General features: G+C 35.2%; 5 protein-coding genes, 3 long non-coding RNA genes and 1 other non-coding gene across 11 annotated transcripts in view; 5 read left to right on the forward strand and 4 right to left on the reverse strand.

Moving 5' to 3' along the window:
• Positions 1 to 998, reverse strand: part of LOC131004023 (uncharacterized) — a 1,341-nt gene extending 343 nt beyond the window's left edge. The window contains exons 1-2 of the long non-coding RNA XR_009094885.1: positions 859 to 998; positions 1 to 438 (exon numbers count right to left, since the gene is read on the reverse strand). The exon at positions 1 to 438 is cut by the window's left edge and continues 343 nt beyond it. This is a non-coding gene — a long non-coding RNA (uncharacterized LOC131004023). The remainder of the gene's footprint in view (positions 439 to 858) is intronic.
• LOC131004022 (transcription factor bHLH96-like) lies at positions 67 to 1,980 on the forward strand. The gene is made up of 3 exons (XM_057930592.1): positions 67 to 435; positions 778 to 1,119; positions 1,702 to 1,980. Exons 1-3 carry the CDS (start codon positions 109 to 111, stop codon positions 1,798 to 1,800), a joined length of 768 nt encoding a protein of 255 aa, XP_057786575.1. The 5' UTR covers positions 67 to 108; the 3' UTR covers positions 1,801 to 1,980.
• Positions 1,981 to 20,718: 18,738 nt separating this feature from the next.
• On the reverse strand, positions 20,719 to 20,825 carry LOC131004040 (small nucleolar RNA R71). The gene has a single exon (XR_009094889.1). It is a non-coding gene; the product is annotated as a small nucleolar RNA R71 (small nucleolar RNA).
• Positions 20,826 to 28,733: 7,908 nt separating this feature from the next.
• Positions 28,734 to 30,193, reverse strand: LOC131004024 (E3 ubiquitin-protein ligase RING1-like). The gene has a single exon (XM_057930593.1). The coding sequence runs from the start codon at positions 29,714 to 29,716 to the stop codon at positions 28,883 to 28,885; it is 834 nt and encodes a 277-aa protein (XP_057786576.1). The 5' UTR covers positions 29,717 to 30,193; the 3' UTR covers positions 28,734 to 28,882.
• Positions 30,194 to 39,184: 8,991 nt separating this feature from the next.
• Positions 39,185 to 41,450, forward strand: LOC131004025 (NADH dehydrogenase [ubiquinone] 1 alpha subcomplex subunit 8-B-like). 2 transcript variants are annotated; one of them, XM_057930594.1, is made up of 4 exons: positions 39,284 to 39,442; positions 40,100 to 40,288; positions 40,743 to 40,793; positions 41,046 to 41,450. In XM_057930594.1, exons 2-4 carry the CDS (start codon positions 40,101 to 40,103, stop codon positions 41,173 to 41,175), a joined length of 369 nt encoding a protein of 122 aa, XP_057786577.1. In that variant the 5' UTR covers positions 39,284 to 39,442; position 40,100; the 3' UTR covers positions 41,176 to 41,450. The 2 variants fall into 2 exon arrangements, with proteins under 2 accessions (XP_057786578.1, XP_057786577.1); XM_057930595.1 differs by lacking the exon at positions 40,743 to 40,793 and having other exon boundaries at positions 39,185 to 39,442.
• Positions 41,451 to 47,722: 6,272 nt separating this feature from the next.
• LOC131004026 (uncharacterized) lies at positions 47,723 to 51,145 on the forward strand. Its single transcript, XM_057930596.1, has 5 exons — positions 47,723 to 48,041; positions 48,126 to 48,203; positions 48,308 to 48,390; positions 48,464 to 48,666; positions 50,923 to 51,145. Exons 1-5 carry the CDS (start codon positions 47,872 to 47,874, stop codon positions 50,989 to 50,991), a joined length of 603 nt encoding a protein of 200 aa, XP_057786579.1. The 5' UTR covers positions 47,723 to 47,871; the 3' UTR covers positions 50,992 to 51,145.
• Positions 51,146 to 60,305: 9,160 nt separating this feature from the next.
• Positions 60,306 to 60,829, reverse strand: LOC131004028 (uncharacterized). The gene is made up of 2 exons (XR_009094886.1): positions 60,723 to 60,829; positions 60,306 to 60,623 (listed from the first exon to the last, which is right to left on the reverse strand). It is a non-coding gene; the product is annotated as an uncharacterized LOC131004028 (long non-coding RNA).
• LOC131004027 (uncharacterized protein C227.17c) lies at positions 60,412 to 63,059 on the forward strand. 2 transcript variants are annotated; one of them, XM_057930597.1, is made up of 4 exons: positions 60,412 to 60,586; positions 61,176 to 61,279; positions 61,633 to 61,751; positions 62,712 to 63,059. In XM_057930597.1, the coding sequence occupies exons 2-4, from the start codon at positions 61,198 to 61,200 to the stop codon at positions 62,823 to 62,825; spliced, it is 315 nt and encodes a 104-aa protein (XP_057786580.1). In that variant the 5' UTR covers positions 60,412 to 60,586; positions 61,176 to 61,197; the 3' UTR covers positions 62,826 to 63,059. The 2 variants fall into 2 exon arrangements, with proteins under 2 accessions (XP_057786580.1, XP_057786582.1); XM_057930599.1 differs by lacking the exon at positions 60,412 to 60,586 and adding an exon at positions 60,796 to 60,937.
• A 4,692-nt stretch (positions 63,060 to 67,751) lies between these two features.
• On the forward strand, positions 67,752 to 69,436 carry LOC131004029 (uncharacterized). The gene is made up of 2 exons (XR_009094887.1): positions 67,752 to 68,498; positions 68,727 to 69,436. It is a non-coding gene; the product is annotated as an uncharacterized LOC131004029 (long non-coding RNA).
• The last annotated feature ends 2,302 nt before the right edge of the window (positions 69,437 to 71,738 follow it).

Below are 71,738 nucleotides of genomic sequence, written 5' to 3' on the forward strand. Positions count from 1 at the left end.
GTGACTCCACCCTTTTCTCCTATGCCCTGCCTCTACGTCTACTTACATTTCTCTCCCTACACCCATTTTTACAACTCCTCTTGTTGTTGAGAGAGAGAGAGAGAGAGAATGGCTCTGGAAGGTGTGATTTACCAGCAAGATCCACTCATCTATGGCTGCATAGATTACAACTACTGTACGGAATTGGGCGTTGAAGAGAAGTTTAATGTGGAACAGAGTAGTGCAATTGGATATTGGGAGTCATCTCCGCCTCTCAACGCCACTTCTTCAGCGGAGGCCCGCCGCAAGAGGCGCCGGAGCAAGACCTTGAAGAACAAGGAGGAGCTGGAGACCCAGAGGATGACTCATATCGCCGTCGAGAGGAATCGCCGCCGCCAGATGAACGACTACCTCGCCGTCCTCCGCTCCTTGATGCCTCCTTCCTACGCTCAAAGGGTACTATACAACAAAAAAAGGAATTGAATCATAAAGATTTTTTCAAATGAAATAATTAATCATTATTTTTCTGCAATAATTAATAAAGATTTTTAAAATGCATGGCATGTATTTCTGTGTATGATTTTGGTTGGTAGGGCACATGTTTTGTCAATTTAGGTAATACTTTGTTTCGAATACTATTATTTATTACTAGTATATATATGTATAAGTGGGACTCACCTTCTGCACATTACATATAGCAAATGTATAAAGGAAAATAAAATAACGAGAGAGACAGAAATGATAACTATGGTACTGATGATATATAATTAATTAAATTTGTTGTGTAATTACTGGTAGGGAGATCAAGCATCGATTGTTGGTGGTGCGATCAATTTTGTGAAGGAACTGGAACAACTACTTCAATTTCTGGAAGCTTACAAGTTGATGGATCGACAAGACATGGGCAGCAGCAGTGACAAAGTATTTCGTAATTTGTTGAGCTTTCCTCAATACTCTGGGAAGGCGGCGGACATCGAGGTGACGATGGTGGAGACTCATGCAAGCATCAAGATCTTAGCCAAGAAAATGCCTAAACAGCTCCTCAAAATGGTGGCTGGATTTCAATCATTTTGCCTCAACATTCTCCATCTTAACATCACCACCCTTGATCAATCTGTTCTATACTCTTTCAGTGTTAAGGTATGTTTTTATTTCACCCACTCATTAAAGACAAAATTGAAAAATGTCACTGTACATGATATGTAGGTCTCCCTAATCACATGTATATACTACATAAATGTATGTTCTAAAAAAACCAAATTATGCCTAAAAGAAGTGTCTTGTCATGTCTTTCGGGAAACACTTTATAAGCAATAGACCGACCTAGTATAAATTAAAGAAAATGTGTTTAGGAATTAATCAAATTAAAGAAAAACAAATTTCTTTTTTAGACATGTATGACAAATAATTAAAGAGGTCAATATATATACGCATAATTCACAGAGTAAAACTTATTAATTAGTTGTGTCTTAATCTCATAGTAATACAGTAGAGTTTGCTGTGCTCCCAATTACGGCAGTGGATCAATGATATCGATAAAAAAAGCTTACTTCTCCTACTATACAAGGACCTGAACCTTTCCAAAACACGACAAAAATTACATAATGTGTCGTTGAATGACAATTATCTGCACTTTTTTTTTCCTCTCTCTCTTTATTTATTTGTTTCTAAATTAATTAAGGTACCGAATAAAGAAGAGTGAAATAAGTAAATGAAATGCAGGTAGAAGATGAATGCCAGTTAAGCACAGTGAATGAGATAGCCACAGCAGTGCACGAGATGGTTGGAAGGATCCAACATGATTCTACATCTTTAGCTTAGACAGGGCGCCACACACTGCCTTTTTTTAAATCATATTCATTTGTAATTGTCGCATCTCTCTCTCTCTCTCTCTCTCTCTCCAAATTGTAAACATAGTCTTAGGATGCAATTATTGTATGTTACTTTCTAGGATTATTATATTTACCATATATATATGAACTATGGCCTGTTTGGGAACGAGTATTTGCCTTTGATTAATATAATGATGGCTACGCCTCTCTTTCTAGTTCTAGATAGTATAACCAAGACTTTCAAGCTACTTGGATCCGGCGCCCCAGAGGTATCTCTCACTTCAAATCTAATCCAACTTTTTTTGGGATTAATATATTGTAGATATACGAATTTTGCACGTTCTTGTAATAAGACTTTCAGATTTTGGTATGATTCAATTATGTTTTGATTGAAAAGTTGCGTGCAGCCATTTACGTGCGGGCGGCTATAATTAGTCATAAATTAGTTAAAATTTTTAATAAGAGTTTCGTAATCTCTTTCTAAAATCTTAAATTATAATTTATGAGTCGGTCGATCGATTTTCACTAAGAGACTATAAAATAAAATTGTGCATACTCTGGACTGCAGAGCTAAAAGCCCGCGCCAGAGCTAAAGGCCTGCTCGCCATAGCAGAGCAGAGCTAAGTGCCAGAGTCAACCACCAGAGCTGACTTTTCAGCTCTGTACTTTACAGAGTCAACCGACAGAGCTGGCTTTTCAGCTCTGTACGCCAGAGTAAAACGCCAGAGTCAACTATGTCAGAGCTGACTTTTCAGCGCACGCGACGCCAGAGCTGACTTTTCAGCTCTGGACTTTGCAGCTCTGCCCATTCTCACCAGAGCTGACTTTTCAGCTCTGGACTTTGCAGCTCTGCCCATTCTCACCAGAGCTGACTTTGCAGCTCTGCCCATTCTCACCAGAGCCGACTTTTCAGCTCTGCCCAATCTCGCCAGAGCTGACTTTTCAGCTCTGAACTTCCCTTTGCAGAGCCGACTATTCAGAGTTCGCGTATGCTGCCAGAGCTACGTTTTTCGCCAGAATGGAGATGACTTGCAGAGCACGGCAGCTGGAGTTACCTTCTCTTGCACGATTTTATTGCCTTTAGAGTTCTACTTTGCATGGTAACTTTCATGGTGATCAAGAAGAATTTGAAGTCTATAAATAGGGCTTAGTTATTTATTGTAAAAATCAATCCTTCTGCCTCCAGGCGTGTAGTTAGATAATTCTCTTTGCCCTAATCTTTAGTTTCCGCCAAGTTAGCTAATGCTTAGGTTTATTGCTTTCATAGTGTTAGTTTCGATTATTGTTCTTAGTTAGTTTAGTATAGTTCTTTTAATTCATGTTTTAGATTAGTTTTCCGTTTAGAATTGTAATTACGTGACAGATTACTTCTCGAGACGATTTACGGTATTTATTTAATCAAGTTTATTTATTTGTTTTTACTTGCTTTCTTTAAATTCTGCAATTTAAATTATTCACTTTAAATTATGCAATTTAATTTCTGCCTAGTTAGATTAGATTAGAAGTTTTAATTAAATTTATTTAAATTTGATTTGCCTAGTTAATTCTTTACTTTAAGTTCGTTTAATTCTTGCCTAGGGTTTAATAGTTTCATGCCTATATAATTCTTTAGTTTAAGTTTCTAGTTAAGTTTCCCAGCTTTAGATAATTTTACAGCTTTCAATCCCTAGTTTACAGCTTTCTTGTGACATAATTAATTGCCCTTAAAGATCTTCCTTGAGAGACGACTTTGGGTTAGCTTATCACTGCTAGGATGTCCTTGTTCTATTGCAAGTCAATCTAGAGGTGTTTAGGTTGAGTCAGCTAGCCTTGTGTATCATCTCCAATGTTGTTGGTTCAATTCTCAGCAGTAATAATATTATTTTATTTTTTTAACATTATAATATTTATTGAAATTTTAGCTAGCCTTGCATACCATCTCCAATGTTGCTGGTTCAATTCCCATTAGTAATAATATTATTTTATTTGTTTTAGCATTATGATACTTATTAAAATATTAACAATCTTTATATCAATGATTATTTTTTCATACGACAATAATTCCATGACTAACTAAAATAAAAGTTCTCGTAGGTAAAATAACAATTATCGTGAAGAAAATTAACGTTTTAAAAACATCACTTTTCTTAATGTCGATTATTACTTTTCATAACAATGATAATTACTTTTAATTATTCATATTTTTCAACCAGCTGTGACCCACGATCTGCACCCAATTCTCCCCGATTGGCGCCCCTACCTGTGTTTAGATGAGATTGATTTCACCCAAATTATTCTGATAATTTATTATTGTCAACTAAAATATAATTAGAATAAATGCATTGTACATAGAATAAATGCATTGCACAATCGAATGCATTGGAGTATGCTTCTTAAATTTTTTTTGGGCCTAGTTTTATCGCAATTGAGTCAATATTTCATTTAGTCTAACTAATTTATAAGGTTTTGAGCTAACCCTATCAAGTTGCAGGTTATTTGGATTGAATTTTTTCAAAATATAAATTTTCATTTTTAAATTTTTCGGGTTTCAAGTTAAGCCATTAAGTTAATTAGGCTCAAAAAAATAATAAAATAATATATATAAAAAAAAGATCAATTTTCAGACACTTAAATTCAAAATTATTTAAAATTAAAAGAAATAAGTAGTAATATCTCACTTGTATGATTAGATAGGCCGTCAAATAATCTAATTTGTACTAGCTACTATAAAGAATATTAAAAATGTACAAATAACATTCTCTTCGTTCAAAGTTTTATTTTTTGTTATTAACGAATTTTGATACAGTTATCAAATTTATAAATTAAAATATATTTGTCAAATAAATAAAATATGAGAATACATTATGTGGGACCATTTTTGTAACTCGGGCTCTGGAAAATGACGACATAAGTTGAAAAGTTTTTGTGACAGCTTCCTCTATATTAGACTCCCATGAAAAAAGCGAATTACTACTACTTTTCTTCATTAATCTATGTGCTCGCATCGGCTCGTGGCCGCAGGTTTAATCGAATATCCTTTTCTTTTTCTTTTCTAAATTAAATTTGTTTTAATTTCCGAAATTGTAAGAAAAAAAAAGATTACCGATTTTTTTTAACACAGGACTACAGGAGTATTCATGATTTCATTTAGAAGACTATTTGAAATATCTATTTATGTCATGCACTATAATGAGGAACTGCAGATACAAATCGAATTACGTACATATAATTAAAAATAAATTTAGTTAACAATTTGACCTTTCTTTCGCCCCTCTTTCTCAAGTCCCCTTTTTTTTGTTTTTTTGGTTGAAGCCAAACAATTTTAGGACGCCTTTCTTCTACATGACTCGCCAAAAGCAATATAGAACATTGATTTCGAAAAATTAAGAGCATTAGTAGTGGGAGGCTCGTAGAGTGGTGCTTATCGGACTCGACCGAGCCCCCTAATACTGTGCCTTCAAGGCTCGCTCCGAGCTTCCAATCGGGCTCCGGGCTTAGAAGGAGAGAGAAATAGGTGAATATGATATACGGTCCAATAGGAAAATTGCTAGCATTACAAAAAAAAATGATTTAAATCTGTTGCGAGTCCGATGGAGATGGGGCTCACCAACACTGAGCGGGGTGACTCTCATGGAGGGGCCCACCTGCGAGCCCAGTATATTGGCTCGCCATTACTGATGCTCTAAGGCTAATTAATTCTTAACCTTTTAATCTTTAAAATAAATATCTCCAACCAGGAGCATCGTAGTTCAATACTTATTTTTCTCTATAAAACGGGAGATAAGTATATGTAGTGGGTAAAATCCGTATACGCCTAAATAACAATAACTATACGGTCTAACGGGCTAGCCGGATAAAGCGGTCCATACCACGCTCATAGCATAAGGCCCAAAGTCAAGCCCATATCCGCCAGGAAAAACCCTAAACGCGACAATTACTTGGCGACTAAGTCAGACGAGAGTCGCGGGAGATTGTTTCCTATAAGAAGTCGGAATCGCTAAGGTTGCAACGGGCATTCCAGTAAACCCTAACCCTAGCCACCTCCCTGTAGGTTCGTCACACACACACACACACACACACACACACACATATATACCAACTCACTAATAAAAAGGGAGGATCCACAATCACTCATATTCACTCTTGCACTCGCACACGATCTTTCACTCTCATTATCTCCCGCTCTTCCCGCTTTTCCATTCTGCCTCCACGCTCACAACTCTCTAGGGTTCCGATCGCCCGACTAGCCCCGTTAGCCCAAATGTCCGTTGCCCTTTATTCCATGTTGCTCAATAGCTCTAACTCTGATCACCGGGACACCCCGATCCTCTGGAGAACACTCTTATTACTATCTCTTTTCCAATGTCTATTATTTCATTACGTTACTTACGTCTGTTATTTATATCAATTCACTGATTTGAGCGTCGGAGGCCCTTATATAGACTCCCCCCCACTGGTGCTCATCGAATGACTCTAACGTTGCTTGTGATTTCAGGTTGCTAGTGCCCGTCGATCCAAGCGTGACTGACGCTACTTCCGTAATTGTCGAATTCACCCCAAGACTGTACAAATCTCAATCTTCCCATTTTCCAATTAAAAAAAATGAGTAATACCTTTACACTAGAATATTTGAAATATTTACAAATTATTTTAAAATGTTTCAATAATGTCACACATTATTTGTTGCCAATTTCGGCCTTCTATTTTTTGGCACGAGTTTGGAGATGAGATTTGAATATCAATTTATCGTTGAAACTCAAAATTGATTGAGAGTTTTTATAGTTCATAGTTAGTGTTGTCCCTTTTTTTTTATATTAATTACATCATCGAATGTCTAACAACTGAATAATTAAGTTAGGAGTTAACGCTGTAGAATTGGAACTTTTGATGGTTGGACTTGAAATCTCAGATATCCAACTATGAACTTGAAATCTCATATAATGACTCACTTTCCTTTTTCATCTGTCTCATTAATAATGGTATGTGTCAAAAAAAAAAATATTTTCTCTCACAAAAAATTGTAGATTCCACCACTTTTATCACTTAATTTAATCACTCTTCTTCGTAATAACCGTGCCTAATAGTAATGAATAATTATCAATGAGACGGATGGAGTATTATATAATGAGGTTCCTTATGTTAACTAATTGAACATTATATTATTTTATTTAGAAGTGTATATAATTTAAATTTTCTAATTTTCCATAAATGTGCAAAATCATAATCATGAGGTGAATTGGCCAAACCTAACGAAGTCGACCACCATTTCCTGACTCATGAAACCTGTATAACTTTGATAATTATCTCTCATACACAAGAAAGAAACAAGTTTACCCAAATGCAGAAAAGCTATATATTAATATATATATACCTAACAGATATAAATTCTGCAGCCTTAAACAAAATATGGTACCCGGGCGTCCCTACCTCAACTATTTCGTATCTCCAATTAATTGGTTTATCAATGTCGGTAATCCGCCACTTACTATTACGTCGTATTCTTGTCTCAACAGATCAAATCCTGACATCTAACATGCAATACTCATCTACTCGATCGACCTTCATTCAAACTTCTCAATTTTATTTATATTTAATTCTTTATATTAACTAAATTTGTCCACCCTGCCATGCATGAAAAATATTTATATTTTTAAAATTTAAAATTATATACTCCCTCCGTCCCTAAAATAACTTCCTCTTTTTCCATTTTGGGACGTCCCCCAAATAACTTTTTCTTTCTTTCTTTCCATTTTTGGAAACCTACCCCACCACTAATAATACTTTATTTATTCTTATTTTTCACTTTTCACCACTCTCAATATTAATCATAACAATTTTCACAACTTCCAATAATAATTATATCATTTTTTCTCCACTATCAATACACTTTACAACTTTTTATTAAAACTTGTGCCGTCCCCAAAGAGGAAGTCATTTCAGGGACGGAGGGAGTATGAAGTTGTATGGAGGGTGGCACGTAAGAAACTTAAAAATATACGGATGATGCAACTGTGTAAGAAACTTAAAATTATAAATTTATATATATATATATATGGTGTGGTTCTAGAGAGAACTACATTATTTGTGAGAACGGGAGAACCATCAAATCTAATGCATCCACTGTAAAAATTAATGCATTTGCTGTTAAAATTAATGCACTAAATTTTTTTTAAAAAAATGCTCTCTTCAGGATTCGAACCCAGGATCTGCATTCATCCAACAAGATGATGCATCCACCGTAGATCTTGATGATCGAATGGCTGAAAATGGTTCTCCGGTCTTCTTTTATTTATGGTTCTTTCTTGAACCTCTCCATATATATATATATATATATTTTAATTTCATAGTTTTACCTTAATTTCATATTTTTTACCTTATATTTAACACATACCTTATTATAAAATATTTAAACAATCAACAAAAGAATTTAATATGGAAAACTCTAAAATCAAAGAAAAACCTCTACCGACGAAAGAGAATTCAGTATAAAAAAATTTCTTGGGTTACAGAGTAATTGTCACTCGCTCTTTCTCACCCCACACTGTCCACATTATTATAAGTCTTTGAAATGAGTCTCACCTTTGTATGAATACTCTACTACAGAATAATCTACGAAAAGAATTTTCATTAGAATCAAATGCTTAAATAGCTCTTTCCCTTTGATCGCAAAACAGATGCGAGACAAATCACTTCTCATTTTAACACAAATTCCAATCTCCGCCTTATTAAAATAAAACAAAAGATCATCCTCAGAAAGAAAATATATGTGTAGAACACTTAGAATCAATTAGTCTAAAATTTTTCCTTGGGCACATGTTGAAAAATTTAGGTAAAAATTTGTGGTGCAACTTTGAGCTTTGAACTCTCGTAGATATCATCACAACCTCTTTCATGATAGTTGGATGTTCTTCTCCTTAAAAGAGGTAATGGATCACCACATTAGCTTCTTGTTTGGAGCTATTTGACAAATTTGCTCCATCAGACACGTGTCTTCCAACAAATTAACAAGACCATTGAAGTCCTTGTTTTTGCCTTTGCTAAAACCCACCTTTGCTGAATTTTTCGTTCAAGTCCCTTAGAAATAAGTTTCCTACGACTTCAACAAAAGCTAAAGTTTCTTTTTCACACATCAAAATGTGTTCATAGAAATGAGATGAGCCTTAACTCCTTATCCTCATCTTCAATTTTCACTCTAATTGCATCTAGTTCAGAGATAATTCCATTAGGAGTAATCAACTCTTAATTTTTTTCAAGTCAAAGTTGATTCTGGCATCCTTGACTTGCACTTGCCACAACCCAAAGTTGACTCTTTCATCAAATTTCTCCAAGTCAAACCTCAATTAACTCCAAGTCCTTGACATATTGTTTTTCTACTCCTAAATGAATGAATAGTCTCAATAAATCGTTTCTGGCAACCACATAGCATAGTTAGAGGGTGTTTGGCTAAGCTTATTTTAAAAAGCTTATTATAAGATGTTTCAAGAGCTTATAAGATGTAGTTTCTTAAGAGTTTATACGCTGTCAAAGTGTTTGGGTAAATGAGCTTATAAGCTAAAGAGATAATTTTTAGTTAGTGTGAGAAAATCTTTGTTAGAGAGAGAAAATCGAAGAAAATTGAAATTAGAATGATATACTCCCTCCGTCCCTAAAATAACTTCCTCTTTTTCCATTTTGGGACGTCCCCCAAATAACTTCCTCTTTCTTTCTTTCCATTTTTGGAAACCTACCCCACCACTAATAATACTTTATTTATTCTTACTTTTCACTTTTCACCACTCCCAATACTAATTATAACACTTTTCACAACTTCCAATAATAATTATATCACTTTTTCTCCACTATCAATACACTTTACAACTTTTTATTAAAACCCGTGCCGTCCCCAAAGAGGAAGCCATTTCAGGGACGGAGGGAGTATGATGAAAATAAAAAGTCATAATTGAGTTAATTTTATAAAATGAGTGTTGTTTATAAGATAATAAGAAAATAAATTGGGGTAGAGAAACTTATTTTTTGGGGAGCTTATAAGCTCTTAGAACTTATTTTTACAGCTTATAAGTTGTTTAGGAGCTTATTTTGCCAAACACTTTGAAAGAGTTTATAAGCCCCTAAACAACTTATGAACTGTTTTGAAGAGCTTATCTAGGGCTGCTTATTTGGATATTGGGTATTGGTTATATTCGAACCGAACCGAAACTCGTCTGTTTTCGGGTAACCGATATCCGATATTTGGCTAAATGGTACGATTGTATGAATATTGAGATTTTTTGGTTATCGGGTATACCCAATAACCTATCGGGTATACCCATTTAACCAATTTAATTAATTTTAAAATTATAAAATATAATTTTATTAATATAAATATATTTAATTTGATATTTATAATATAACTACAACTTTACGTGAAATGAAATGTATCAATTTAAAAATTAATAATTAAATAAACTTATAAATAGTCAAAGTATAATAGAACAATCAATAATAAACTATTAAACTCTATTAAAATATTAACCGAACTCAATGAAATCATCAACTTATTCATGGCATCATCGCACGAGGAATCGTGAAGGTGAATTAATTAAATAAGTTCTACTAAATAGCTACCATCTAATATAGCTAACCTTTTTTAATGATATTTTGGTTACTCATTTAACCGATCCATATGTCCCGTTTATTCAGTAACCGAATATCGTTTGGATTCAAGTACGGGTAACATAAATGCCAAATTTTGGGTATGAATACCCGAATTTTGGGTACGATTATCCCGTACCCGACCCGTTCATCACCCAGTTATAAGCTCAGCCAAATACCATCTTAGAATATCAAGAGACCTGCATCGAACTATAATACCAAGTCCCCCTTCATTTTAGGGATTTTTTTTAAGGTAATTAAGAATAAGATGAAGAAGAAACACCAATCACCAACACAAGGATTTAATGTGAAAACTTATAAAACGGGAAAAAATCACGGTCCACAAATTAAGATTTCTAGAATTACAAAGTCTCTCTCTCCCAAGTCTTTGAAATGACTTTCACATCTCTCTATCAAGATTTTACTATGACATTTAAGTTTCTTAAGTAGTTGTAGAAACTATTTCCTTTTGATTACAAAACAGACGGGGGACAAATCATCGTTTATTTTAACACAAATTTCAATAGATGTTATGTAAATCATTGTATTACAAACACAATATTAATGTAATAATCGCGAGGCTTATAAATTTATGTAAATGTTAACACAACCATTTTAAATTAATTCACAATGTCCTTGCAAGATGAAGGTTATGTATAAAACAATAGATTTTAATTCAAACTAATTCACAATGTCCTCCTATTAATTGCCTATAAAAACAGAAAATATATTAAATTTTGATTTTAATCAGCACTATTTTTCAGTTAAAAAATACATGAACTTTTATTCCGTTAGATTTTCGTCCGAAGTAGAATTGTGGCCAAACTGACTTAAAATCATACGTGAAAGCCAAAAATTAATCATCGTATCAACTCATAGTTCAGAATTTTCTTTCAATTTGCATGTAAGAACATATCTCTTTGCCATCAGTTCGCTAGAATTTGCGAACTGAAGAGTTGATCAATTTGCTAGTTTCGACAAAGATATCAGTTTTGACGAAGAGATCAATTATGACATACAAATTCAAAGGATTTCTAACTTTTGAATTGTCAAGGTAACTAATTTTCGACTTCGGGAATTTAGTTGCACACACAGTGAGTAAAGGGGGTTATACGTTATAAGGGCTACAACGTAAAGGGCCTATCTGCACCTTTTCCCTTGAATATGTAATACTATATGTCTTGAATGGAATATCATAAGAGGGGATTTAATTTGATTTATTTAAAAGATGGATATAAAATGAAAAAGCTACTATGATAATTTAAAGTTTCAACATATTAAATAATTTATATTTTAAGTTATAATGTTTTTTCTTGAAATTGAAAACCTTATTTTAAACATTTTAATTTTTTCTTTATGTTCTAATTTTATTTTATTTTTTAAAATTATGTATTTCCATTTATTATATATAGAAAAATTATGAACAATAAATTATGTATATATAGAATAATAGAATATTATGTGTTAGTATAATTTATTTTAAGAAACACTCCATTAATATATAATCTTATTAAATATATTTAGATTTTTTTTTATTTTACTTTTTATTTACATATGTTTTTTTTTTATTTTTTATTTTAATTATAATTATTATTGTGCATACATAATAGGGAGAAATATTTTAATAAAAGTAAAAAAAAAAAAAAAAAAAAAAAAAGCATCTGGGGGCTTCAGCCTACCCTTCACTAGGCGTACGTGGGTAAGCCAATCATAATTTAAAATTAAAATTGAATTTAGATTTTTCTAAGCGATCAATCTAAATATTTCCCATCTAGCGCAGCATGCAGTGTACCTGCGACTGCGAGTGAAGTTAAATGGATTTTGCGTTTGTCTGTTGTGTCTGTGAGATTGAATTAACGTTGTGGTAGCTATATATTTATATAATTATAATTATGCCACACTGAGAAAATAGAGGGAAATAAAGTTGAGAGGATATAATGAACCCCGTGATATGGACAAACAATTAAAATTTATCATAAGATTCATTGTATTTTGCTTTCTTGTTTTCACATTTACATGGACTAATAGTTTAAATAGTTGAAAAGATTGAATAGATCTTTCTAGGAAATTTATCATAAGATTCATTGTATTTTGCATTCTTGTTTTCACATTTACATGGACTAATAGTTTAAATAGTTGAAAAGATTGAATAGATCTTTCCAGGAAGGAGACTGTTACATAACGCGTTGTATACTGAAAGTAAGACTTTTATGTTTGTATACATTGATTCCTTAGTTCACTACGATCATTCTGTCTGAAATATTGTTATTCCATAATCTTATTATAGTCTAATTTATCTCATACTATAGATTGTATGGTGTGTTGTAAATCATAGAAGATCATATAATCAAAAAAAGTTGAGATATAAATTGAGTTTACGATCGAGATAACTATGAACGAGTTGTCGGTTTAGATTGTAGCATAAATGGATAAATAGTTTGTCTTGACTATTTATTTGTGGTAGTACACTTGTGTATTGAACAGGATCACAGTGAGATGAATTCTTATATTCTAACTAATTAAGAATCAAGATCCCGGTGGCTTAAATAGTCTTAACCTTAATTGAATTAATCGGTGTGAATAATTAATTAATTATTGCTTTAATTTATCAAGGATGAGAGCTCTATTGAAGCTCAATATACTCGATACTTTGGGTAATAGCAATTATTATTTGACATGCAATTATATTGCAATAAGGATCTGTGTCCTGCTAATAACAGGATGATAATATCCTCTTGAGATACTTAATAAATTTATCGTATTAAACCCTGCAGGTGGAATTAGTTCCAATACGATAATAAGTTTACGTGGTAGCACTCGAGATGTCGTTTTTAATTAAACGATTGATTAATTAATTAATTGATCGTCAGAGGAATTAATTAATTAATGGATATTTGATATCTTAAATACGGGGATTAATTAAGTCTAATACTAGCCCCGCCTAAAGAATAAAGAGGTAATTCAGTATTAATCTTCTAGTGGAATAAATTAATACTTGTGTCTCGATTTATATTCTGGGCTGAATAAGAAAATCGAGCACTGCGAAGCCCAAACTTTATTCAAGCTAGTAGATCTCCGCTTGGCCCAATAAAGGCCTAGCTCCTTATGGGGCGTCTGCCACTCTATTTCTCACTAAGCCTTGGGCTTTGTTTGGTTTAATTAAGTTTATGGGCTTATTATTTAGGTATGATTAATACCTAGTATAAATAATAAGAAAACTCCTAAACATAATTACTTGTGACATTATGTAAGACCAAAAAGAGAGAAATCTATAAGGGCACATAGAGTGAGGGAGGCGGCGCATCCTAGGGAGAGGACTTGAAGATCGTTGCCATCCAACGTCAAGTCTTGCCGTGAGAACAAGTTGGAAGATCAACTCGGGAGTCGATCAATGCCGAATTTTCAAGTAAAATTCTATTCTCTTGTTGTTGGCACGTGATTTTTGTATGTATTCGTTTGATATCCGAAATGGATCACGGGTACGTGAACCATATTTCAAAATATGGTTCCTTCACTGCAAGCTTTGGGATAGATAGCGAAATCACTGGTAGCATGTTTACGCTAGATTATGCATTCCTAATGATAGCATGTGTAATATTAATAGCATTATATATGTTGTACTCCTTTTACATTTTTCTTAATATAAATTGAAATGTAGTATTAAATCTTTTTAAAATAATATATAATAATAAAATATAATACACACCACCTTAATTAATTCTAGATCATATGTGACATTTCCTCATATTTTTATTCTTACTTTTTAAATTTCATAATGCATACTTTCATTAAGAGTTAATGATACAAAATATCCATTCGAAATAATGAAAATCAATAGTTGTACACCCAATATTATTTTAATAAAATATAGTCACCTTTTAGTGTTTTAGATTGAATTACTCTGCCCTTCTTTTTTGTTCTTACAAAAACACGGGCTTACTTTCTCTTTTTCTTACTCGTTTCGCAATCATTCTCTCTCACAAACCCTAGTTCCTCCGTCGCGCCTCCACCGTTCTGAAGTTCTAATCCTTCTACCACTGAGTTGTCTCTTTCTCTCTCTTCGACGACCTCTTTTCGGATGTCACTCATACGATGTCGTCAACATTTTCTTCTTTATATATACTATTTGTGTTCTCTGATGTGTATGAGTTCAAAAGTTCTAGATTTACGAGTGTTATGAGATGTATAAATGCATATTTTAAGAAGATTTGGAATAAATATCCATTCCAAGATTTGTTGTGCAACCAATTAACGTGACCATTAGTACCACCCATAATAAGTGCCCGTGCCCAGAACTAGATTCATTGGCGAAGAACTCCAGTGGTATTCCTTTGAAATCATTGTAGATTTAGTTCTAGCATATAGTTAGATTTTATTTTATTTTGTGCTATTTTGTAAGATTTGTAGTTGGATTTTGTGTAAAATGAAGAAGATGAATAAAATATTGTTTCAAATTTATGTTATTTGAAATTAGTCTTATTTTGTGTTATTTTAAATTTCTGTCGCGCCAGTACTTGGGACGAATGGTATGAATATCCCATTTCACATCATTAATCACAATGTCTGTTCTTGGTAAGTGTTGGAACGAATGAAACGAAATGACATTTGTATCATTCCTCGCAGGTGCTATAGTGCCAAATGTTGGGACATAATGATACGAATATTCTATTTCGCACCATTCGTGCATGTCTGGCGCGTCAAGAATTAGAACGAATGGCACGAAATGACATATTCGTAACATTCGTCCCAGGTGCTGTCATGCCTAATGTTGGACGAATGATATGAAAAGATCTATTTGCACCATTCATTTCAAGGTTTTTTCGCGCTATTGTTAGCAAGAATATGCCATTTCATATTATTCATCCCGGTGTCTGTCGCGCTATGAAGAATAATGCGAAATGACATATTCATGCCAGTCGTCTCATATAAATGGCGCAATTTGTCCCAATAAAACTAGCACTGAGCACAAATAGTGCGACATGAAATATTAGTATTATTCGTGTCAAATACTTGGCGTGACAGATATTGGGAGAAATGGTATGAATATGACATTTCACACTATTCATCCCAATGTCTGTCACGCTGAGTGATTAGTACGAATGATACGAATATTTCAATTCGCACCATTCGTGCCATGGTCTATCGCACCAGCACTTGGGACGAATGGTGCGGATATGTCATTTTCTACCTTTCGTTTCACAAAAATGGAACAGTAAAATTACTATAGATTTACAGTTTGTTCCAACAAATGAAAGTATAATTGATTAATAAAATTCGAATAAACATTTCCTTCATATTCCAAACAATACAATTACAAATCATATAAGCAAATCAATGCAGAATGTTACAAATATCATAATTAACACAAAATTTAACTAAATCCTGAAACTAAATCTTCATTTTTCATCATTTCTTTTACTTTCTTGCACTGGAAAAAAAAGAGGTGTGCGATGGCGGAGATGAAGAATTGGAGAAGGCTGTAGATTGTTGTCTTCTTCACCCTAATCCTGCGCACTTGACATATATCGATCAAATTGATTTTTTCGTACCACTCGTCCCTCGCAGCGGGAAAGATCTCGGGGCAGCTGGCATGAATGGTGCTAATGGTTTCTATTCACACCAATCGTATCAGTCCTTGCGCCGACAAATCTTGGTACGAACGACATGGATGGGGCTAATGGCCGCATTGACTCCTTGTATTCCTTCGGATGATTGTTCACTATTTATTTTCACCACGCCGCAAGTATACGGGTAGTTGTAATATATGGAAGCAAGGTCGTATCCCACAAGGATTAGTAGTTCAATCTAGTGATTATCCTAATTCATTTTACTAGACTATTTAGACTAAACAATGGAGTGATTGGTTTGATTATCTAACTAAATACTCAACAAGTGCAAAGACAAATAAAATCAAATAGACAACGTGGACTAATATAATGATTAAGACGATTTAGGGACTAGGCATCGATGATTAAGCAAAAGACTTCAATTATAACTCAATACTAATCTTGACGATCCTAATTATCTAGAGTGATCTCCCAACTAGTTCTAGCCCCCTCCCGGACGACTAAAACGGTAAATTACGGGTCATAGTTGCCGTCCCCGGTCAACTTCTAACCTATAACTCCCAAAAGCACGCAAAGATCGACATACTCTCACCCAACTCTCAACCTCCCGGTTATCGAATTGATATGTTTCAAACACCTTATCTATTGCAATTATCCTCTCCCGATTCAAATTGCAAATTAAAAATGCATATAATGTGGCCAACAATCCAAACAAGAAATAAAGCAAGGGTTTGAAAAGATAATGTGCAAAGGAACAAACAAGATTTATATTGAGTACAAATAATCATTCCATTACAATAACCATCTAGCCTAATCCTCAAATCAAAGGGAAATTTAGCCTATCATGTTCAACAACAACATACCCAACATAAATGAAAGAGAGAGAAAGAATGGACAAATCCTATTTAAGAGCTTGCTTCAACCCTCTCTCATCTTCAATGCCTCTTCAAATCTTGGTGGTTGAGTGAAGTTATGGAAGCTAGGGCTTGGGTATGGAGGTAGGAGGGTGTATTGAATGTTGGAGAAGATGAATGATGTGAAGAATGGGGGGAAAATGGGGTTTAAGGGCTGAAAATCACGACTGGGGCCCACTTGGGGGAAACCCCGCTCTTTTCCCGCGGTCTTGGCCTGCGCCCGCGGTCCTCAATCGTGGGCAAAGATCAGGCGACCCGCGGTCCCAGCCCGCGGCCGCGGGTGGTGGCCGCGGGGGTGCCCTGGAGCTGGAGAATGATTCCCGCGGTCCCATCCCGCGGCCGCGGGTGGTGACCGCGGGCGAGAGCCTCCCCACGGACGCGCGGCCTCCTGTGCACGGCTGACTTTGTTGGCCCCGTTCTCCCTCGTCCGAGCTCTGATTCGAGCGCCGTTCATGCTCATGGATTCCTCTCGGGACGTACTTCGATCCTATGCTCTCACAATTCTCCAATTAACTCTTGATTTGCCCTGAAAATACTCAAAAACTATACCAAGCAATCAAGGCTTCATAAAACTCAAAATTGGAATACAAACACATATTAGCAATCAATTCACGGGGGAAAATGACAACAATTCGTGCGATATTAAGATAAGAAATCCATGTTTGTCAATGATACGATAGATTTTGGAACAAATGGTATTAATTCGTACCGCATTTTCTTCGATGTTTGATTATTGTTGAGTTGTTGAGCAATGAAAAAGTAAATATGAAGCTCCGACAAGCAATTTTCTCTTTAAAAATAAATAAAATAATTTGTCAATGTAAGTTAAATTTGTTCATGGATGTTGTTGTTTTTCGAATCTGATTTCCAATTTTCGTGTGATCCCTAGATCCAAGTTAAAATCCTTCCTGAAATTGTGATAATTAAGCAGATCTATCATTTCCTGCAATAGATCTGTTTCTTTCGTATCTAAGCACAAACTGATCTCTGTCGTTTTGGCTCAGTTGGTGTTTATCATTGTGATTTGCTTACTGGTCACACCTTTCTCGAGTTAACGTATGTTATTTGTCACTTTGTTTCTTGTCACGAGCATGTTTGGTTTATTTTCTCGCATGAAGTTATGAGTTTTGTTAGGAAGACGGTAGCATGTCGTGTGTGTTGAGATTTTGATAAACTTACCTCTAGATATGGCGGACAAACGTGTACCCACCAACTTGGAGAAGGATTTCAAAAACACCCTGACTTCGGCGAGAAGAGAAAGTATTGTCCTTCCAGTGGATCTAACGAATATCACGCCAGGGGTCTGGATCAATGGTGCCAGAGTGGTTGACTATCTCATTGTAATACTTACTTTTTTTTCTAACAGTTCAATAAACCATGTTACTTCATAGTAAACATTGATAAAGTGCGGAAGGAATGAGAGGAATGTACAAAGATGATATACATGAGTAAAGAGGTAATGAATGATCTTCATAATTTGCAATATGTTGTTTGTTGTATTTGAAGGTTGACGATTGTTATTAGTTAATATTAGTATTACTTTTAAATCACAATTATGAGAATAAATCAATTGCTTGAGTTTTGCTTTGTCTTTAAGGATATTTACATGTTACGTGTAAGGTGTTTATTGTTTTGAATGTTGGAGGATTGTAATTAGTTATAAGATGAAGTTATTTGGACATTTGTGTATTGACTTCGCATAAGCTTTGGTTGTGCGTAGTTATAGATTTTTGGCTATGTGAAGTTATAGATTTTTTTTTTGTTTTTGTCTGCTTCAAATTATGCAGGCATGACGTTGATAACACTCATGTTTCCATGGTTTTTAATGTTCATATATGATATTAATTTTATAGGAAATTGAGTGTTTGATGATTGTTTTGTGCTTAAATTGCTTTATATTGTGAAATATGTTACTTGCTCGTACTTTGATGAATTTTACAGAAATATGAAGTTCGAATTTGGACTGTTGATCTTAATGAAAGTTGTAGTTCGTCTCGATACGAGTTCGTATGCGCAAACGGTTCGCAAATCCGAGTTCGGACGAGAAAGATATGGCCGAAACAAGAAAGTCGCGCGCAGCAGTGAATAGTGCCCGACGGGAATTTCCGAATTTTCGGGATTTTGCGGGATTTTCGGATTTTATCAGTATTTTCGAGCTCTATACTGTATTTATCCCTTGTGCCTATATATAGGTCCTCTTTTGACCTATTCAGGGTTCCTTTTCAGTTCCAAACTTTTATTTTTCAATTTCATAGCTTTAGAATTTATTTTTTTCCAGTTTTTTTCTGCTTGGATTGGATTTCCACAAGATTGAAGATTCAAGCTGCTACAATTCTTCTTATTCAGTTTTTTATATAATTCAGTTCTTCCAATTGATGTTCTTTTAATTATGTTTATTTTTTATTTTATCATGTCTGGCTAGTTTCGTTTAGTTGATTCTAGAGTTTGTAAATAGTTGATTGAATTTATATTATTTATTTGTTAATACCTTTGTACCTTCCAGTTTATGATTCATAATTCCTGGTGCTTAATTTCTTGTGAATTATCTGATCAATAGTTTGCATGTTTAGCTATTCGGTTTGAGACCAAGCGGAGATAACTGTTTAGCGGATTCAGGAATGTATGATATGATTTTAACCTTGAGACCTAGCGGAGATAAGTGGATCATAGGGAGCTATTGGGAGTTAGTAGATTTTCTTGAGACCTAACGGAGATAGATAATTTACTAATCTACGATCGTTGCTGCTCTGATTGATTAATTAAGTGATCTCTCATCATAACTGGATTAAATTGGTACATAGGATTAATAGATTAATTGCATAGATTTAGTTAATGAATTTACTGCCCTAGGATCAGTTGTCTTTTATTAATTGAGTTTTCTATCCTATTTTATTTGGTTTGTTTTGATTTAAGTTATCTACTCCATTCTTATTTGTGATTGCCTGAATATTACTAGGGTTTAGTTAGGATTACTTAAGGTGATTCGTCATAATAGTCCCTGTGGATACGATACTCTGCTTGCTGTTTATGTGCTACAATTACACCGTGTTAGTTGCGGTATTTTATTGCTAATAAATTAGTGATCAACTTTTTGGCGCCGTTGCCGGGGACTATTTAGAATTTACTTTAATATTTCTGATTAGACTTAAGCATTATTTCAGGCGTTGTAAGTTTAATTTTATTTTTAGTTTTCAAATTTTTGTTTCTGATTTTTGTTTGTTGTCTCAGGAGTGTATGATCACAAGATCCAAAGGAAAAGAACATCTTCTACCTTTGAACTTGGAAATCGAAATGCAGCACAAAAGAGACAACCGCGAAAAGAAGAAGCAAGCAATGGCAGAGCAACAGAATAACATGGATATTAAAACTCTAGTGCGAGCAATGACAAACCTTCAGATGCAGCTAGATGAAGAGAGAGAGGAGAGCAGGCGCAACCGGGCTCCTCCACCAGAGCCACCACTGAATCACATGTATCAGCCTTGGGTTGATCAATTTCAAGGAGGCAGATGGGGACCAACTGTGCAAGCTACCACGTTCGAGCTGAAGCCGGGATTGATAAACATGGTGCAAGCTGAACAGTTTAGTGGAATGGCTTCCGAAAACCCGCATGCTCACATTACTCAGTTTCTAGATATGTGCGACACTATTAAGCAGAATGGAGTGCCACCAGATGCCATCAGGATGAAGATGTTAGGATTCTCTCTCAGGGATAGAGCGAAGGAGTGGTTCAAGAGTTTGGACAGAGGTGCTATTATTGGATGGGAGGATTTGTGTAGAGCTTTCCTGGCAAAATACTTTCCTGCTTCTAAAGCTCAGAAAATCATTGCGGAGATTTTTCACTTTTCCCAGCTAGGAGATGAGACCATTCATGATGCCTGGGAAAAATTTCGTGAGCTGCTCAGGAACTGTCCACAACATGGTTTCACGGAGGATCAGCAAATCAGTCACTTTTATAATGGTTTGACTGGTCTAACAAAAAGTATGGTGAATGCTACTGCAGGTGGATGTCTTCTCCATAGAAATAAAAGGGAGGCTTATCGTGTGATAGAAGAGATGGCCTCCAATAGTTATCAATGGCCGAATGACAGAAATTCTACGAGAAGAATTGCAGCTGTGCATGAGGAGAGAGATGATTTTAAGGAGAAATATGAAGCTCTTCAAAAGCAGTATGAGTTGGAGAGAAAAGCATTGCTAGCTAAAATTCCCCAGCAGCCGAGTTTATCTGATGTGTCACAGTTTAAAGATGCTAGTTATGTCCAGCAGCAGTACCAATTCAATAGACCAAACTATCAGGGACATCAGGGCGAAAATCCACCGTATCATCCCAATAATAGGAATCATCCAAATTTTTCCTATTCAAATCTCAACAATGTTGTGCAGCCTCCACCTGGGTTTTCTGTGTCTAGTGGAGGAGTTATAAATGAGCCGAAGAAGGGATCGCTTGAGGATATGATGCAGCAGGTTTTAACAGAAGTGTCTAGTATGAAGACAACTGTTAATACAAGGATGACCAATTTGGAGTCTCAAGTGGGTCAAATTGGAAATAATTTTTCAGCACTGTCCAAGCAAGTGCAGATATTGGAGACTCAAGTTGGTCAGATGGCCAACCAAGCAGCTGCGCAGCACAAGCCAGGCCAATTTCCTAGCAACACTCAGTTCAATCCGAAGAGCCAACATCAACAGCCTCAGCAAAATCAGCAATGTCATTCCATACGGGTGGTTGATAGTTCATGTGAGGATGAAGGTATTTCTGTTTCTCCCCCTCTTCCATTCCCGAGGCCAAGATTAGATGAGCAAAGCTCCAAATTTTTGGAGACATTTAAGAAGTTGGCTGTGAATATTCCTTCCGTGGAGATCTTGAGAAACAAGCCAAATAAGGTGCAAATTGTGAAGGCTGTGATGGAAAAGAAGAGTGCATTCAATGAATTTGAGGAGGTGCTCGCAGTGAAGGAGTATCAGTTGGCTCCAAAGAGAGAAGATCCGGGCAGCTTCAATATTCCTGTGAAGATTGGAAAGTCATTGTTTGAGAAAGTGATGTGTGACACCGGAGCAAGCATAAATGTCATACCTCTCAAAGTGTATAGGAAGTTGCAGCTGGGGAATTTGAAGCCAACTAACAAGACAATTTAGCTTATTGATAAGTCTTGCTCTAAACCTCTAGGAGTTGCGGAAGATGTGCTTGTGAAGGTGAGTGATTTTTTCTTCCCAGTTGACTTTGTAGTGTTGGATATTCCGGAGGATCCAAAGATGTCTTTGCTGTTAGGGAGACCTTTCCTTGTCACATGTGGAGCAAAGCTAGATATGCAAAGGGGGACGATGACTTTGGGAGCCTATGGGGAAACTGTGATTTTCAAGAAACCTCCACCAAAGGAAGTTCCCCAGAATGAAGTGGTTAATTTGGCTGACAATTTTCTAGCAAATTCGGAGGATGAAGAGGTTGAGAAGAATGAGCTGCCCAAGTATGAAGCCAAGAAAAAGACTCCAAAACCAAAAGAAGTTCTGACTTTTGAGATGTGTTTATTTTTGGAGCATGATGGAGGGTCTTTGAAAACCCATACCCCCAAGAAGAAGAAAGTGAAATTCCGGATTTTTCGGAACAAGAATGAGAAGGGGGCAATGCTTGTGGAGGATGTTCGAGCCAAGAGAAGTGTTTTGGTGGAGAGAGCACCCAAGAGTAGAAAAGCTTTCCAATGGTTAGAGTGCTGTTTCCGACCTCCATGAGTTTTTGAGTATCGTCGAGCTCTAGACGTTAAATTAAGCACTTGTTCGGAGGTAACCCAACCGTTTTTATTTTGTTTTTCTTTATTTTAGTTTCGTTTTGTTTCTTTTTGTTTTGTTGTTTTGTTTGGGGTTTTAGTGCAGTGTTGAGCTTGGAAGATGAGGGAACTCGCGCTTTGTTCATACTACCACCATGGAGCATGTTTTTCTGTGAGTAGTGACACACATATCATCATCCCTCCAAACTTATTTTCGAACTTATGTTCTGTAATAAGTTTGGGGGAGGGGGTGAGAATAGATATGTGTATCACTTTTATCTTTTTGTTGGCTTTTTTGTTTATCTTGCTTGGTTGGTGGTGTGTGATTGTTAGCTCCATTAGATTTCTGGTGAGATGCCAATGATGATTTCTGTGAAAAAAAAATTGGAGTTTGATTTTCTTTAATGATTTGAGCATAATTGGAACTAATTTGCATAATTCTAGAGTGATTTTGACCTTGACTTTTAGACGTTGAATAAACCTGTGAGATTTTGAGCTATAACTGTTTATCATACACAGTTTATTCTTTGTTGTGAGTTTTGTCATGCATGTGGTGATCTTCTAGAACTTGCCATGGTTTCTGTCTCGAGGTTGCTGCTGTGCCCAGGATTAAGAGATGATTTTAGGCCATCTTTTGTTAGCCACGTTTTTTTCCCAAACACTGTCCTTAACGAAAAATTATCCTTTGTTATCCACTTTGAGCCTATTTAGCTTTTATTCTTTAGCTGGATGATAGGGGGTGATGTAGTATATGGGGATCTTTATGTGGTGATTGTTCAAAGTGGGTTGTGAAAAAGAAGGGATGATATTGTGCTACTATTTACTCTTATAAGCTCTAGAAAAGTTGTGGAAAGAAAAGAAAAGAAAAATGAAAAAAAAAATCGTTGAAAAAAAAAGAAAAAAAGAAAAAGAAAAAGAAAAAATATAAAGTCAAGTGTTTATGGAGAGCATAAAAAAGTGTTTAGTTCTGTTTTGTGATGATTAAATCCCTTGAGTTTTGTTGATTATGGTGGCATAGTTGGGAGGAAGATGAAATTTATTCCATACTTGATTTGTGAAGCTATAAGGTTGGTGTTATTAATCTATTTGAGTCACTTAGCCTATATTTCCCTACCTTAACCAATGTCCCTACATTATAACCCGAAGAAAAAGACCTTTTTGATCTTAGTCCTGGCACACTTTTAGCGATGGAGATTGTAGACGATTGGCAAGCCTATGGTAAGAGATCTGCATTGCATTGCATTCGATGAGAGCATACACGTCCTATTCCATCAAATTGAGAGTTGAGTGATACACATACCTTGTGAGATTCAATTGTTTGGAATGTCAAGGTGGATTTTTCTATTGGTTGTGTTTATTGGTGAATTTTGTGCTTAATTATTGAGGATTTGAGAATTCTATCATTCTTTATTTTTCGGAGGCATCGATGAACTAGATTTCTTACCCATTCGTGTTATTGATTGTGTTCTTCTCATTATTCGAGGACGAACAATGGATTAAGTTTGGGGGAGTTGATAACACTCATGTTTCCATGGTTTTTAATGTTCATATGATGTTAATTTTATAGGAAATTGAGTGTTTGATGATTGTTTTGTGCTTAAATTGCTTTATATTGTGAAATATGTTACTTGCTCGTACTTTGATGAATTTTACAGAAATATGAAGTTCGAATTTGGACTGTTGATCTTAATGAAAGTTGTAGTTCGTCTCGATACAAGTTCGTAGGCGCAAACGGTTCGCAAATCAGAGTTCGGACGAGAAAGATATGGCCGAAACAAGAAAGTCGCGCGCAGTAGTGAATAGTGCCCGACGGGAATTTCCGAATTTTCGGGATTTTGCGGGTTTTTCGGATTTTATCAGTATTTTCGAGCTCTATACTGTATTTATGCCTTGTGCCTATATATATGTCCTCTTTTAACCTATTCAGGGTTCCTTTTTAGTTCCAAACTTTTATTTTTCAATTTCATAGCTTTAGAATTTATTTCTTTCCAGTTTTTTTCTGCTTGGATTGGATTTCCACAAGATTGAAGATTCAAGCTGCTACAATTCTTCTTATTCAGTTTTTTATATAATTCAGTTCTTCCAATTGTTGTTCTTTTAATTATGTTTATGTTTTATTTTATCATGTCTGGCTAGTTTCGTTTAATTGATTCTAGGGTTTGTAAATAGTTGATTGAATTTATATGATTTATTTGTTAATACCTTTGTACCTTCCAGTTTATGATTCATAATTCCTGGTGCTTAATTTCTTGTGAATTATCTGATCAATAGTTTGCATGTTTAGCTATTCGGTTTGAGACCTAGCGGAGATAACTGCTTAGCGGATTCAGGAATGTATGATATGATTTTAACCTTGAGACCTAGCGGAGATAAGTGGATCATAGGGAGCTATTCTTAGGAGCTATTGGGAGTTAGTAGATTTTCTTGAGACCTAACGGAGATAGATAATTTACTAATCTACGATCGTTGCTGCTCTAGCGAGAGTGATTGATTAATTAAGTGATCTCTCATCATAACTGGATTAAATTGGTACATATGATTAATAGATTAATTGCATAGATTTAGTTAATGAATTTACTGCCCTAGGATCAGTTGTCTTTTATTAATTGAGTTTTCTATCCTATTTTATTTGGTTTGTTTTGATTTAAGTTATCTACTCCATTCTTATTTGTGATTGCCTGAATATTACTAGGGTTTAGTTAGGATTACTTAAGGTGATTCGTCATAATAGTCTCTGACGTTACTAGCTTGGATACAAAATGGAAAATGTCATATACAATTAGGGTCCGTTTGATTTGCAGTTTATGATTGATTATGATTAAAATTATCTTGAGAAATTAGTGTGGATTAGTGTGAATTTATATTATTTCATGGGTGTATGATATCATGGCTACTTAATCCTATATTGTGTTTGATATCCATAGGATTATGTTGGATTATATTATCTAATACCAAAACTATCCTCATATAATTTTAAAAATACCATGTGTGTCCACCATTACTTGGGCATTTGCATCGATATGCGTGAGGAAGGGTAGCAGAATTTTTATCCAACTTCGCAGTACTGAAGTTATCCGAGGGGGGGGGTTAGTAGTATGGGTTATTCCCACAAAATAGTACATAGAAGTGGGATTAAGTAGGAGTTGATCACATTAATATAACATGATATCAAACATCTCACCAATCTGTATTAATTTAATTTATCCTACCTATGAACCCATATCAAACAGGTCCTTAGTGTAAAAGTTGGCTCTCATTGGCTCATTGAAGAACATTAATATTTCTTAGTTGTATAATTTGAGATTATTGTAATGACTATTGAATTTTAGATTTATGTTACACTTGTGTACTTTGATTTGTGGTTATTATTTATGAAATTAGTTGGATATTATTTTATTAAAGGATTATTGAAAAAAATATTATTTTATATTATAGTCTACGACTACGGTTTTAAAGTCGTATAAACATATTGTAGGCGCTAATCGACCACGATTTTAAAATTGTGGTCTATTACCGCCCATCCACCACAATACAGTTTACAACAATTTTTTATTTTATTTTTTCACTTTTGCGATTATGGTTTTTTACACTAATTTATTAGTATTTTTCTTGTAGCGAAATAAAATTGATAGGGTACAGTATGATTAAATTATTTGAATTGATTAATTGCAATGTAGAATAAATTAAAGGATTATAACTAGAATATAGCATAATACCGAGATCGCCACTTATTCAAATTGACTTGAAACGGCAAACACAAATGACCAAATTACCACTTAGTCTATTGCGGATATTCATTTATAGACGTAAGAAAACAAAAACTTTCAAATAGTCAATTTATTTTGTCAGATCAGTACAGTTACACATCAATTTCCATTAATAAAAACAAACAAAAAAAATAAACAAATAATGTTTTAGCTAAGGGTAGAAAGTAAAATAGATTTATTACCTCACGATGAGATAATTGAACTTATTAAGAATTCATGATCCTTAAATCATAAAACAAAATCAAAATTGACGACGCATAACAACGTTATTCATTAGAGAAAAATAACATAAATGAAACCTAATTCTTATATATGTAAAATATATAAAAAATGAAAAAGAGTTGCTGCCAACTTCACAAGGCTTCTGGCTGTCCAAGTCCAACGTTGCGAAATTCACAAGAAATAAAATATCTACAAGTTTTCATCTCTTAGTATCGTTGATTACTCTTTAAGTCCAATCTTGAGATGTTTACCTTCAATATACAATCCTGAAGTTCATTGTGGAAAAAATGTCCAACTACCTAGTTGTTCTTATGTTAATGTCAATTTTGATAATTAAGTACCCTAAACCTACTCTAAAATCAAACATCACCCAAAGTATACACGAAAGATGACAATAACATTAATAAAGAGTTATTTGTGATTTAGACCTAACACTAGTACGGTCATTCGTGCGATGCACGACAAGCATTGAAATTAAACGATATATTTAAATTAATAAATATAAATTTTTTTAAAATAAAACAAAATAAAATAATCCACATCAAAATAAAATCATAAATTTGAAAATATAAATTTTTTATTTTGTATAAAGCGTAATGATAATTAAAGTTATTAAATAAATTTCAAAAAATCGATAATAAAATTAGCATTACACGTTATTATAGAGTACTACACGTCATAATAAATAAATAAATATTTTCATACAGAAATATAAATAAAAAAAATTTAAATTTTAATAAAGAGAGAAAATAAAATATTTGATTTTTTTCATAATTTATTCATTTAAAATTCATTTTTCATGACTTTTTATACTATATTAAATTTAAAATGCATATCGAATATTTTTTTCTTCAAATGTGACCATGTTTAGAAGAGAATTAAAATATAAAAAAAATTGTGAAAAAATTAATGGCAGAGGAGAGAGAGAAAAAAGAGTGGGAAGAAATGGAGGGAAAAAACTCATCTTTTATATATTATATAGATAGATTTGAAATTTAACAATAAAAGATCCAACTTCAAATTATTTTTTGCAATTTAGACATCCAATTTTTTGCGCAAGATTGGAGTTGAAATCAAGATGGTAAGAGCATTGGCATCGCTTCTCCTCGATGCCTTACTCGAACTCGAGTAGCCACTCGAGTAGGCGATGCAAGTGAGTGCTACTCGAGTGCTACTCGAGTTATCGAGTATACTCGATAATTTCTTTTTTTTTTCTTTTTTTTTTAATTCTCTTCTTCTCTTTAAAAATTTCTCTCTCCTCTTTAAAAACTAAAAAAATCAAGTAGGCTATCAAGGAACCCCAATGCAGCACTACCTACTCAATAACACAAACACTATCAAGTAGGCTATCAAGGAGGCTATCAAGGAGGTCCCAATGCGGATGCTCTAAGCAATGCCAAATTTTAGAATTGATTGAGAGCTATATTTAGACTGTCATACGATCACGAAGTCTATTATTTAGACTGTCATCTTCTTTCTAAAAGTACTAAGTGACGAAGATTCATTGCGCATGTAATGAAGACTGATGAATGATGTTGAGAATGTAATAAAAATTAGAAAAAGAAAAATTTAACGACGGAGAAGGAAGTCCACAAAATGAAGTAGTGAAGGTAATTTCTTGTAGAGAGAAGAGTCCGAATTTTAGAAATTGTTGGCACTTCCATGTCACGTTTCATCAAGTTGCTTAATTTAATGCAACATCTACTTTGATAGCTTTAATTTAATGCAACATCTACTCCTACTACAACAACTCATAACTACCAACTTGAGTAGATAACCACTAACTTATTCATCAAAATTTGACGTTCATGACATCAATCATCACCACCACGCATGAAAATAAATTAAAATCGGGAGGAGGATAGTTGGCTGTGAAATTTGCTGGGTACTCACAATCAAAGCTTAATTAGAGCTTTCAATGGCCAAATTGATACAGGCTAATGAAATACTGTGTGTGTGCACCATGTATTGTTATCTATGAAATGAAATCATCTCTTCTCCTATTGTCCGCCCTTGAATTCACCACTTAATAAAACTAAACAAAAATCTCAAATATAGAGAAAATTTGAAGGCAAAGTCCGACAAGGAAGGAAAAAATGATATCGCTATATTCCGTAAAAATATTTACAAGCCTTGTGCCAAATATGTTTAGGAATATGGACAATAACACCATCTCAAAATCTCATTCATGAAATTATCGAATTGAATTAAAATTTGGATACCCAAAATCCGTAGCTATCGTATTTGCAGATGAATCTCTTGCAAGAGAAACGATTGAGGGCTGCTGCTGCTGCTATCCTTCCTCAACGATCTCTTCCCACTCAACGACAACGACCTCTTCATCGCCCTATAAATGCTCGAATTCGACGCACACGACAAATCCATCGAAACCGATCTCCTCACACCACCCCGCAATTCTGCCGGATTCCGCTGCGGGCTGCTCGAGCTCGCCTCGGCTCGACGCGAATTGGCCTCGCCGGCGACGATGGCGGCGCGGCAGACGGGACAGTTCTTATGCGATCGGAGCCACGTGTCAATGCAGTCGAGGTGGAAGGCGTGGCTGCACTTGGGGAGCAGCCGCACAGCCTCGCCGTCGCGGAAGTCGTTCAGGCACACGGCGCAGTCGTTGCCGTCGACCAGGCCGTCGGCCTTACGGTACGGGAACGACGCGATGGCGTCGATGGCCGTCTGGGGGAGGCCCACGGTGCGGATGTACCAGATGGGGTGGTCCACCATCGGGCCCTGGTTCTCGTCGGCGAAATTCGTTCTCGAAGGTTCCATAGGCCCTAGATTTCTCCGGCGCCGGTATCTGGCCAGGGTCAGGTAGGAGAGGACTAGGAATGCCACTCCCAGAACGCAAAGCATCAGAATCAGGACCGTCGGAACGTGGCTTTTGATCGGATTGGGATCGGCAAATTGGGGCGGCTGAGGGAGTAGTTGTGGTGGAGGCGGTGATAGGTAGCAGTTTTCGGGGCAAACGTAGCATAAGTAACAATCGGTGGCATAATTTGTGGTGAAATTATTGGGTTCTGCAATTAGGATTTTTCTGTGATGAAGGGCGGCCATCATAAGTGAAGAATTTCAAAGGAAAATCATAGTATTTGGATTCATGGGAAAAAATGAATTGATTAAAAGGTTTCAAGGGGAGAAGGTGGGAGGTTTAGTTGAATAGATTAATTAATTGATTAGTATAAAGCGATTACGTAGAGAGGTGGGGCATTGCGCCACCAACTTTCCAAACTCAAGCCCCACAATACGTTGTAGTTTTGTGATGGTTAATTCGGTGATTCAGGTAAAAAGCTTTCTTCCTATTAAATATGGAACACCACAAACATTATTCCTTTAATTCTTACAACTATGAAACTATACAGATGATGTTTGACATATTCAATACTCAATAGTCATCTTCCAAATAGGATCCTACTTGAATTTGTTTTAAGGAAACTGTCACTCACAACTACACACATGCCTCTTGTTTTTTTCCCACCTCCATTCCAGTTCAGTATTTTATACTAGCATTGACTTTGTTACATATTTTAGGATAAATTAACTTGTCCTAAAACTTTATTGTTTCGAATTTGTTTTTGTAGCAGAGCTCATTACACACAAGAATTTCTTCAGCAACTTATTCTGAGCAACATCTCCATGTGTAAAAAGGGAGCAACCTAATTCACGCCTTAACACTTCCATTAACGAAATAAAAAATAAATTTCTCCTCTAATAAGGTTTTAGGTTGGGAAAATGGAGTAGCATTACTTGGTACATGGTAACTGAAGGTCTTGTGTTTTGTCAATTTGTAATGTAGCAATTCTATAAAAGGCCTACGTCGATTATACACAAGTGTATCACTATAAATAGAATACTTGTGGAGTAATTTGGACGTATTGGTTATTAACTACACTAGCACGGGAGTGTGATGCACGGACATAATAAATTTATAACTTAAAAAAATAAATTATGTAAAACCACTAATATATGGTCTTTTATGAAAAATTACGTATATTAAAATACTATAAAATTTACATACAAATAAAATACTACAAAATTTACATATAGAATTTGTAATGGTGATACAAAAATATGTTCTCTCTGTCCCGTAAGAACACATATTCTATTTTCGCCTATTTCATAAGAGTGTATCACTTTTATTTCGGGACATGATCTCACTTTTTCTCTTTTTAACCACAACCATTTATTTACAGTCAACACATTATCTACCAACAATTTCTTAAATCTGTGTCATCTCATATGTAATACACGCTTACAGAACATAGATAATAATTCACCACAAAATATATTGAATATCAATAGTGTTACAATGCAATTTCAAATTTGTTGCATGACTTTTGAATAAATAAAAAAATTAAATAAAGATATCTTGCTCATTGTCGATTTTTTATTTAATTATGCTGTCTCTCTTTTGATTTTTTGGTCATGAAAATTTTCAGGTGTCCCTTTTTTTTAATTATCAAAATTCAATAAAATTGGTAAAAAGGAAAAGGAAATTCGAGTTGGACCTTTTATTGCCTAATGATATTAACATATGCCAATATTTAATATTGAAATTTATTGGTATTTTTTTTTGTTTTGAGGAGGAAATTTATTGGTATTAACTAATGAAGTTATAAGGCAAATTTTAAGCCCCCTAATTAAATTATTGTAAAGGATAAAAAAATATGCCAAAACAAAACAATTCTTAAATTTTCGTCATTTCAACAAAAACTCAGCATATTAATATAATTTGTTTAAGTTCATTTTTATCTAAGGATGAGAAAAGAACTTTGAATTAAAAAAAATGCAGATTAAGAAATATCTAAACTAAAAAGTATACTATGAAAGTTGGTAAATCTATATATAATATAAAAAAGGAGTTTGTTTACCTCCAATTTTTTATCTCTCCTCATAAACTTTCCCTCCAAATTTTCTATCTTTTTTTTTAATTCTTTTTAAAAATCATTAATTTCTATTATAAAAATAATGCTCAAAATGGATGTTAAATTAAAGATTGTGAAAAGATCTTTAATTTGAATATCGTACTCTATTTTCATGTATTTTCGTTTATTGGTGACAAACATAAGGATATGTCATTTTTTTTCCTTTTAAAAAAGTTTACATGATTTTTAATTATAATTATTTAAACTACAGTCATTTTTAATGCAATTAAGGGAGGAGGAAATTTGTATTAATTTTAATATGAATTTGTAAATAAAGTATTATAGTTATATATCTTAAAATTAGAATTTAAAATATTAGTTATATATCTTAAAATTAGAATTTAAAATATTATATATATTTATTTAATTATGTGTACAAATTATGTATTTATTTATATAACAATTTAATATTATACGATTTGGACTTTTACGAGCTAAAATTATTATATTAAATGACGGCTATTAATTTAGTTATATTGATGCTTTAGTGTAATCGTAGCCTGTGCATCGCACGGGAGAGCGTACTAGTTTGAAATAAAAATGCACTTATTTATTATTTTTTATGAAAAATCTTGTAAGACATATAGTTGGGGGATTCAAATGGTTGGAAACTACATTTTCAGTGAGAATCTAAAAATAATGTATTGAACTTAATTATAAAGTTAATATTCCATAATTTGTATCTATCTACAAAAAAAAATTATAGCACAAAAAGAAATTATAAATAACTCATAGAATTTTAACAAATGAATAAAGAGATAATACATATACTTCCCACATTTCATAATAAAATTTACATCATTTACACAATTATGTTTCCATGATTTCACAAAATATTTTAACACAAATAATAAAACAATTTTTTTTTTTGAAAGAGCTAACTTCCTTTTTCAAAAATCCTGTAGTATAAAATACTAAGAGAAAGGAGAGAGAAAAGAAAATAACTTTGAAACTTTTAATTTGAATAAAATTCTTATTTTAAACTTATTTTTTATATATTACATATCAAATTAAAGTTTTTGTCATGATCTTTAATTTGATATGTATATTGAATACATTTAATTAATCAAAATGAATTTTTAGAAAAAACAAAAATTCTTAAAATGAAAAGAAACCGAAAAATAATTTAAAAACAAAAAAACAAATAATGAAAAAGTAGAATGAAAATATGGTCAACCCATCATCTCCATTTTTTATGCAACACGTTTTTTTTTTTTAATTAATGGAATTTTTTGGTTATATATAGATTTGAGTTTTGTAAAAATTATGACTTTAATTTCTCCATTATTTACAAAATTGCCATCTAAATCAATTTGAAATTGATTCAAATTGGAAACTCCTTTTTTAATATACTAGTGTACCTCCCGCACTATGCGCGACGAATATAATGTTAGACACGTGTAATATTGAGTTGGATATTTGATTACAACAAATTTATGAAAAAAGTGAAGAAAATCGAGCTAAGAGCTAAGAACAAAGAAATTGAGTGTGCAAAAAATATGAAAAAGAAGATAGCATTTGTTTATTTGATTTCCTCTTATGGAAGGACTTATCTACATTTAATCTTAGTAATTTTATACCAAATTTATTATTTGCAAAGTGATCTAATATTTTAATATAACTTAAGTAATTCATATAAAAAATATAACATGTGTCTATATATAGGTATAATATCACTTATGTAGGGAGTTTATATAATTATACAAATTAAATCAGATTTATCATATAAAATAAGTTGTCTATGAATTCACTATGTAAATTATGAATTTGCTGTAAATGATTTACACATAATCATCTTTATTCATAAGTAACTATTTTACTAATAAAGTACATGACTTATTCATTTCAAATTTATTTTTTATAATTTTCACATTAAATTTAAGATCTTGTCATGATCTTTAATTTAACAACCATGTTGAATATTTTTCCATGAATTGAAGTTGAAGGTATTTTTAAAAAAAAATCAAAGAGAAAAAAGAGAAGAAAAAATAGAGAGAAAATTTAGTGGAAAAAAGTGAACATTAATTTTTTTTCCCTATATTATACTATATAGATAAGATTTGTGCTATTTGTTAAATAAGAATTGTTTTAAATACTTGTGTATGATATGTAGTTGTACTTCAAATTTATAGTTAATATCTTGTTTGTTCATATATAGTATAATTAAGTATTTATTATTTAATTAATTCAATAAAAATATTATTTAATATTCAATTAGTTCAATTTATTTAAAGATATAACACTTGGCTGCACTTTTTGTTTAGGATATTCACTGCACTTTAAAAGTTAAATTATTTCATATTGTTCTTAATTGCAACTATTTAATGTTTTTCTTTTGGAATAGTCGATTAAAAATATTTTGAGTATTAAATTTGTTGGTTTGTTTGGAAGTTGCGATTTTATAGGAGCATAGGAGATTAGCATGCAGCGTTAATTCTCACACTGCTTTATAATTTTTCACTCAAATTTCAATTATATCCTTCTAATTGAATTTATTTACATTTACTTTGCTCTTTATATATATAAAGATTTGTCTTTAAGAATTTGACATATGACTTCTGTTCTCTTCTATATGATACATCTGTGCATAACCCTCTCTATTAGTCTTTTTTGCTTCTTATCTAAACATGACATTAAAGACTAAGGACTTATAGACACAATTAAAACTCAAAAATCAAATGTAATCTTTTTTTCATTTTTTTTAGGGGAAAACCATAGAATCATATTATTTCAAATCACGATGAACAATATCTGTAAGTCAGGAGGGGAATTCCTGCTTCCAGATCATTACACCATCAGACCAAGCAGCGAAATTTGCTAAACAATGAGCGGCTCTATTCGCCTCACGACGAACATGCCTAAAATCAAAAACAATTTTCTCCTTCGCAAACATAAACGCCTCAAATAAATCATCACATAAAGAATCCACTCCCATGTAGTCTTCGTGAACCACATGCACCGCCAACATCGAATCGAAGTACACCACAACCGGGCCAAGATCATTCTCTAAGCAAAAATCGATACCCAAAAGCATAGCTTGCAATTCGCCCATAAGGATAGTCTCCGTCCGCCCAACTCTGTGAGCAGCAGCTACAAGAATTGCACCAGTCCAGTCACGAACCAAACCCCACGTCGGCAGCTCCACTAACGTCGTGCAAAGAGAAGTCAACATCCAACCGGAGAATGTCGTGGCGAGGAGGAATCTAGCGACTATCTCCTTCACGCGGTAACAACCTGTGAACTCCAAACACCTGCTCTCTAGCTTTCTTGAAGGCTGCCAGATAGTGCTCTCCTCCACAAAGACTCTCAAACTATGGAGAAGAAACCTTTCCATGCTTAACATCGCATAACTAGTGCCAAGTACTCCATAAGCTCATACAAAAGAGCTCAAAACCCTCCATATCCATCTTCTCAAGTATCAATTTGCAATCTCTTCAAGGGATAATAATCTGCATTTCTTCAAAAGATACCACTAAAACCGAGCTCTTCCAAGCCTGAATCAAACTATCACAAAACAAGAGGCAATGAACAGTAGAACCCCAATCTCGGCAACACCATGAACACACACCATTAACAGGAATATGATGGCGGGCCAAGTTAGAATCTGTAGCGATTAAATTTTGAGTAGCTCGCTAAATAAATATCCTAACTTTTGGATGAATATTAGCAAGCTAAATCGAGCTCCACCATTATTTTTGAACCTCCGACGTAGTAGCGGAATTCGGGCAGAAGTACCCAACGGCTACAATATAACCTGACTTGACCGAAAAATTATGCTTCTCATCATGAACCCAGTACCAATCATCCTCATTCCCCAACCTTGATAAGGGTACAGATTCAATAGCAGCCACTTCAAAATGGAGGAAGGAATTAGCGAGCTTTTCCTTATCCCAAGTTCCATTCTCAATAAACTCTTCAACCATAATATCAGAATTGTTCCCATTAGAGCAAGCTGGAACACCTCTACCATGCATAGGAATCCACTGGTCCTTAAACGCTCTAATCTGTTTTTCGTTACCAACCCCCCATTTCAGGCCACCTTTGAGAAACTCACGTCCCCAAGTTATAGAACACTAGGAATACGACGAATTACAAGAGAGTCGGGCGTTAAACAAGTCACCATGTCTATAATACCGCCCTCGCAGCACCCTAGCAACCAACGAATCCAAAAATTTCAACAGCCACCAGATAATTTTCGAAAGCCCAAGCCTTCTTTCGACTTTTGTAAACAAAGTTTGTCCTAAGATGACCAGTGCATTAATTTTCCGAATTTCGACTTCCCCCACTAGAAATTCGAGCATGCCCGTTCAATATCCGAACAAATAGCCATCGGAACTTTAAAACAACTCATGGTATAAGTGGGTATAGCTTGAATAACTGATTTAATAAGTATCTCCTTTCCCCCAGCCGAGAAGAACTTATTCTTCCATGAGCTAAATTTCTTAAACACCCTCTCTCTAAGGTTGTCGAACTGGACTCGCTTTTGGCGGACAATGAAGGTCGGGAGTCCGAGATAAAGAGAGTGACCTGAGGTCTCACAAATGCCCAACATATCCACAACCATCTCAATATCACGCCGATTAGTGCACGAGCTAAAAGACACAGCCGACTTCTCTAGATTCACGTACAAATTCAGAATGTTCTTAATACACCGCACCCCTTCCACTGTAGCTTTAAAGAACAAAAGGTTGTCATTGGCAAAAAATAGGTGAGAAATCGATGGACTAAGCTTAGCCACCCTGACCCCTTCCAAAAGTTGACGTCGCTCATGATGACACAAAGCGGCAGACAGGCCTTGAGCACATATCACGAAAAAAAATGGAGACAATGGGCAGACTTGTCGAATTCCTCTCGAATGAGTAAGAGAACCATATACCTTGCGGTTAATAACAAATGAAAACGTCACCGACATCACACAATCCATAATAATCTCAACCATAGAAGTAGGAAAGCCCAACCGAATCAACATAGCCTTAAGAAAGCTCCATTCTACTCTGTCATAAACTTTTTTTGGTTCCGTAACCAATGCATACACTCATAACCCACCAAAATATTATCGGAAATCATTCTACCTAGGACAAAAGCGCTCTGAGAATCATTAATCACACTTCCCAGCACACTCCGAATGCGATTCGCCAACGCCTTAGTGACAATTTTGTAAAGAGTATTACATAGGCTGATCGGGCAAAAATCACTCACTTTCTTTGGTGCCGAGATTTTAGGAATAAGGACAATGAGAGTTTTATTCCAATCCTTAATGTTTCCACCACCATTCAGAATCTGAAACACTTCTTTAGTCACTGCTCCACCAATTTCACCCCAGTACTTGTGAAAGAAAATCGGGGGAAAGCCGTCCAGTCCTGGTGCCTTATGGGGGTTCATTTGAAAAATAGCTTTCCGGACCTCTACTTTAGTAAACGGTTCAGCCAAACATTTGATCTCGTCCTCCTCAAAATGCGACGTAACAAGGTCCGTGATAGCAGAAACTTGGGTCGGTTGAGGGCGGTCTGAATTAAACAGCTCGGAAAAATAATTCTGGACAATCATCACCTTCACCCTATCAACTTTTTGTAAAACCCCATGTTGGTCAAGGAGAGACATGATTGTCTTCTTTTTCTTTCTCGCTGAAGTAAACGTGTGGAAATATTTTGTATTTCTATCACCGAAACCCAACCAATTAGCCCGCGACCTTTGCTTCCAGTGCAGCTCCTCTGCTTCCAACATACGATCAATCTCCACATCAAGAACTACTAAATTCGCCGACGTGGATTTAGAGGCTCCTGCATTTAAGAGTTTAACCGTTGCTGCCTCAACTCTTCAATCTCTTTTGTTGGGTTATCGAGCTCAGAGTTCTTCCATTTTTCTAGGTAGCTCTGGCACCAAGCTAGTCGTTGATGGATAGGTAAACCCCCACAAATACGCCATTCCATAAGCAAATTCGCTGTAAAGTTATCTGCCACCATCCATGTTGGGAAATAGAAGAAATATCCTATCCCAGTTTTGATGATCTCAAAACCCTTAGTTTTCTTTTATCTAGACTAGCCTCTTTATTTGAACTCAACTGTTAGAGTTCAATCTTTTAGCTATATTGGAGTTTATAGGTAACTAAAGTTTCTCCTTGTCAAAGACCGAAGAAACTGAAGACTGAAGACTTAGAAGATCAAAGTCCGACTGAAGATAGAACAACTGAAGGAAGACACTGGTGATACGAAGGACACCGTGAACTTGAGATGTTCAGTTAAACGGGAAGACAATTCAACTGAAGACAACGACTGCTCAAGCGAAGGACAAAAGCTCTAACTGATTCTTCAGTTAAACTTAAGTCTCACGTGCAAACACGTGTAAACAGCGGAGCTTCAACTTGAGCATATCAGTCAACATTCTTCATCAGACTGAAACACTGGTACCTGCATTAAATGCTCCTGCATTAAATGCTCCTGCATTAAATGCTCCTGCTACAGCATTAAATGCACCTGATATGAAGATCGTCCTTTCCAGTATACCAACTTTCATTTTTCGTGCTAAAATTCAGACGCACCCTACTCCAAGGACAAAAAGGATATATTCGGGACTTCACCTATAAATAGAGCTCGAGGAACGCCTTCAATCAGGACCGATTCAAAGACTTACGCTGAAGCTCTGTCAAAATCACAAGCTAACCTTGTCTTAGACAAAACTTTGAATCGAAGAAGAGAGTACTCAAACGTTATAAAATCAGTCTTACTGATTACCTAAACTCTCTTAGAAGTCTAGGCAACTCCTGTTGTATCCTAAGCCTAAAATCGATTACTTGAGAGCATGTTCTCAGTAATCTTAGTTGGAAGATTTCAAACCCCTTTTCAACCGAGCGAAAAGAGTGTTTGAGTAGAGAGGAGTTCAGACCAGTGCTCTGACTCCAGAGATCTTAGCCAAGCGTTGGAAAAGGCATTTGTGTGTCTTAGCGTGCTAAGAGTGAGCGAGAAATCCAACCCAGTGTGTTGGTACTGAAAATTTGATTTTCAGTTCAAGGTTTGCTGTGCACCCGTAAGCACAAGCCCATAGTGTTTGTCAGACTGATCATCTGGCCATGGACGTAGGAACTTGTTCCAAACCACGTAAAAATCCTTGTGTTCTTTATTTGCTTTAAGTTGTTCTTTCTCTGTGCAAAAGTCTATTTTTTAGTTTCTAAGTTTTTTTTGCAGATTTATATATAAAATTCGAAAAAATCAATAAAAATGAAATTTTAATTAAAAGGGCAAACCTGTCTCTTTTCAATAAAATTGATTAGCATTAGTATATTTTATTTTGCCGATGACGCCTTGTTCTAATGACAAAGTTGAGGCACACAAAGACTCTCCTTTGTGAGAGGTCTTGTGATATAAATACTTAGGATGCGTTCTTTTTGTTGTAAATTTATCATGAGAAAAAGAGGGATAAATAAAATTTCACCCTTTAAATCTTTTTTTTTCCTCTTCATTTCCTACAAAATATAATTTGACCCTTATTCATTCCTTCTTTTCACTACAAATGAGGGATAATATTATCCCTCGACTTTTGGTGTGATAATATTATTCTTCATTTGTAGTGAAAATGATGAATGTGCAAGAGTCAAATTCTATTTTGTATGAAACTGAATGGATAAAATTTTGTTCATCCCTTATTTTTTTTATGATAAATTTACAACTAAAGATAACACACTTTGTATTTTAGCATTAGTTGAACTGCATTATTTATTAAAAGATCATCAATATGAAAAAATGAAGATAAAATAGAGGTAAAACACCCATCGTTCTTTTATCCGTGTTGAGCCCTAATTCCCCTTCTCCGTCGTCTGCATCTTCAATTCCAGAGTTTGAGGACACAACAGCAGATTTAAGAAAAGGTATTTGTGGAAAGATGATTTCACCTTATATTTCTTTTTTATGGTGAAGATATTGAATGAATTTTGTTGGTGTGATTACTGAAATCCATGTTTATGCGTAAAATTGCTGAAATCTCGTCTGAAATTTTGAAATTGTTGCCGAAATCATGTTTATTTAAATATGCCTGTATCTCCCAATTCCTACATTCTCGCATCGGCTCAGAGCCGCCTCGCATCGCCTCAGTGCCTCCGCGCGTCGAGTCGGCCGCCTTACGCCGACGAGGCGTGTATACACAAAAATCTTACAGAGGCTCACATATTGGTGCGCTTCAGCGATTTTCACAACATTGCTCTGTTGTGTAGTAATTGAAAGGTGTGGTTTTAGGTTGTGCAGGATAAGGTTTGTTTTTGTCTTGCAACATTGCAGAGCACTATATTGGTATGTAGTGCACTCAATGGTTAGTTTCATTTCATATTTTGAGATTAGGGGAAATGTTGGATCACTTGGAATAGGCTATCTTGTTCACAAATTGAAAGTAAGTGTGAGATGTGGAACTTCATGAATGTTCACTTTCTTTGTAGTTTACCCTTTTTGTTTGGCCCCATATTTGGGACTATTAATCATGGAAGAGCAGGTATATTTATTGACTGCTGATAGTTTTGTAATTGTTGGTCTAGGATGGATAGCACCGTGGATGCGTCAGGGGAACCAATACCTACATCGTCGGTGTTGATGGCAGCTGCGAAGCATATAGGGATTCGGTGTCGTGGTGAGAACATAGCATTTTTGAAGTGCAAGAAGGATGATCCCAACCCCGAGAAATGCCTTGATAAAGGACGTCAAGTAACTGAATGCGTGCTTCATCTGTAAGTTAAAAATATGTTACTTGTAGAAAAGATGCAAGGGAGGTTATTTCCATGTATTTTTTACTGTATGATTTCATTCGCTGCCGAATTACGAACTTGTTAATCTTTGTGTTTATATAATTTTGGTTTCTGCTTCATTTGCAACTTGGCTTTTAACATAGATAGTATAATCTTGATGGCTATGCTTTCTCGCTGAGCTGCATTGTGATAGGGTAGTTATGCAAAAATTTCAGCTGCTACTCAATAATGATAAATTTTCTGGTTGAATGGTTACTCTGCTGATGTAGTATAAAGTCTTGCATATAAGTCCTACACTTCTTCCGAAATCTACTCATCTCCTGTCCCTTCGTCTGCCTTTCAAATCTTTTCCCTCTCTCTATCTATTTATTTTTCTTGAACCACCTTTTTTTCTGCTCTTTCTTTATTGATAGAGATTATGTTTGTTGGCATTCAGCGGCTTTCTTCATGGCCCTTACATGACCCCTCACCTGGAAAGACAGATAAGGTAGAAATGCAATACGAAACCATAATGAAAAGTTTGAATTGTCCTTACATATACAAATACAAGCAAACATTGAGTTTCTGAATAATTTTGTAGGAATATTAGAGGAAATATGTGCTTCTCAATTCACCATTGTAGATCCTATTTTTTAATTAAAAAGAAGTCACCATTGTAGATCCTTGATCTGTTTTCTTAAAAAAGTAACACCTGATTGTGTGCTAATCAATGGAAAATCTAACTGTTGCGTGTTTGTAGGCTGAGAGATCTCCACCAGAACTGCAACAAAGAAATGGATGCTTATGCTGGATGCATGTATTACCACACAAATGAATTTGAACTTTGTCGCAAGGAGCAGCAGTCGTTTGAGAAAGCATGTCCCTTCTGATAAGTATCAAGATCCTCCATCTTATGAGTTTGTGATAATAAAACCACCGTGCAGATTTTTCTGTTCAATCTACTTGAATTGATTTTTTCCTTTGTATGGTATCAGAAAACTCTTCCCTATTATGGATGGAATGCCATGCCCAGGGAACCTCTTTCCTATATCAAGACATGTTAAGCTTTTCGTTTTCGTGTTAGAGTTGATTTCCCTGATCTCGTTGCTAATATTCTCATATTTGTTTTGGTATGAAAGAGTACCGGGTGCAGTTGCTTTGTTCATTCTATTGGTATTAGTTGCTCATAGTTGTCAATAATATTAAGATTGAGGATCTGTGCTTTGAAAGAAGAAGATTGCATAAGTCAACTTTAGTTTTTTACTGAATTATAAACATGCTGATTGCTGATTCTTTGCTTTATACAGCTTTTTTTTTTGTTTAGGAAACTTTATACAGCATGTTGATAACTCTGTTTTTGGATTAGTTTATCATATAAAAAATGTTTTTTGCGCAAATTTGCCTCTAATATTTGAAGGTCCTATTTCTGTTTACATCTATTACATCTTAATAGCCCTGGCAATGAGAAGAATTTCATGAATATGAAATAGAGTTAATCATGTTTTGTGCCTCCACTTTTAGCATTTTTGACAAAATGTCCCAAATTTTTATTTTCTACTATTAAAAATTCTCAACTTCTAATGTTTTTAAAAAAATATATCAATTTTTCAGTTTTTATTCGAAACTTCCCAACGTTTTGTATATCGGAATATTTTTTGAAAAATGATAAAAGTTTGAGTTTTAAAATAGAAAATAAGAATTAGGAACATTTTGTGGAACATACTTTTAGTAGGAAACATAAAATATAATTAACTTATTAACTTCAAATACTATTAAACAAAAAAGGGAATACTCAAATTACATTTTCGCATAATCCGATTCTAACTGTTCAAAATAAAATTAGAGCCAAAATGGTGAAGAAATGAACAAATAGTGTTCGCGTTTCAAAACAGAATAAGCTCAACGTTTGGCTGGATGTTTTTAGAGGTTGAAAAAGGAATCAAGTAATTGAATCTATTACTTGTTTGGTTTGGGTAATGAGATAATCATTACCCTTACTTGAGGGTAATCCAATCACCCAATTTGTTACCCCTCAAAATAGAGGGGAAACAAAAGAAAGGGAATTACTTACTAATGTTTCATTTCCATTGTTAAACCAAACACTCAATAAAAGTAATAGTTATTGTTACCATTCCACTCCTTTATTTGATTCTATTCCCTTTTCATTCATCTACTTGAATCAAACGAGCACAAGGAGCCATAATGGTGAAGAAATGAGCAAATAGTGAAACAAAGTTAGAGTCAAAATGATGAAGAAATGAACAAATAGTGTTCGGGTGCCGGAAATAGCCGGTTTCGGGCTTGAACCGGCACTTCCGGTCCATGTAATGCTCTTGAAGGACCGGTTCTAGGCCCTGAACCGAATGTTCAAGGTCTGAATCGGTATTTTTTGTTTTTAATGTTTTGTGTATATTTTTCTTATGAAATACGAGAATATATGTATTGAAATTATGTAATTCAAGGTAAAATACAATAAATTATACTCCCTCCGTCCCGTAAGAGTGTATCACATTTTTCATTTTGGTCCGTTTCATAAGAGTATACCACTTCCATTTTGGGACATGGCTTCACCTTCTCCTTTTAATCACAATGACTCATTTCTACATAACCCCACAATCAATTCAACCACAACCACTCATTTTTACTCAACGCTTTATCTACAAACTTTTTTCTTAAAACCCGCACCATCTCTTATGTGATACACTCTTACGGAACAGAGGGAGTAGTATAAATGAAATAAAATTATAAAATTGATTATGTTGTATATAATGAATAACCAAGTTAAAAATTAAAAAAAAAATTATTGTTAAGATGAAAAAGATGTGATTTTTAATGAACAAATTCTTTACTAAAGTGCATTCACTAATTTACTAATATTATTATTTAATAATTCTCAATTAATTTTCGATCAACTACACACTAATATTATGGATGCATACATAAATGTTTTTTTTTGGATAAATTACATAAATAAATAAAAAAAATAAAGATCATATTACAGTAAACTCGAACCTAAAATTTTAAATATTTGACATTAATCACTTATCGCTAGATCAACACACACGCTCGCATGGATAAATGTTGATAACATTAATTATTGAGCAAGACAACAAAGACGTGCCTTTGACAATATAATATGATGGGTATGGCTTGCTGAAGATAACGAGAATAGACTCGAATTAAACTATCACCCCATCAATAATTATGAAATATACTTCATCCTATTCAAAATCGTCATCCAATGATATATCTTTGTGTTAACATCACATGTGAAATATATATATTTAAACAAATTAGGCAACTTGAGATGCTAGACAACCTTTAATTAATTAAATACCTGTAATTAATTAAATATAGTACAACCATGTGCACAATTATTAGTTTCTTCGTCTAATCTTATGACAAACTCATAACCTCACCACATGGATTTTAACCCAAAGATAAAAAAAAATTAGGACTTTCTCTATTTTCGTTACTTTCACACCTCTCTGGCTCTCTCTTTCTCTAAAATCCATAGTTTTGCTGACACATTTTTATCGCTTTAAAATCTCTCTCTCTCTCTCCAACACAAGACCAATTATCTCCACTTTTCTTTATTATCTCCGTCAACATCATCTCTCGTTATATGAGTTTCAACACTTCAAAGAGTTCAAGATCTACGAAAATCATGAGATGCAAATCCTAATTTAAGAAAATTTGAAATGAAATGATACGAATTCGTACCATCCGTTTCAAGATCTATCATATAAAATGGATGAATGGAAGGAGCCAACACGCCCATTAACCTATTCATGTCGTCCATACCAAGATATATCGGGACAAAGACTGGTACAAATGATGTCAATGGTTCCATTCATGCCAACCGCCCTGAGATCTGACTCGCATATGTGAGGAATCAGTGGAATGAAAAAAACAAAAACAAATGATCCCATCGTGAAGAGTGTGCAGTCGAAGATGAATTTGTTCCATCTGTGCTAAGTACGTAGGATTGGGGAGAGGTCCCCAATTCATCACCACCACCCCCGCACAACGTCTTTCTCCAGTGCAAGAAATTGAAGAAAACGATGAAAAATTAAGGTTTAGTTTAGGAATTTAGTTTGATTTTGTGCTTGTTGTAAGATTTCGCGTTGATTTGCTCATATAATTTGTAATTGTATTGTTAGGAAAATGAAGAAAATGAATAAAATGTTGATTTGAATTTTGTTCATCAATTATAGTTGGATTTATTAGAACAAACTGCAAGTATAATATTAAATTGTTATGTCATTTTGTGGGACGAACGGTACGAAATGGTATATTCGAACCATTCATCCCAATGTCTTTCGCATCAAGCGTTTGGTACGAAATAATATATTCGAATATGTTATTTCACATCATTCCTCCCAAGGTCTTTCGGGCTAGTGTTTGCACGAGTAGGCCATTTCACACTTCATACCATTTGTTCCAACACTTGGCACGACGGACCTTGACATGAATGTTACGAAATGAAATATTGGTATCATTCATATCAAACACATGGAGAGAAAGACATTGGGATGAATGAATGGTATGAAGTGCGAAATGCCCTAATTGTGCCACCACAAGTACGAAAGACCTTAGCTAGAATGAATGGTGTGAATAGGTTCTTTTGTACCATTGGTCTCAATATTTGGCACAACATCATCAACTGGGACGAATAGTTCAATTATGGTATTTCATACCCATATACTCCCCCCGTCCATGAAAGAACTTCCTAGGAGGGAGTGACACGGGTTTTAAGAAAAAATATTGTTGAGTGTATTGAGAATGGATAAAAGGTAGTTGAGTGTATTGGGAGTGGTGAAAAGGTGTTATAATTAATATTGAGAGTTGTGAAAAGTGAAAAGTAAGAGGATTATAAGTGGTGGGGTATAGTCCAAAAATAGGTAGGAAGTTCTTTTGTGGACGTCCCAAAAAGGAAAGATAGGAAGTTCTTTCGTGGACGGAGGGAGTATTTCAACACTTGGCGCGACAGATTTTGGGACGAATAATGCAAAACGGAATATTCGTGTCATTCGTCTCAACATTTCACATGACAGAAATTTTAAATAACACGGAATAATACTAATTTGAAATAACACAAATTTGAAAACAATATTTTATTCATCTTCGTCATTTTACAACAAATCCAACTGCAAATACAAGTACAAATCTTACAAAATAACATAAAATAAAATGAAATCGCGCAAATCTAGCTATATGCCAAAACTAAATGTACAATTAATTGAAAAGGATACCAGTCGGGATTTTCACCAATGATTCTTTACTACATGCCATAACTAATTGGATATAATTGTGTATCTTTCGCCAATAAATACATGTTCTGGGCACGGGCACCTATTATAGGTGGTGCTAATGGCCGAATTTACCGGTTGACGTGACAGATCTTGGAACAGGTGGTACGAATTTGTTCCATTCATTTAAGATCTGCATTTGCATCTCATAACTCTCGAGATCTCGAACGTAAGTATATATGGAGAAAAAGATGTGGACGACGGCATACGGGTAACATCGAAGACAGAGAGTGAGAAATAGAGCAACTCAGCGATGCGACGGGAGAACTAGGATTTCAAAGAGAGAGGAAGTGTGAAAGTAAAGAAAAGAGATAGAGCCCCCATGTTTTTTGTATGAACAAGAAATAAAGGCAGGGATAATTCTATCCGAAACAGTTCCATTATATTTGGCTAATTTTTATTGAAATAATTTCTGATGGACAACTATTAATTATTATCTTTAATAAATTTTTCGCACTAGGAATACTTATATTTTTATCAGACAATTGATATGGATTATGAGAAAAAGTCTTGTGTCAAATGTTTTGGCCGGATCTTGAACTCTACTAAATTAATAATTGAATCATAAATATTACACTGAATATGATTTGAATATAAATATAAATACCATTGGTATTCGACACATAAATTTTTGTAGGAATTTAATTGAAAATCTATTTACCAGTATAAAAAATCAATACAATTGAAATGTTTCGTTTAATTAGAAGAAAGAAAGTGTAAGATACACAATTTTTTTTCTTTCTAATTTTGATTTTGCACATGACTTTCAAATCTTGTTCTCAAATACACAATTAGGGTTAATTACATTAAAACTCATGAACTTTACCCCAATTTCTAACTTTTCCATGAACTTTAAACTGTCTAGAATACCACCAATTTAATGGGTTGTTCAATTTTTCCACGATTTTCATAATTCACCAAATTAGGAGCTGACATGGCACTTTTTAAATTGCCGGAAATATGACATGAAATTGTCGGACGATGAATAAAACCACGTCGTTTAGTTGGGGTAAAACGACGTCATTTAGTTATCTGATCTCTCTCTCTCTCTCTCTCTCTCTCCATTTTCTCTCTCTCAACCCAGACTTCCCCCCCTGTCCTCTCTTCTCTCTAACACAGACGTCGCCCCACCTTTCTCGGTGAAGGTTGTCGCCTCTTCGGCCACCCTCGTCTTTCTTCGTTTCTCCCCCTCTCTCTCTCGCTCAGACTGGATAGCAACGACAGCATCGAGGTCGCCACTGCTTGACACCCTAGCTCCTCCCCTCAATTTCAGATGTCGGTTCCAGATTGAACGACAACTACAGTGACCTATGTCGCCATTGTCGCCTCCAATCATGTAACTGTCTTGCTCCACTCGACGAATCTTGATTTGAATTTAATCGAGCTCTCTTGAATACCCAAGATCCCTAAATTTACCACCACATCTTCTCTCTCTTCTCTCTAACACAGACGATGCCCCATTCTTTCCTGGCCAAGGTCGCTGCCTTTTCAGCCACCCTCGTCTCTCTCCATTCCCCATTTTTCTCTCCCTTATACTGGATAGCAACGGCGGCATCAAGGCTGCCACCGCCTGACACCCTAGCTCATCCCCTCAATTCCAGTAGCCGGTCTAGACCCTCAATTCCAGTCGCCGGTTCTAGTCACCACCATATGACACACTAGCTCTTCCCTTCAATTCCAGTCGGTGGTGGCGACTATAATGGCCCGAGGGAGCCATTGTTGTCAGATGAGTTGATTAGGGTTAGGTAAAAAAGGGATTTTAATCCTAAACAAATCAAACGACGTTGTTTCTTGTCTTTTATTCTAAAATGACTTTGTTCTTGAAATGAAAAAACGACATCGTTAATATAATGCCTCATAGGCGCGCGCCATGTCAGCTCAGAGCTTAACCGAAGATGAAAGTCGTGGAAAAATTGAACGACTCATTAAATTGATGGTATTCTAGACAAAATTTAAAGTACATGGAAAAGTTGAAAATTGAAGTAAAGTTCATGAATTTTGACGTAATTAACCCTTTATATTGCAATTCTCCGTTAGTTCACTTTCCTTTCAAAATGAAGCCTACTTGAAACATAATTACTTGACTTCGAATATTTTTTTTAAAATTCGTGGAGTACTATAAATAAAAACCAAACAATAGATACATTGCAGCTGCCTTATTCACTTGATCTACACAATTTGCAAATTTCCAACTCATATATATTGAGGACTGATCACATATATATCGGCTATATATCATAATATTGTTGTACCATTTACAGCACAATCAAAATCATGTCCATTAATACAATCACAAGTTCTGCATCAAGAAGCTGCAACAGCTACTTCAACAATGGAGCAACCTTCCACAAAATTAACACACTCTCACACATCAAACTGTTGAAAAAGAGTGATGAACTACCTCCACTTTCCTTCAACTTCAACACCAAATACGAAATTTCACGGTATGTTTACATTCCAAACTGTTCCCCATAATCATCTCTCTATAATTTTGAATTATTCTAAGTTAATTGTCACTCTACATACAGAGTTACTCCTATCTCAGCATCTTCGCCATCGTCTTCCTCTTCTTCTTCTTCGCCGAGCCCTTCTTCCTCCTCTCCGTGGTAACATTTTTTTTCTTTTTGCGCGCATTCGATCAATTAAGATTTAATGAGAATTGATTAATTTTGCTGCAATTAATGTGATTTGCATGAAATAATTAATGTAGGAAAAAATGGCTATGGGGACTTCTACTAACCGTGATCCTGCCTGCAGCTGGTCACAAGGGAGGGCTTCTAATAGGCCTCAAAGGTTTTTATTTTATAAAACCTAGCTATATATACATGAGAAGTGAGTGATTAAGTGGGTGAATTGATGTTTATAGGCAAGATCGATCAAGCCATAGAAACGGTGGAGCACGTGGCGGAGGTGGTGGAGGAGATGGCGGAGGAGGCGGAGAAGATCGTGGAGGAGGTGGAGGAAAAGCTCCCCGGCGACTCCAAGATCAAGAAAACACTCGAATCATTTGAAAATCTTGCTAAAATTGCTGTTAAGGAAGCCAAGAGAGCTGAAGACATTATTCACAAGGTAATTTTTATTCTAATAACATACTTGGATCAGTCTACGTGACTTCTTCTGTATTGCATTGCCACCAATAAAAATAAAGAAAATTTCCGATTGCATTTAAAACTTTTTGAAACTAAAATAATTTCTGTAAGAAAAGACGTACCATAGTAATTTAATACTGTCTCACTTTTATTTCAAGTGTCTTATATCTTTTGGCACAAGTATTAAGATGCACGCGATTTAATTAGGTATGAGTTGTTTATAATAAAATTGAAATAAAAAGTTATTGTTTTGGGTATTTCTTTTAATTAATTAAGTAAAAAAAATCATGTAGAGAGTACTTTTTTAGGGCATATAGTATAATTTATTAATTATATTAAAAATACTTATTATGTACTATTAATTTATATACTTCTTTTTTCTGATAAAAAAAAAGTGTTTCAAAATAAAGTGAGATATTTCAAATAAAACAACTCAATTTTACATAATTAGATATTTTGAATGTGACAAGTTATTGTTTTTGAGTATTTCTTTTAATTAAGTAAAAAAAATCATGTAAAGAGTAATTTTTTATGGCATATATATAGTATAATTTATACTATGTGTTAAGTGTCTCAAAATAAATTGAGATATTTGAAATGAAACGACTCAATTTTACAAAATTAGATCTTTTGAATGTGACGAAGAAATATTAAACAAATTTAATCTCTAAATTCCCATAATGATTTCTTCAAAAATAATAAAAAAATTCATGCCATTATGATCATTCACCATGTCACAGAAGATCCGCGAGAACCACATGGAGATTAAATAACTTTAATTTTTAAATTCCCATAATGATTTATTCAAAATTAATAAAAAAAATCGTGCCATTATGATTATTCCACCATGTCTCAGAACCACATGGAGATGATTAGTTGCAGGTCTATATCAATTTGCTGGCAGATTAAAAATCATAAGTATCGCACATTCACCTGCCCCATATATCCGCACATGTGATGGCGCACGATATTATTTACAAATAAGTAAATACTAGTACTACATTTGATAAAAAGAAGAAGTATATATATATATATATATATATATGGGTTAAGGTGCAGATAGGCCCCTCAAGTGGAAGCCCTTAGAGCGTTTCAGTCCCCTTACTAACTGTGTGTGCAAATTGGCCCCCGAACTCAAAAAAACGGTGCAGATCGGCCCCTCTGACTTAACACCGTTATGGGCCGTTAGTCAAGGGGGCGATCTGCACCGTTTTTTCAGAGTTCAGGGGCTAATCTGCACCTTTTAACTTTTTAATTAATTCATCTCTCTCGCTCAAAATTTGATTGTCGTTGTCGCTGATTCAAGCTCCGGCGAGGCCGGCGGAGGGCGCCGCCCCTTTCTTTCTCTCTTGGGCCCTAAACCTCGGAGCTCGCTCGACTGCACACGCTTAGCGTCAAGGACGAGCCCTAATTCTCCCATTCCGTCGGAAATCGCCGCCGTAATATCCGGTGAACCCGCCGCCTGGCTTTTCTTGATGAGGAGTCGCCTAGCTTTTCTCGATAAGAAGTCGCCTCTTTCTCTCAAATCCGGCGAAATCCGGTGATAAAGGCCGACGATGCCCGTCACCATCTACATTATCGGCGTGCTGTTGAAGAAGGACGCCTTCAAATCAGAGACCATGGCCAACATGATCTCGATCTCGATTGGGGTCACGATCACCGCCTACGGCGAGGCGAAGTTCGATTCGTTGGGGGTGATTCTGCAATTGGGGGCGGTGACGTTCGAGGGAGAATTCGAGTTTCCATTTCGATTATGTGATTTTCGGGAGCAATGACGCCGATTTGGAATTCCCGATTTGGGGCTTGGGAACTTGATTTCGTGATTTTCCTCATCTGACGGCGATTGACGCCGGAAAAGTTGATCGGAGAATATGAGATGTGATTTTTTTTTAATAAACGGTGTGCAGATTAGCCCCCGAACTCCAAAAAGGGAAAATGTGCAGATTAGCCCCTGAACTCCAAAAAAACGGTGCAAATCGCCCCCTCTGACTAACGGCCCATAACGGTGTTAAGTCAGAGTGGGCGATCTGCACCATTTTTTTGAGTTCGAGGGCCAATTTGCACACACAGTTAGTAAGGGGGCTGAAACGCTCTAAGGGCCTCCACTTGAAGGGCCTATCTGCACCTTAACCCTATATATATATATATATATATAGTTATAATGAACAGTTATTCACTCATATAATCTATGAATCATACTTCTTTAACCTACTGTAATATGTTTTCTAATTTGCAGGTAAAAGATGTGGAGGAAGAGATAGAGGGGGTGCTTATGAAAGGTGGTAAAGATGAAGACGAAAAATAGGTATAGCTCATTCATGGATGATGATGGCAAACAAGACCATCATACATTCCTTCTTTAATTTTCTTTTAATTATATTCTATATTTGGTTATTAATTATTTTAAGAAAATAATAATTTATCATTTTTCTGATTAAATAAATTGCCAAATTAAAGTATTTTCTTGTTCAGTTTATTTTTAGTGAGAGCTCAATATGTGACTTTCAATGATGATATTTGATATCCGATGTATTGCAGTAAATAAATCCGTATACGAGAAAATCAACGGAGGATATTTGAATCATGTCATTTCAATGTCATATACGATAGAGAACATTAGTAATAATATGATTTTTTTTTATATATTGTCATATCCTTCGCATATGTCTAAAAGCATATGATGAATATATGATTTTCCACATTCTTTTTAAATTTAGAAAAGCATCTGAGTGCAAATTAATGAAAATATTTAAATATATTGCTATGTATATATATATAAGAAGCATTTCTTAATAAGAGCATTTCTTAAATATAAAATAAGAATCATTTTCAGCCCTTAGATCATCAAGATCTACGGTTGATTCGTAATCCTGTTGGATGGATTTATGATCCTGAGTTCGAATCCCAAAGGTGGCAAAAAATTATTTTTCATAATTCATACTTTTATACAACGAATTCATACGTGTTCTACATAAAATTCATAAATTAAAAATTGCTCTTATTTCTTATTTTAAGATGTGCTCTCACGGTAGCCCACCCCTATATATATGGTTAAATTCTATTGAGAAATTTATTTCGTGAAAAATATGAATAATGAATAAATTTTAAATTATATGAATAAACCAATATAACTGATGAACAAACGTATCTATTTAATATCTTAGAAATTTTGGACCTCAAGGATTCGAACCCCAGACCAACATGCTTGTTCATAAAAATTATTGACTTACACATAACAATTATTAATCGGTTCACGACTTCTAAATTTCGCAAAAATATTTGCTTTCTCAACGAATCCTCTGTGTGTGTGTGTGTGTATTTATCAAGAGAAAGGATCTGGTGAGAATAACTAAATGTGGTGTGAAACGAGAATAAATCAGGAACGTCAGATATTCATATTCTATGACTAATATTCATTCAAGGTGAAGTATCATTTTTTGTTATTAAGTTTCATTTGGGATGGCGGCGCTCTCTCTCTCTCTAACGTGAGTTTCGCTCATGGCATTTTTTCCAACCACCGCTAGGGTTCCGTTTGCTCTCGGTTGCCACCAGTTATTGGCCTTCACCAGTACGACAGTCTTATGGACTTCTCCGATAGAAACTCTGGGTTTTCGAGCATATCAAGCAACGATTTCCCATATGCTTGACCGCCGCCAGTTGCGCCAGCATCTATACTCCCGATCACTCCAGCCACTCACCCGTTGGATCGATCCTCCATCGATGATACAACAAGCGATGCAACCCTCTTTCCGGAAATCAACTACGCTAGGGCTTCGCTTTTGGGAAACCCTAACTCGACGGCTACTGAACCATCTGCACTAGCGCCGCCACAGAACATCTCCGACACTCATACTATCTTTCCTGAGTCTGCGATGGTATCTACTTTCACAGGGAATAAGCAGCCGCATCCTCCGATCACCACTAAGGGCGCTGCTCCAACAGATGCTAAAAACGGCCTCAAGGCAGGCCCTAGTGCAACCACTGTCGGCTCCTCCTTGGCCACCGCTGGTTCCTATCTGGGCATAATGCCACCGCCGACCACTAATGACTTTCCCAAGCTGCAGCGTTCTTTTGCTTCAGCCGTCAAGAACCGACAGTCCAAGCCAATGGATGTTCCCGCTCATGATTTCACAGTACTACGCCCAACAACAATTGATCATAAACGTTGTCTTGTTCTTGATCCCTTATTCCATCAGCGACAAATTAAGAGATTATCGCACGCTGTACATGGTCGTCTTCTACTTCGCAAAAGGGATGCTCCCCGCTTTACGACGGACCTCTGGACCGAGCTTCAAGAGCTCTGGTAACCCTCTCAGCCATGGACGATCCACCTTCTTGGCAAGGTTATTTCACACTGAAATTCACCAATGTCGAGGACTTGGCGATTGCTTTTGCCAAAACTACTTGGCGCTTGCGATCCGATATTCTCCACCTCCAGGCTTGGGTCTCAAATTTCGACCCGTACAAGGCTGCTTCCACCGTAGCTCAGGTTTGGATTCGAATCTTTAACTTACCTCATGAATACTGGCATCCCATGAGGTGCTCTCTGGCGTGGCCTGTGAGCTGGGCACCCCTATTTTGATTGATGGTATTTCTGCAAATGTGCATGTTGGTCATTTTGCTAGGGTGCTTGTTGAGATGAACGTTACAGATGAAATTCCTGATGTTTTGGATATAAAATCTGGTGAAATCAATTTTTCTATCGAATTTGGCTATGAAAATTTGTCGTATTTCTGTTATATTTGCAATGTTATGGGGCATACTACTGATGAGTGCAGGAGAAGTACGGCTAACACGGATAGCGATTATGCGGTTGGTCATGCTACTGACGATGGCAGGAAGAATCATATGGAGCCTTCTTCTCCAATCGCCGATCAAGGCAAGCAGAATCACAAAAAGAAGAACAGGGGGGCAGGCCTAGGGGCCGCTCGATTGTTTGGCATGAAATTTCCCCCATAAATGTTGTTGATGTCGCACATCCCGACACTGGCATTACCACAGACACTACCGAGGAGGGAGAGCCCAAATCCCCTAACAGTTTGCATTCAGCTCCGGTTGGTGGTGCTGTGACTTCTAATCCCTTCGCCATTCTGGCGACTGAGGGAGATGATAGGGATATTGTCACGCCACGTTCATCTACTCCTACCGCCGCGGGTTCTTTGCATCAGGTCCCGCAATCGACGGCTGTTTCTGAGCCGAGTTGGCATGAGTCATCGGATAGGATGCCTCATCCCGTAATCGATCATCCAACTTCAGAGTTGGCTTCTACTGTGCCTGATATGCACATTGATAACGTCACCCCGACGCACTGTAGCAGTCTAGATCTGGCTTTGATTATGACGCCAGGAAAGACGATGATGGAGGATCTCCCCTTAACTCGTGGTCGAGGGCATCCGAAGGGTGCTACCAAGAAGGGGAGGGTTTCTGATTCCTCTATAAAGCACCGGCTTCGGAGTATAATCAAGAATGATATGTCTTCAGATATGAGTAAGACCCAAAAAGCAACGGGTCGTGCTGCTAGTGCCGTTTTGCAGAGCGCAGGCGCAGTTCTTGACATTTCGTCGCCAGTGGAGTTCTTGAATAAAGTGCAACATGCTCAGGCTGGAGGTGCGATTCCGCAAAATTTTATGATTCATTCTTCTTTTAACGCAGCTCGATCTATGTCATATGTTGGACGACGAAGACTCTTTGGACGAGGACGACCCTCTAAATATTTTCTCATAGTCTTGGTTTGTTTGTTTTTCGGTCACCCGTGGTTTCTTGCAGGTAGGGGTGGAAAATCGGGTTGCGGGTATCGGGTATACCCTCACCCGTCCCGATACCCGCAAAATTCGGGTGGAGGGTCGGGTGCGGGTATTGCATCCTCAAAAATTGCGGGTAGAGGGTACCCTCGGGTATACCCGCGGATACCCGCACTACCCGCAGATTTAACATTATAAAATTAAAATTAATAATTTTATTTAGGATTTTAGGAATTAAACCCCCAAAACTCTCCTAGCCCTAATTTTTCCCCTATTTCGTTCCTGCTGCCCTGGGCCTGGCCGCTGCCTTGGCTCTCGACTCTCTCCCTTCTCGACTTCGCCGCCGGCGCCGCTGCCCCGCGCCGGCCCGTCGCCGCCGCTGAGAGTACGCTGCTGTGCTGACTGCTGCGCGGCTGCGCCTGAGAGTACGCTGCATCGCGCCCGGCACGTCGCCACCCCCTCGATGCTTTCTTCCTTCGCGCGGTCGCCACCACCGCCCACCGGCGCTGCCCGCCTCTTCCCGTCTCCGGCAGAACGCAGAACTAAGGTAATTTCTCAGTTTACTTGAATTATATGCAACTACATGTCTAATATTTCTCTACAAGAGTATTTATGCATATTATCATGTATGATGTATCAATCTGATTGTGCGGCAGAATTTATCGCACCAGTAATAGTTTGTAGAAGTGGACGAAATTTACTAATTTGAGATATAGGATTACTTCACTTTGCGTGGTCTTTCACTATGTGCAGAATGGCGTTATGCATGGATATTGAAATGAGGAAAATTTAAAAGATGAAAGCATCAGTTCTTTGGTTAATTAAGTGCCTGCAGTGTAATTGCTATCATCTCTGTTCTCTCTCTTGTATCTTCTCGATGCTCCCTGTTAGAGTGCTTGTCTGCTTCTACAATCTAGATTAAATTATAATCTTTGATTTAGCGTTTGAACTTGAATTTTGATTGTTGTGCTTGTTTGTAAGTTGTTTATTTATTATTTATTCGTCACAGGTTTTATGGATAATCGATGAAATAGAAAGGATATTTTCAATTTTTTTTGTGAAATGCGGGACGAAATACCCTCTCGCGGGACGAAATACCCTCCAGCGGGACCAAAAACCCGCAAAATTACAATTAAAAAAAAATCGCGGGACTGTGAGGGTACCCTCATACCCGCAGCGGGTATCCGCTGCGGGTATTCGGGTACCCGCATCGGGGAAGAGGGTCGGGTGAGGGTGCCGTTTTCGGCGGTTTTCGTCCCGCGGGTACCCGCATTTTGCGGGTAGGGTACCCGCGGGTACCCGATTTTCCAGCCCTACTTGCAGGTGTTTTCGCCTGATTTTATTTCTGTCACTAGACGGATCTTTTTTCATCTTTAATAAAATTTCTATTTCAGCAAAAAAAAAAATGACTGATGTTCATTCAAATTAATTGTGTGAAATAAGATTAAAGAACAAACATCTAGCCAGGTAACACACAAATAATCATTCTCATTTGGGTCTAAATCTTGGAGGGAACAAAAATTTCATCACATTAACTGAATATATATGTGTGTGTGTGTGTGTGTGTATGTGTGTGTATGTGTGGATGAGCTAAAATAAAAATTCATTTTAAAATATAAACTAGGAACCATTATCAGTCCTTACTCTACAAGAATTTGGCTAATAGACAACAAGTGAAAACTATTGTCTATTAGAAAAATGTCTGTCATAAATGAAGTTGTAATCTAGTCATGGACGCTGATAGACAACGGCCAGGTGGCCTATTGTCTATTCTGTTAGAGTTATTTTAACTCTAATAATTTAATTAATTCATTTTATGAATTAATATCATTTTTAATTTTATATTTTTCATTAATTATCAAATAAGAGAATTAATATAACATTATGTATTTTCGGTTTCATAATTATTTTAAAGGAATTTAATTTTGACAAAGTCAAAATTAAGTTTGAATTTGATTTCATCAAAATCAATCGTCCCAATTTGTTCAATTAAATTGTCGAAAATCAATCAAGGACATATCAACAATCATGGAGTAATATTTAAGGAGTGAAGAATCATTTTAAAACCTTGGAAAAGAAGAGAAGACTTGGTCTTCCATGTTTTTAGGGATTGTTGGTTTAAATGTCTAACCAATCCCTAAACTTGGGGAGCAAGTGCTCAACCCTAGCACACGTTCTAAACCCTAAAGTGTTAGCCAAGTATTCGTGTCCTACAAGCTTAGATTCATATCTATAAATAGGGGCGAAGCTCTTGCATTCAGTACCAGTTTTCAAGCTACAAGATACACAAGTGCAGGAGCTCAGAAGCTATTGTTCGAACATCATTAACGACATCTAGTTCACAGCACACCTTGAGTGGGAGACTCGTGTGTCTAACAAACCTTGAGTGGGATACTCGTTTGTTAGGTCTAGTCAGTAGGTTTGATTGTTTGTATCACTAGATTAGCTTCATCAAAGTCTAGTTGTTGCTAGCATGAGTTGATAGGATTATAAGAGATTTTTATTCTTTTCAACTCCATACATTAAGAGGGATTCTATTGAATGGTTCCATGTATTTTCATTATAAAAAAGATTTTTATAGTGAACATACAACTGCAATTAATTAACATTGCAGTATAAAAACTATCCATTGTGCGTACTTTACATTTTCGTTGCATTATGCTTTTTCATAGATTGTTGTGTACATTGTTTAAACATTCTACTCAACATTTCTGTGTTTGCGAGAGCAACAAAATTTTCATATTCGCTGATAAACAACGATCGGCGGCCCGTTGTCTATCAATGAATAGACAACAGATGTAGGCCAATTGTCTATCAGTGAATAGACAACAATCTTATGTTGGTATAGACAACGACTAGAACCATTGTTTATTAAGTAATAGACAATGGTTTTAAGACAACAATTTCGTGCTTGTTATCAATTTGTTGATAGACCAAAATATTTTGCATGCTGTCTAATTAAATATGAAGATCTATGGTAGATTCATGAATTTATTGGATAAATTCATAGTCATGTGTTGAAATCCCATATGAAGCGAAAAAAAATATTTTTAATTTTTACGTTTTCACAGCGACTCATGCAATTTCCAAAGAGATTTCATGAGAATTTTCACCGTCTGTAGTTCCTATTTGAGAAGAAGTTTATAGCTTAACCCCACTTTATATATATATATATATATATATATATATATATGGTTGGAATCTGTGGAGAAGTCAATATATTTCGTTCTAAATAAGTCAATAACTTTACCGAATAAATCAAGAGACCGCATGAATAGACATTCAGTACATAACACACCAAATTTATTCCGTTCAGTAAAATTGTTGGCGTATTCAGTAAAATTATTGACTTATTCAGACCGCCTTTCGCCTTCGTTCCTTCTCTCAAATATTTAGCTTCTCTGTTGATCCCTTCTCTCTCTCTCTCTCTATATATATATATATATATATATATATATATATATATATATATGAGAGGGTTAGGGTATAAACACTTTTTAACATATAAAATACGAACTAGTTAAAATGTATGAATTCTATGTAGAACACGTATGAATTTGCTGTTTAACTGTATAGATTGCGAAAAATAAATTTTTTGCTACCTATGGAATTCGAACTCGGGACCATGAATTCATCCAATAAGGTGATGAATCAACCTTAGATTTTGATGATGTAAGGGCTGAAGGGGTGAGCTAAAATAAAAACAACTCTTAGAATATAAAATAGGAACCATTTTAAGCCCTTAGATCATCAAGATCTACGGTTGATTCATCACCTTGTTGGATGAATTTATGGTCTCGAGTTCGAATCCCATAGGTAGTAAAAAATTTATTTTTCGCAATTCATACAGTTAAACAGCAGTGAATTCATACGTGTTCTACATAGAATTCATATATTTTAGCTAGTTCTTATTTTATATGTTAAGAAATGTTTATACCGTAGCTCTCCCATGTATATATATATGGGGTAATAGCCAGAAAATACTCAAGATATTTTCATTTTCTTGTATATATAATGACTTATTTTTTTATTACTCCCTCCATCCCACTAATGTATGACTCTTTCCTTTTAGGCACAATTATTAAAAAGAGTGATTAAAGGATAAAATGGTGGAGCCCAAAACATTTTGTGAGATAAAATGATTTTCTTTTTTGGAATGGGCCATTTGTAATGGGACAATTCAAAATGGCAAATAGGCCATGTTAAATGGGATGGATGGAGTAATTTATTATCAATCGTCCTACGACGAAAGCCTGCGAATCGAAACTGATGTGTCACTTACGTGGTGAAATCAAAACTAATGTGTCACATACATAGTAATGTGTCCCAGAGTTGATGTCGTTTGAAGAGGTTGGCGACATCAACTCTGGAAAGAGAGGGCAAAGAAAGGTCTGATGGGGGGAAGGCAGTGAAGCAGGGTCTGCTGCCTAAAATCCTAATGACAGCAAATAGGAAATTGTGGAGCTCATGTGGCGAGAAGCTATACCTCCATAAGATATTGCAGATTGGAAGTCAGATTATCTAAGTGGTATTAGCTAGCTAATTACTGATGACAACAAATAACTTATTAGTTGAATAGATAACGAATGTTGGAGAAATGTGGTATTTATATTACTAACGTGGTGAAAATCTTAAGTTGATTATCAACTAGAGGGGGTTAGTCAATTGGATCAGCTGATGGAAGTATGACATCGAGTCAATTGACGTGTTTTTGTATTGATCTAATGACAATTCAATGGGTGTGGTTCTATTGAAAATGCTAAATGTGTCTAGAATTGAGAATAATGAACAAATCAATAAGTTCTTTGAACAAACCAATAAAACTGATGAACATGCATGTCTATTTAAATATGATGAAAATCTTCTCCTTTCAGTATTCGAACCCGTATCAAAATGCCTGTTTATAAAAATTATTGACTTGTTCAACAGAGTTAAGACGCATTCTTAATTTTCAACACATTTCACATTCTCAACAGAACTTTTTCCACAGTTTAATACTCCCCCCGTCCCACTCCAATGGTCTCATTTTTCTTTTCGGGACGTCCCAATCCAATAGTCCCATTTCTATTTTTGGTAATGATTTTACACTACAAACAATATAGTTCCACACACCTTTACTCACTTTACACTCAAAAAGCAAGTTTCCTAATCTCTGTGCCCAATGAAATGGGACTATTGAACCGGGACGGAGGGAGTAATACTTAATATAAATAAATAAATAAAGCACACAAAGTTTAACGTAGTTCGAAGAAATTCATCCTACGTTCATGAATTGATGAATGTTGAACTTGTTCGACCATCTTATCATTCAAATACTGAGGCATATGTATTACCCATTTAGCATATGTATTATCAATTTATCTCATCGCTCTAAGTAAATATTGTCTAAATGTAATTGAAGATGTCTAATTCAAATTTACGAACAATACATAATTTTTTTTAAAAAAATTGTTATTATCCAAAGAGAGGAAAAACACACTCACACTTTAGTTCTTTAGGTGACTCGAACCCCCGACCTATTGGTTGGAGGAGAAGCGTCTTACCAACAGACTACGCTTCATCGTCTTACGAACAATACATAATTGAGACTCCCTTACCAACATATAATTTGCACTTAACTGCAGAATTTCTGTTGAGGATTGTTCTACGAAATTTTAATATAATAGAAAACACATGCAATTGTAAAATTAATAAATAATAATATGTCTAATAACTATAATATTTAAATATTAAAAATTGATCTATAAATTTATAATAAAATTATAGTTATACAAATATGACTAAGAGATATTTCATTTATCAAAAAATTTAATTAGCTATTTAATATTATAAATAAATTTCACTCAAGTACCACATTGCATCATGCAAAACTATTCAATTTGACTATAATTTGTTTTTTTTATTAAATTTATTAATAATTACATAAAAAATTCTCCCAATCAAAATACTTGTTCTTATAATTCAAACCAATAATTATTTGAAATCCATGGCCCAAACTTCTCAGCCCCAACTTCCTAACAAAATTCAGAACAATACTAGAAATTCTCAGCCCAAATTCTCACTCTCTCTCTGCCCTTCTCTTTCTCATTCTGCCTCGCATCTCGCTCGCCGCCCCTGCCGGCGTCTCCGTCCGGCCTTCACAGCAGCAGGGGCCAGCACGTAAGTCTTTCAATTCATTCCTTCAATTACTTTGTATCTCAAAAAAGAAAAAGAAAAAGAAAAAACCCTTCAATTACTTTAGGGCTAAACAAACATGAAGAAATAGAAGATTGTTAATATGGCTTCTTCTTGATACCTTGAATACATTGCTTCAACCAACTCCGTTGGATAATAAGGTGATTAAATGATATACTACTACTATTCGGTGTTTTTTGAATGTATGCTGTTTTGCTTTAATATAATTAAGTTCAAAAAAATAAAAATTAAATTTATAAAAGTACAACACTAAAAATGAAAAATCCCTAAAATTTCATTTTTCGCCGTTCTCCCCCAAGCTTCTTCTTCATTACGGTATTCTCTTCCCTTCTCCAGTTTTCTAATACACAACGATTTTTAAGAAATTGAAAAAAGTGTTTGCATTTGGAAGAGTAGAAATCAACTATGTGATTCTACTCTTCAAAACCTAATTGAAATGTTTTTGTTGACTGCTTTCAAGTTTGAATTCGTGGTTGATATGCATTTATAAATATTTTTGTGGCAGATAATATAAGACCAATAAATATGTTGAGTAATGCTCATCATTTTTCAGGTACTTTTGACAAAGAACGACGATGAACTCAGAAAATGAAGATGCCCCGCCGAAGAAGCGACTATCGTGCACCAAGTATTTTGATGCGCTGTATTTTTGCTATTGTACGCTGCAATTTTCCATTACCCTCCTAACTACTTATTCTGTAATAAAGCATGAATTGTATAATATAGGTTTGTTTTACTGTGTGGGGCATGTGTTTGGATTTTATATGATTTGCAGTTTTGTGTTCGGCTGAGGAAGGTGTTTGAAAACGTAGAGAGATTGTTGTATTTTGGGGTGGATTATTGGCAAAACTTATTATTTTATGTCGGGAGAGTAATGGGGTTTTAGGATCTATCTTGATTCTGGATATCTTAGGTTCTATGAGAATGTGTGCGAAATTGTTTGATTTTAGCTTGCTTTGAGTAATGTATACATGGTGGACTCAAATTGATCCATTTCAATTTTATGACAGCCCCTTTTTATCAGTTGCAACAATATTACCGGATTGGTAATCTTGACACTTGTACTGCAAAATGGGGTGCTCTCTATGATTGCTTGTGTCTCAAGACCAAAAGAGCTTCTGAAGTTGAGGTGCGTCTGCAAAAATTGCTTAGTCACTTTGCTTTCTTGTTTGATATTCTATTGGTATTATCGGCCTCCTGTTTAGGGCTTAGGATGCATGATATGTTTTGAGTTGGTGTATGAATGCTGTGTTATTCTACTCTTGGTTTCATCATTGAGAATATGTGAATGTGAATGTGAAATGTATCTCAAAGTGGTAAAGTTTTACTTGTGGCAAGGTTATATCACTTAGTGTAATTCACCAAAGGAGCATAGATTAGGTAACTGTTCTCTAATGTAAAAATTCATTAGCTTATTTTAGTTATGTCCAAAATGCAATGAACCATTGCTCATATTTTTTTACCTTAATTGCCTTTGGTCTCTCATGGGACCTTGAGCCCTGAGGTTTGTTTAGTTGCTTATGTATCATGAGAGAAAGAAGAATGGAGAGGGAAGGAGGATAATTGTAAACAGTTGTCTATGTCGTACTTAAATGAATACAAAGGGTATCTCTCTAGTTTAGTATCATTTATGGTAAGGAAAAGAGTATGCTTCTTCTAAAACTTGCGTTTTTCTCTAGATGTATTCTCTGATCAGCTAATGTCAAATAGTATAATCTTCAAATCAGTTGGAAACATGAGCTTGTAAATGTAGTCAAATCTTGCTTTCGACTTGATGTTGGTTCGGTTCAGACCTGCACCTATGCAAGTGATTTGAGCATTACGGATTTTCAAGACCCTCTCCATGATCCACTTAGACCCTCTCCATGATCCCATTCCCCTAAATCATACAGAATAATTGACTCTTGCATCCGATAAGTGAATGTTCATGTTAGCCAATCTGCACTCATAATCTCTTGTAAAATGAGTAATGCGAAGTTCTTCATGTAGTGTAACATAACACTTTTAAAGAAGTCAGTTGAATCGTCTACTTTCTCATTTTTAGAGTTTTTATGAACTTAACAACAACTAGTACTGTTTCTCAATGCAGAGGATATTAGAAGAACGCGAGAAAGCCCGGCCTCATATATGGACTTTTCGGACCCGAAAAGAAGCGGAACGCTTTTGGAACAAGCACTACGGGCATCTGTATGACAAGCCATAGAAGTTTCTGCTCGTTTGGAATCTTGCTTCTTCTAATTCTTATATGCCAATAAGTTATTGGTCAAATATTCGGATAAAAACCAGATCCTGTTCTCATCAGATGAGGGACCAGGAGGAGTTATATTTATTTGATATGATTCATTTCAATATTTTCACATTTGAAGAGGTTTTTGAAACTTGAGAATATGAGCGAAGCACCACTGTTTGGTATATTATCTAGTTATTATTTTAAAAACTGCATTCCTTGATTTTAGATGGTTTTATAGGAGGAACATGTTCGGTACCGAATATGAATTATGGTATCTTTAATTGTTCACTTCTATATCGCTACTAACCATTTAATTAAGAATTGATATAAGTTTTTGTGCGTGTGCGGGTGCGCCATATTTCAATAGACGTGCCAATTAATTATCAACTAGTACACCCGTTTGTAAGATGCACGGTGAGCATCAAAAGTATACGATATGTTTAAATAAATAAATAAATATAAATATTAAAGAGAATGAAAATATAAGCAAATGTTAAGTATATTTTAAAAATAAAATAAAATAATTTATCAACATCAATTACACAATAAAAACTCAAATTTGAAAACATAAATTTTCAACACAAATTTGATAAAATTATTATTATTATTATTATTATTATTATTATTATTATTATTATTATTATTATTATTATTATTATTACACGTCATAATAGATAAATACATCTTTCCATACACATACATAAATAAAAAGTCATACTATTTAAAATTATATTTTTAATATATATATATAACTAATAATTCATCTAAAATTATATTACAATTAATACAAAAATAACATATTTAAAAAAAGAGTTATATAATGAACCAATATATTTTCATTCGCCTTTGTTACATTGTAAACTATTATAATTAGAAAAATATGTAAAACACAAAACATTAACTTATTTTTTCTTTAAAAACACAAAAATAAAAATAAATACATACATAGACAAAAAATTAATATAGTAGAAAAAATAAACATGTCATTAAGGAGAGAGGATGAAAAAAAAAAACATTAAAGAAAGTAGAGAAGAAAGATAAAAACATTATTTTAATATTATAAAATTTTCTATGAAATCATAGCAAAAAAGTTATAATTTTATCTATGAAATCATACTTAAACATGTATGGATAAAAAAGAAGATAAAACCGAAAAAACAAATTAAAATAATACCATCTAAATGAAACTAAAAGAAATAAGTAGAGCATCGAACGAAAATAAAATAGAATCAATCAAATGTAAATAGATCATTTAAGAAATATAAGTAAATTAAGAGTGAGGAGGAAGAAAATAATTTAGTTTGAAACTTTAAATTTCAATATCTTTATTATTTTAAATATATTTTATACCTATTATATACTCCCTTCGTCCCATTACAAATGTCTCATTACTTTCGGGCACCGAGATTAAGAAATGTGTAGAAAGTAGATAAAGTGGGTTGATGAAAATTGTTTAAATATTAGGTATAGAGAGAAAATATATTGCCAAAAAATGAATGAGACATTTGTAATGGGATATCACATTATAAAAAGTGGACCGTTTGCAATAGGATGGAGGGAGTATCAAATTAAAGTTAATCTCATAATCTTTAATTTGATATGCATTTTGAGTATTTTATCATTACTCAAATTATACGATTAAAAAAAAACGTAACAAATAAATAAAAGAAAAATAAGAAAAAAAGTTTAATTTGGCCAAAAAACTGCTCCTTCACCGAAATGGTGGTAGAAGTGAGTTGAAATGCACTTTAATAATTTAAATTTTTTAAAAAAATTATAATTTTAAATTATGACGGGAAAAGATAGTTGTTATACTTCTCTTTTATATAATGTATAGATATAGATAAGTCAATTTCAGAAAAATGCATTTATATTTATTTTTTCAGCTTGGTTAAAACTAATGAACATATTCAGTGGGCCAATCGCTTAAAATGGCCCATTTTGATGGTTCAGTAATTTTGAGATGTTAATAATTTGTTTCCAAACATGATGGGCGTTATGCCAATGTTGGGTCACCAACTTGCTAGAGTCTCCGACGACTCCTTCATGCTTCATGCCTTGTTTGTAATAATATCAATTGGTTTATTTCCAAAAAGAAAAACATCTCTTTCCAAGCATTGAAAAATAAACATAAAGGAATAAATAGAAATCAACTAGGATAAATAGGAATGTAAAGAAGACGAGTGAAATTGTACTTATAATTGTTGTTGACTAAACCCAATAAATCGTTTCTGAATTTCTACACACAGGAATCTCAAAATATGAATCACGCTTTTCCTTCACACACTATTAAAAATATTTAAACTAAAGGTGGTCGGGTGTACCGTACAACCGGATTGCACTCTCATTTAGTCCGTGATCAGCACCCTGATCCGAATCCGTATTCTGATCCGAACCTTATAAATAACATTATTTTGGATGCGAATCATCCGATTGTACGATATACTCGGTTAGGGGTGGAAAATCGGGTACTCGCGGGTACCCTACCCGCAAAATGCGGGTACCCGCGGGACGAAAACCGCCGAAAACGGCACCCTCACCCGACCCTCTTCCCCGATGCGGGTACCCGAATACCCGCAGCGGATACCCGCTGCGGGTATGAGGGTACCCTCAAAGTCCCGCGATTTTTTTTTAATTGTAATTTTGCGGGTTTTTGGTCCCGCTGGAGGGTATTTCGTCCCGCATTTCACAAAAAAAATTGAAGATATCCTTTCTATTTCATCGATTATCCATAAAACCTGTGACGAATAAATAATAAATAAATAACTAACAAACAAGCACAATAATCAAAATTCAAGTTCAAAATTCAATATCCATGCATAACGGCATTCTGCACATAGTGAAAGACCAGGCAAAGTGAAGTAATTCTATATCTCAAATTAGTAAATTTCGTCCACTTCTACAAACTATTACGAGGAGAATTGTCCTTTGTATGAAGATGACAGAACTCAAACTGACCGGAGACGGGAAGAGGCGGGCAGCGCCGGTGGGCGGTGGTGGCGACCGCGCGAAGGAAGAAAGCGTCAAGGGGGTGGCGACGTGCGAGCGCGAGGCAACGGAGACGGGCGGGCGCAATGCAGCGTACTCTCAGGCGCAGCCGCGCAGCAGTCAGCACAGCAGCGTACTCTCAGCGGCGGCGACGGGCCGGCGCGGGGCAGCGGCGCCAGCGGCGAAGTCGAGAAGGGAGAGAGTCGAGAGCCAATACTCAGGTCAGCAGGAGGCAGCAGCCAGGCCCAGCAGGAACGAAATAGACGAAAAATTAGGGCTAGGATGAGTTTTGGGGGTTTGGGGGTTAATTCCTAAAATCCTAAATAAAATTATTAATTTTAATTTTATAATGTTAAATCTGCGGGTAATGCGGGTATCCGCGGGTATACCCGAGGGTACCCTCTACCCGCAATTTTTGAGGATGCGATACCCGCACCCGACCCTCCACCCAAATTTTACGGGTATCGGGTACCCGATACCCGCGCGGGTATCGGGACGGGTGAGGGTATACCCGATACCTGCAACCCGATTTTCCACCCCTATACTCGGTTGTACCCAAGTTTTTGTATTAAAACTATTGAAATTTCAAAGATGAGATCGTTTGGATTTTCCAAGTCAACGGAGTTTTAACTATTATGATGCGTAAATATATATGATACTAGTATTTTCTCCCGTACATGCATTTTTTCATTTTTTTTCATGCATAATAGATACTAATTTAATTATTATATAACAAATATATAAATATAATAAAAAAATACTCTCCCGCTAATAACAGTCCAATTTTCGTTTCGGGACATCCCCTTTATATTGTCGCAACTCAAAAAAGAAAATAAATTACTTTATCTACTCTCTCTATCTCTCTTCTAATTTATTTTATCTTCATTTACTTTATCTACATTTTCTTAATTTACGGGCACCATTTTTCTGGAACGTTATAAGCGGGACGGAGATAGTATAATTTTAGTTGTTCATAGAAAAAGGAAAATATAAAAAAAGTCACAATAATAGAAACTAATATTATGAAATAAAAAACAAATTAAGCAATGAAAATAAGTTAAAAGAAAAAAAAAACTTATTGAAAATGGAGTTTTCTAAAAAAAGAGAAAAGATAGGAATTTTTTTTAAAATTTTAATCTTTAAACAAATACTTGAAATTTTTACACTTTAAATTCAATATTTATATAAAAAAATATTAAATTAAAGGTCATGTTGTGATCTGTAATTTGACATGCATATCAAATATTTTGTAAATCGAATTTCATAATTTTAAAAAAGAAATAAAATATAAAAATGAAAAGATAAAGAAAAAAAGAAATAACAGAAAAAATATAATATACAAATAAGCCTTTGATTTTATTATAATCACAAAACTATCACTCTATTGAATTATTTCGTTATTAGATTTTTCTAAAAAAAAAGATTTTTCTAATATTCATTCCTTATATTTTTTTTGAATAAATGTAGGTTTCAATTTCGTAATATCCTACAAATTACACATGAGTACAGACTCAAACTTATAAAATTATTGGTTGACATTTGAATGTAAGAACTTTGTATAAATTTTTTCGTGATCTATTTGTCTAAATCCATGATCCAATAATTCCATGCAAGAATCAATGTCTTCTTGGAACAGTTTTCTTTCAAAAAAGTTTTTACTCAAGCACTATCAAATCTAGTTTTCGACAAATTCCTTATTTCCAAATATTTGCATGTTTCCTTATATAAGAGAGTATATTATCAGGACATCCAGCTACAATCTTTTTCTTATCAACAAAATAAACGATAATTTTAATAGAATCAATCATGATTGGAAATAGAAAAAAGAAAAAGACAAAGGTCTTTATCAAGATTCTACTTTTCCAAACTTTTTTCACATAAGCTTTGGACACCACTTACACAATGGGAAAAGAAAGCCAAAAAAGAAAAGCTGCCCACCATTAAGGGGTCTACGCTCTACATAGAAATCCACTCAGCTAAACTAGATCCTATGCACTTTAATTTGCTTTCACAACTAATTTTATTAAATTACGTTGCTTTTTCATATTTTACTCGATATAATTTGATGCCATTTTTCATTTTTTGTGGGATAAATAATTTTGAATCAGTATATTATATATACCTCCATACACATTCATGAAGTGAATCTTTTGATATGATTTCAAATTATTTTGTGATGTCACGTTTGTGTATAGTTTTGTCCATTTGATGTAGAATTGAGTGTGTTGGAGTAGTAGTGTACATAAACTACGCCCAAGGATCAAGAATGGAGAGAAACGGGCGTGAGAAACGAAGGAAGAAATGAAGAAAGAACAAAAGAAGAGAGAAAACGGCGGCCGCCTATTTTGTGATAGACGCATGAACAATTTCGGAGATTGCCGAAGCGATTGCCAATTATTTTGGAATTTATGTGAGAAACGGATGATAGCCTATTTTCTTAGACTTTTTAGTGTAATTTCAGCGGCCTACTGGTATGGTTGCCAATTTCAACCGTGTTTGACCTAATTTCATGTTAAATTCATAGTATATATTCGAGTCTGAGGGTTCCAGATCATATTCCTAGTTTGAGACTTAATTGTTTTCTTAGTTTTAAAGCTGAGATTTGGTTTTCCACAAAGAATTGAAGATTCAAGATTGTTACACTAAATTCATTTCAGGGTTTTGTCAATTTATTTAATTCAGTTATTTTAATTTTATTTTTGTCTTTAATTTATTTAATTATGTCTGCTAAGTTTCTTTTCTAATTGTAGGATTTGTATAGTTGATTGAAATTATGTGTTTGATCTCTTAATACCAATTTGTCTTCCAGTGTTTGCTTCATGATTGATGCGTCTTCGACTTTTGGGCCATTTGGCCCTATTTTTCCCTTTTATTGTGTCTGTTTAGGTCATATTGGGGAGAGAGCGAGGTTTGAAGGGATGAGAGGTCCAGTTCAGGGCAGATAAGAGAAAGATGGTCAGAATGAGCATTACCAGCTCAAACTGCAAGTTGTCATGTTTATAGGGATGGAGCAGAGACGAAGTACCGCTCAGAATACATCTGAGGAGTGGGAACCACCGAAGTGTACCACCTTGTATGAGGCGAACCAGAAGAAGCAGTCAGTACGACCATTACCGGAATGAGCAGCAGCAGCCGAAGCTCAATAAGGAAACCCGTGTCCAGAAGATATCATGAAGATTGTAGGCGAATGAAGTATGGCAAGTGAAGGATCCAGAAGGTGGTAGAAGTTGACTCCATCGGCAGCTGGAAGATCATATCCAATCAGATCAATCAGTGATTGGGCTAAACATGGAAAGAAGATCAATCTGTAGATATGGTTGCCGGAGTTTGACTGCTACCGTGATGATATTTAAGGGCCAGCATATGTGGCTGGCGGAGGACTTTTGACACCCCCATCTTTATTCACCATTATCACTGTGCACCAAGAAACAATTTACTTTAGTTTGTTTTACTTTCGCAAGAACAATTTATGCTTTCTAGTATTTCAATTCGGTTGCAAGAAACAAGCCAAGACATTTTGCGTTAGGTACTTTTCTATTAAAGTTATTTACATTTTGCTATTTCATGTTTTTATATCATTTCACATTTATGTCTTTGATTATGTGTGAGTAGTCCCCTTGGTGAGATTTGAGAGAGGAAAATGATTATTGTTGATATGTAAATTATTCGAGAGGCTATTGTGCCTTCGGTTGAGTCCAGTGGTTCCGGAAGGATCTGTCCCAAATCGTGGACAATAGGGGCCTAACGGGTGATCTCCGTTTGGTAAAAGACTGACCGCGCCAAGCAAAGGCAAGGGCATACCAAGCAATAACATCCAGTATGCCTATGACCGAGTAGCTGAGCAGCATCAACAAAAGATGTTGTAGATCCAGAAGGAGGAGAAAGGGCTTTGGAATACAATATCATCATTTGGTCTTGGGCTTCTCTAGCAACTACCCATCAACTGTGATGAGGCATAAAGCCGTGGTTATCGAACAAGGAAAGAGCCTCATGTATCGTAGACATATTAATTGGTTGTTGCATCGAAAATGAAGAGCTCGCGAGGTATGTCTGCTGACTAGATGCGGAGCCGAGACCCTTGGAAGAGAAGGTTGGTGAGGGGCATACTTGGAGAGATTGGGTATGTCTAGAGTTTGAGGGTTTTTTAGGACAATAACTTAGATTGATTTGGAAATTAAGACAATAACTTTCGGACTTGTAAAAATATGACACTAATTTTTTTTAGAGTAAAATAGGACACTAATTAATAAGTGTTGCATCCGCAGGACATTTCTCGGCCACCGCATGACATTTTTTGGCCAATTATCAGCCGAGAAATGTCCTATTTTTACGACGCTTATTAATTAGTGTCCTATTTTTATAAGTCCAAAAGTTTTTGTCCTAATTTCCAAATCAACATAAGTTATTGTCCTAAAAAATCCCCTGACTCGGTATGTCTACCATCTAAGGAGGATTGAAGCACGACCTTGTGACCGGGGTAACTCGTGACCTTCTGACCAAGTGACTACTAGGGACTCAACCATCCCAAGTGTGGAATATGAACTTTTGAAACACCCCAATGTCTTTGGGCCACGCCTTGAGTTTATATGAAGCATGGACGGATCTTCAGTATGTCTATGACCGAATTCAAACATCAACAATGATCATAACCTTACTCAAATCTTACCCCCTTTTATATTTGATCTTCGTTTAGTTTATTTTCGCAGATACACAGGTTGAGAATTGTGACACCTCAATTTGTACGCAGAGAACAAAGTAGTTCCTCACTCTCCGTGGGATTCGACACTTGCTTACCGCTAAGACAAGCAGTCTAGTGTGGGCATAGGAGTGTGTACTGTCTGTGGATGGTATACACAAGTATTTTGATCGTACCATACGACGGGTGCGTGTCAAAATTGGCGCCGTTGCCGGAGATAGGGGTGGTAATCAGTCCGGTTCGGTTATAACCGAATCGGTTTTTTGATTAACCGGAACCGGTTAAGGATGAAAACACTAACCAAAAATCAAAATAATTTTTGGTTCGGTTAACCGAATTAACTGGTTAAAACTGCACCAAAGCATTCTGTTGAGATGCTCCCCACCTGATCTGGTGAGATGGTTTGTTGATGGAGTGTTGATTATGGAGAAAAGACACTCAGAATCGGTAACATCATAAAAGGCCAACAAGTAATAAAATTGCAAAAAAATAACATCACACGAGCAAAGGAACTACTAGTGAGATATTGAATAAAAAGGCCAACAAGTAATAAAATTGCAAAAAAAGTAATGCCCCAAATACACTACTGTCTACTGGTCCTAACTCCTAACAATACCAAATAACATAAATCAATTCCAAAATCAATTCTTGAAAAGTAATTACCAAAATCAGCGTTGAAGGTGCCGCCACCGAAGGAGCCAGAGAAGGAGAAGGACTTGTCATGGTGCTTGGGGAAGGAGAAAAAGTCGACAGAGGCAGAAGGCGCTCAGGCGCGGAAAAAACTAAAAAGAGGTGCCTACGACGTAGCCCGGTTGGAAGAGGTGCCAACATTGCCTTCAATTTCTGAGGTCGCAGGCGACAGGTCGCAGAAGCAAGAAGCTGTATTCGCTCTATCTTGGAACTGGAATGAAAGCCATATTCATTTAATTACAACTTAATAAAATTATAAAATATAAATTATTTAATTATATTATATGACTAAATCGGTTAATTTAGTTTAACAGGTTAAATCGATTAATCGATTAATGGAAAATACTATAACCGAAAACCAAACCGAACCGGTAAAAACCGATTATCAGTTAACCGATTAACCAGTTTTTCGATTCGGTTATGATTTGAACCGGATAACCGAAACCGGTTTACCAGCCCTAGCCGGGGAGTGATGCACATTCTGTTCATTCTATTTTCTGCCACTGGTGTAT

Source organism: Salvia miltiorrhiza, unplaced genomic scaffold (genome assembly GCF_028751815.1).
Source record: "Salvia miltiorrhiza cultivar Shanhuang (shh) unplaced genomic scaffold, IMPLAD_Smil_shh original_scaffold_305, whole genome shotgun sequence".
In the NCBI taxonomy this organism is placed as follows: domain Eukaryota; kingdom Viridiplantae; phylum Streptophyta; class Magnoliopsida; order Lamiales; family Lamiaceae; genus Salvia; species Salvia miltiorrhiza.

What these genes read in the sequence shown, in the direction of transcription:
- LOC131004022 (XM_057930592.1), top strand. Translation starts at nt 109, where the DNA reads ATGGCTCTGGAAGGTGTGATTTACCAGCAAGATCCACTCATCTATGGC. An exon ending in CTCCTTCCTACGCTCAAAGG is followed by an intron (nt 436 to 777) that starts GTACTATACAAC and finishes AATTACTGGTAG; the next exon opens with GGAGATCAAGCATCGATTGT. An exon ending in TATACTCTTTCAGTGTTAAG is followed by an intron (nt 1,120 to 1,701) that starts GTATGTTTTTAT and finishes AATGAAATGCAG; the next exon opens with GTAGAAGATGAATGCCAGTT.
- LOC131004024 (XM_057930593.1), bottom strand. Translation starts at nt 29,716, where the DNA reads ATGATGGCCGCCCTTCATCACAGAAAAATCCTAATTGCAGAACCCAAT.
- LOC131004025 (XM_057930594.1), top strand. Translation starts at nt 40,101, where the DNA reads ATGGATAGCACCGTGGATGCGTCAGGGGAACCAATACCTACATCGTCG. An exon ending in ACTGAATGCGTGCTTCATCT is followed by an intron (nt 40,289 to 40,742) that starts GTAAGTTAAAAA and finishes GTTGGCATTCAG; the next exon opens with CGGCTTTCTTCATGGCCCTT. An exon ending in CACCTGGAAAGACAGATAAG is followed by an intron (nt 40,794 to 41,045) that starts GTAGAAATGCAA and finishes GCGTGTTTGTAG; the next exon opens with GCTGAGAGATCTCCACCAGA.
- LOC131004026 (XM_057930596.1), top strand. Translation starts at nt 47,872, where the DNA reads ATGTCCATTAATACAATCACAAGTTCTGCATCAAGAAGCTGCAACAGC. An exon ending in ACCAAATACGAAATTTCACG is followed by an intron (nt 48,042 to 48,125) that starts GTATGTTTACAT and finishes CTCTACATACAG; the next exon opens with AGTTACTCCTATCTCAGCAT. An exon ending in CCTTCTTCCTCCTCTCCGTG is followed by an intron (nt 48,204 to 48,307) that starts GTAACATTTTTT and finishes TAATTAATGTAG; the next exon opens with GAAAAAATGGCTATGGGGAC.
- LOC131004027 (XM_057930597.1), top strand. Translation starts at nt 61,198, where the DNA reads ATGAACTCAGAAAATGAAGATGCCCCGCCGAAGAAGCGACTATCGTGC. An exon ending in TGCGCTGTATTTTTGCTATT is followed by an intron (nt 61,280 to 61,632) that starts GTACGCTGCAAT and finishes ATTTTATGACAG; the next exon opens with CCCCTTTTTATCAGTTGCAA. An exon ending in AAAGAGCTTCTGAAGTTGAG is followed by an intron (nt 61,752 to 62,711) that starts GTGCGTCTGCAA and finishes TTCTCAATGCAG; the next exon opens with AGGATATTAGAAGAACGCGA.